General features: G+C 36.6%; 1 protein-coding gene across 1 annotated transcript; it reads right to left on the bottom strand.

Moving 5' to 3' along the window:
- Positions 1–3,588: 3,588 nt before the first annotated feature.
- Positions 3,589–34,548, bottom strand: Tctn3 (tectonic family member 3). Its single transcript, XM_005008039.4, has 14 exons — positions 34,204–34,548; positions 33,908–34,031; positions 33,553–33,671; positions 30,537–30,664; positions 30,201–30,309; positions 30,002–30,117; positions 29,459–29,494; positions 28,869–28,949; positions 27,994–28,119; positions 26,695–26,805; positions 26,174–26,268; positions 25,750–25,903; positions 24,592–24,729; positions 3,589–12,957 (listed from the first exon to the last, which is right to left on the bottom strand). Exons 1-14 carry the CDS (start codon positions 34,457–34,459, stop codon positions 12,721–12,723), a joined length of 1,830 nt encoding a protein of 609 aa, XP_005008096.1. The 5' UTR covers positions 34,460–34,548; the 3' UTR covers positions 3,589–12,720.
- Positions 34,549–56,928: the final 22,380 nt, after the last annotated feature.

The raw sequence follows: 56,928 nt of genomic DNA, 5'->3' as shown, positions 1-56,928 counted from the left end.
TATTTGAATACAGGTTTTCAAAGTAGGCATAGATGATCATCTGGATTTCTGCAGGGTCTGTTATGATTTCAACCTTTATTCCTAATTGCATGCACTTGAGTCTTTTCTCTTTTTTTTTTTTTTTTTGATAAGGATGCATAACGGTTTGTTGATTTTATTTAATCTTTCAAAAAATTGACTCTGATTTATTGATTCTTTGTATTGTTTTCTTAGTCTCCAATGTGTTGATTTCTGCTCTGATCTTTATAATTTCCTGCCTTGTATAAGCTTTTGGCTTAGTCTGCTGTTCTTTTTTAGAAGCTTGAAGTATAAAGTTGTTTATTTGTACCTGCTCTTTTTCCTGATAGGAGTGTCTACTGTTACAAATTTCCTTCATAGGACTGCTTTGATTGTGTTCCATAAGTTCCAGTATGCTACACTGTTATCATTCAAATGTAGAAACTGTTAACTTTCTTCTTTAATTTCCTCCGTGACCCACTGGTTGTTTTGGAGGGGGCTATTTAATTTCCATGTGTTCTTATCCTTTGACTTGGAGTCTTTTTTTTTTTTTTTTCAGATAGAATGTTTCTTTTCCGCAGGATCTTGTTGGATCTTGCTTCTTGATTCATTCTGCCAGTCTGTATCTTTTCATTAGTGAACTGAGGAGACTGATGGTTGTAGCTGATATACATTGACTTATCTTTCTCTTGTTATTTTTCTGTGGCTGGCTCTCCAACTTTTTTACCTTGTGTTTAATTGTTTGCCTTGCTTGGTGAATTTTTTTGTTGGGATTTATGGAGTTGTGGTCTTCATTATCTCTTTCTGATTTGTCCTTCAGAACATTTATTGTGCTCCTTTGGTAGTTATAAATTTCCTTAGCTGTTGTCATGGAAGTATTTTATTTCTCCAAAAAGTTTGATAGTTTGTGGGGTCCATTAATGTGGGTTGGAGACTTTTCTTTTAGGGTTTAAAATACTTCACTTCACGCTCTCCTTGACTTAAAGGGGGTGTGTTGAGAAGTTTGCTATGATTCTGATGTGCTCTCCTTTATAGTCATTTGTTTCTTTTCCCTACCAGCTTTTAAGATTTTATTCTTGTATTGAATTTCTGGAATCTTGACTATATTCCTGACTGTAGTGTTTTTATAATAGCTTACTGGATTTCTGTATGTCTCACTTATTTGTATGTCAACTTCTTTTTCCTTACAAGGGAAGTTTCCTGCTATGACATCTGTGACCAGTATTTTTTTTTTTTTATCATTTGTGCTATCTCCTGCTTTTTCATTGACTCCAGGAAATCTTAAGTAATTCTTCTTTGAATCTTCTAGTGGCTATGTCTCATGGTCCCTTAATATTTTTAAGAATATTTTTTCATGATCACAAACTACAAGTCTGTCTTTTATATCTGAGATCCTGTCCTCATGTTGGCTCAATTTGCAGTGGATACTTCCAATGGAGTTTTTATTATACTACATATGTTTGAATCTGCCTCATGGATTCCATTTTCCCCCTATGTTGGGAATTCAGGGTTCCCATCATTTTCTTAATCTCTATTTTTGTCTGTATCTGCTCTAGATTCACTAACCATGGTTTCATTGTGGTCACCAACTCTGAAGTTATCTGAAAAATTACTTCTGATTTATTTCAGAACCTCATTCAATGGCTTTGTTATTACCACTTCAGAGAGGCTAGATGGTAGGTTTTCAGATTGTTCCATCTCAGTGCCCCTTTGTTTTGTCTTTGGTGAACTAGATGTGTGGGGTTACATATTAAGTTCCCTATTGTTCAAGTATGTGGGTGTAGAGAAGGTACTGTTTTCCTTTACTCTTTACTCTTGAAGTTTCACCTGTTCCTTTTTCACAAATCTCCTTCAACTGTGTTACAAATGATGCCTGACCCCACCCCCCTGTGCTTCTTGCTGGCTAATAAAAATGAGTTGATCGTGGAGGCTGGCAAGCTTATTCCCTAATGGCAAGTCTCTTTCTGGGCCCCTGTACTTTGAAATTTTGTCTGTTTTTCATCCTCATCAGCATCCTTGAAGGGTATCTGAGTTTCTGATCAGCCCCTGGCAAAATCATCTCAAAATTTTAAATTAAGGTGGGGTGTGGGGAAGGCTGAAATAAGGCTCAGTGTGAAGTCCTCCAGGGTACAAACCCTGGTGCCACAAATAAATAAAATGGATAAATAAATAGGTGGACAAAAGGCCTTCACACTGAATAGTAGGAACAGTTCTTTTGGGTGTGGGATGAGAACTTTTAAGCACTCTGGGTTTGAATTGAGTATAAGACACAAAAGAAAACTAGTCCTCCCCAGTTTATATCTTACACCTCAGCTTTTAAGATTTTCACCAAGCATTTAGGAAAAATTGAAGAACTGTAGATGCAGCTAGAGCTAACGGACTGGGCTTTCTCCATGTTGGAAGGCCTGTTCTACTTCTTCTCCTAACCCACACATCATTTTATAGCTGCTTGATTGCTTTCTCTGCTAGAATATACTCTCTCCTTCCCTTCCTCTCTAGGCAGAGAATTATATTCCTGGAACATAGGGGATGCTCAATATTTGATAAGTGAATATATTAATTACTTTTGATTTAGTTTTCAGAAATATAAAACTGGTCTGGGACACAAGGGGCTGGGTTTCATTTTTAGTACTGAAAAGAAAAAAAAAAGAGTGGAAATGAAGGGCAGGAAATTGGATTCATAGCAATATTTTTGTCTGTCTCAAAGTTAGAGAGTACCAAATATGAAAATCCTTAACATTATAAAAAATGTCATTACTGACATTTTAATTATTATTTTACCACTAATCTACTCCAGTAAGGATAAAGGAGTGGGATATGTGACTATGGACTAGTAAAAATCAGATACCAGACATGTGAGCTAGTTTGCCTCTCTGCTGAAGTCAAGGGAGTAATGCAACCATGCTTTTTCCTGCATGTGATTTTTTTAGAAAGTGAATGCTCTTTTAACTGAAGGGATCTAATTTTTATCTTCAGCAAATGGAAACAAGGCTAGACATGACCAGAGTCACAAAGGAAGTGGAATATTTAGTATTGTGCTTTAAGAATACAGAATTGAGGACTCCTCTTTCAGAAGGTATGTTTTGAGTTCCCCTAAGTTTTCTTAGTCTCAAGTTGTTTAATTGGTAGAGAACAGAAACCCATTCCAGCAAGGCGATTTATTGGAAGAATAACTGTTTTCAAGGTCTGAGACTGAAAACAAGAAACTGGGAAGTTAGGAACAATACTATCTTCCACTTTGAAGTCTCTTGTTTATATTCTTTTCACACGTTTTATTTTTCCCCCCTTTAAGTTAACTTTCCACTTAGTGAACATTTAGTATAAAATGAGTTCCTCAACCCTAAAAATTTCTTCCAATTAGTGTCCAATCCTGACTTTTAGTCTCGGTTCAGTGTATCTGAGAGACAACATCTTCCTGGCCTCACATGGTACAGGACTGCATTCTTGTACCGTGGCTGAGGCAGAGAAAGGAAGGTCATACCTGGCATGTAACCTACCCTTTTAGCCGAGTGCTGAGTTATGGGAATGCTTAAAGAATAGATGTATTCATGAATTGGCAGTGATGGGACACTTAGTGAAACCAGTTTCAGCCACAGTATGTAACATACCACTTTATTGCTTTAAAACCAGGCTGCATCTGGTTTTTAAATCAGAAGCACCAAGAAACCCTTTAAAAAAAAATACAGATTTTTAGAATCTTTACTTCCAGCCTCCTCTTCCACCAGTGAATTAGAAGTTCTGGGGGCAGGACCCAGGAATCAGCATTCTTATAAAGACTCATAGCAGACACACTGGGACAGTCATTGTTAGACAGGCCTAGAATGCTAGACACATTGATAGAACAGGAAAGGGATGTGTAAATGCTGAACATTCCTACATACAATAAATAGCTGTTCTTTTTATAGAGTAAATATCTTTTTCTCAAAAGTTTTATTTTCTCTTTTAAAGAGAATAAAATCTAAACAAAACAGAATAAAGAAACAATGAAATCAGAACAATCAGAACAATGAAAGCGAGACACAACTTCAAAATAAGATAATAGGAAATAAACAATGGCTACTGTAATATCTCGTTTTCTTCAAAATACCTATCCACACCATCAGACATAATCAAATCAAGCAAAGCAGAATAAAACCAATTAAAAGAGTGAAAGCATACTTTAGAGAGAATAAAACCAAACAAAACAGAAAAAGCCAATCAAAACAGTGAAAGTGATACAGGATTTTAAACAGGATAACAGGAAATCAATGACTACCATAATGCCTCTTATTATGTTCAAAATTGTTGCCCATACTATCAGACATGATAAACTAAACAAAATAGAACACTGAATACAACAAAAACAAAACAACAAAACTGAGAAAAATGTTGGATTTCAAAACAAGACAGAAGGAAATCCTATACCGCATACCGTTATCTTCTTAACAGATGCCCAGACTACTGGCCTAATTGTTTGACTACTGCAAAGTCAGACAATACAACCATTAAGTTCTTTTGGTACCTTGGATACTATCAACTCAGCCTGTCCTCTGAATCAGCCAGTTGCTTATGGGGTTGGAGAGTGGTTCTTGTATCCATCTGCACACACCAGTTGACTCACAGAAAGGGTGAGCTGGCTTCATGTTACTCCTCCCAGGCCAGCATGGCTTCTTCCAACTAACGAGAAGGGCAAATTGGCTTGTTTCTCTTCCTGGGCCCCACATGGCTTGCATCAGCTCATGGGAATGGCCTATATTCTCTGATTATAAAAATCCTTTTGCATATACTCTTCCAGATTTTGTTTGCCTAAGCAGGTACATATACATACCAATTTATAAAACTGGTATCACATTTCTTATAATTCTAGCACTCAGGAGGCTGAGGTAGGAGGATCACCATGAGTTTGACACTAGCCTGGGATACATAGTGCAAGGCTACTATAAACTACATAGTGAGACCCTATCTCAAATAATAAATAGGATCATAGACAGTATCTGTCACGTTTTATTTTCTACTTTTTTTTTCAGTACCAGGAATCCAACTCACAACCTCGCACTTGCCAGGAAGGCAATGTGCTGCTGAGCCATATCTCCAGCTCCACCTGCTTTGCTTTCTGTTACAATAAAAGCAGTCATGCACTATTTTCAGTGGTTCGTAACCTTCCAATATATAGACGTCTTATTTTTTTTTCCTTTCACAATGTCTAATAACTAGAACTGTTGGATCAAAGTTTATGAACATTTTAAAAAATTTTGATGTATATTACCAGATTGCTACTTCACATTCTCTTTAAGTTGCTGTCAGTTTACATTCCAACTAGAAGTATTTGAGAGTACCTGTTTCTCCACACCTGCAGTGGATTGGTTTCATTTTACCCAAATTTTATATATTTCTTTTCAGTAAAACTTGTTTCTTCAATTGAGTACATGACTTCAACAAAGATTCTTTATACAATAAGTTAAATGGTGGATAATATACATCTGTGGATAAAGGGAGAGAAATAAGACTGCATTATTCTATAGGTGGTCTAAAAAATGTAGAGAAAACTAAGTATATGTCCTAATGTGTACCAGTCTTTCAACTGAATAAGATAATTAGTTTGAAGGTCTGTTGCAGAGAGAGGACTGAGATAAGATAATCATAAAATCTTACTGAAGATATGGTCAACAGCTTGTATTTGAAGAGTGGGCTAATGAGTTAATTAGACAAAGAAGAAAAGTACACTGGGATGTACTTTTTGGAAAAGCAGATTTGCTGACTTGTGTGTAAGATCTCTATGCCACAATTTGTTTGTTTACTTACTTTTTTTTTTTTTTTTTTTGAGACAGGGTTTCACTGTGCAGTTCAAACTGGCCTTGAACTCATTTTGCAGGCCAGGTTGGCCTCAAATTCACAGTGATCCTTCTGCCTTAGCCTCCTAAATGCTGGGATTACAGGCACGTGTCACTATGCCCAGCCTGCAGTTTAAAAAAGCACAATGATCATAATGAGCTATCACTTTATTTTTCTTTTGTTTTTTGAGAAAATGTGTCACTATGTAATTCACGCTGGCCTTGAACTTACTGTGTAGCTCAGGTTGACCTCAAATTCTCTCAGGGATCGTCTTGTCTCAGCCTCCTAAGTGCTGGGATTAGGGGTGTGCATCATCACGATCAGCTGAGACACCACTTACTACCCATTAGAATGGCTAAAATTTAAAAAGACAAATGTAGGACAAGATATAGAGAAGCTGCAACCCTTATACACTGCTGGTGAGATTATAAAGTACTATGGTCACATTCAAAAGTAGTCCTGCAGCTCCTCAGTAAGTTAAACATGAAGTTATTATATGTATGAACAGTTCTCCTGAATACATATCCAAGAAGAATGGAAAAATATCCACACAAAACTTATATAAGGCTGAGGATTTAGCTCAGTGGCGTAAGCGCCTGCCTGGCAAGCGCAAGGTTGTGAGTTTGATACCTGGTACCACAAAAAAAAAAAAAAAAAAAAAAAAAAAAAAAACTTACATAAATGTTCAAATTGTTGATAGTTACCAAAAAGTGAAAACCCAAATCCTCAATTGATAAATGGATAAATAAAATGTGACACATCTATACAATAGAATATTATTCACCATAAAAGGAACAAAGTACTGATACATACAACATGGGTCAAACTTGAAAATATTATGCTAAGTGAAAGAAGCCAGACATAACTACATTTATATGAGATGTCCAGAATAGAAAACTCAGTATAGACAAAGGGTATTAGTGATGGCCAGGGAGTATGGGGGAGAAAGGAATTAGGAAGTGCCCACTAATAAGTATGGGTTTTTTCTTTAATGATGATAGTTATATAATTGAATATACTTGAAAAACTGAACTATATGCTTTAAAAGAATGAGTTTTAAGGTATATACATAAAGGACTGCCAAACTGGAGAATGTACCCAAGTATTTGTTGGGAGAGGTGGCTGTGGTGGTGCCTTAGGGCGGTAGGTTGGATTTTCAGAGGGAGTTTGCTTCTTCCAGCGGACAAGTTCTACCACTACAAGGATCTCTAGGTCTTGCATTTGGCCACTAAGACCTGGGAGCAAGTCAAGGTCTGTGCAGGCAGGCAGTGAGGATGGGTTGGTGCAGCCTCACATTCTCATGGAGGGGGGATGTGAGCATTGCTTTAGGGCTGGTTTACAGCCAGTGAGACTTTGACTTCCAGCTGCTGCTGTCCAATCTGGCCTGGTACTAAAGTGCTGGTATAACAGCCACTGTGGAGAGAGAACTATTGCTAGACATTTTCCTCTGTAATTGTAAAAAAACTAGTCTAAAAGAAAAAGAGCCTGTCCTGAGCCCACATCCTGAGAAACCACAAGTAAAGGAGTAGATGTAAAAGGTCATGGCAGAGCAGAACCCCAAAAGGAGAGGCAGCTCATCCCTGAGAGCACTCATGGGCAGAAATTTCCTCACAGTGATGGCAGATTTGCAAGCAAGTAAACACTACTAACAGCCTCCTTGGTGCTTGGTCCTGAGCTGGGAACTGTGCATACAGAGCCAAAGAAACCATCGTCCTAATATCCTAGAGTTCTCAGATGGGCTACAGCACCTGTCTCAGAGTAGTGACTGGCAACCTCTCAGAATATTACCAGGTTGGCTAATGTTTACGGTACCTAATGTCTGAGAATGCAACAGCCACATCAGTAGCTCTTACTATGTTCCTATTAGCTGGAGAAATGACAAGTTGCTGAATGTACCTCTTCTGGCACTGATGTCATTACAGCAGGATCCCTGAGCTGATCATCTGATCCAATGGCTGAAATGAGTATCATAGAAATGGCACTCTCAGCTAGAAGACAGCAAAAACAGTTCTGAGACCTAAAGCAACTTTTCTTACACCAAAAGCTACTCTTTACTCCCTGGGCAATGAGTGGCAGGAATACAACTATGTAAATGTCAAAGACAACAACAATTCTGTGCTGAAGGAAGAGGCTGGAGCCTTAGAAGTAGGGAGCAGGCCCACAAACTGTCACTGGTGGAACAGCTAAAGAATGAGAACAGGAATACAAGCGAAGGAATGAGAACTGTGCGAGCTAACAGCAGCTCTCACCAGCAGCTACTGGTGAGAGATATGTCATTTCTCCTCAAGAATCATCTCAAGGACTTCCTCACTGGTGGTCACATAACACCATCCAGGACAATGCCTCCAGCAGCATCTAGCTGATGGGTGCAGGCTGGCAGAGCACTTTGTCAGTACCTCAACCCAGAAAACCTGGAAGACCAAAATGGAAAACAACAATCCAGCACAGAGGGACTATACCAGGAAAATAAACAAGGCATCTTGCAGGATGGCTTGCAGGATGGTATGAAGGCTGCAGGACTTGAAACCTGACACCCAGCAGCCTCCCAGCACCACTGCTATTCTACAGAATGATCACAATGTCTCCTCTCCTACAGCTGCAGGTAAAACTCAAGATGATCAGAAACAGGAAGAGGAAAATCCCATGGTGCCCAGGGAGCTGCATGAGAGGCAGTGACTGAAGTGCTGCAGGACTCACTGAATGCAGTGTTTAATATTTTCCAGGTGCTAGGACTTGTCTGACTCCTTTGATGTTTCCCAAAAGTCCAGCCTCGCCATATCTATAGGAGTACATGGTTTGCTCTACTTTGAATGAAGCCCAAAATAACAGGGATTTGTGGGGTTTTCTTTTTTCTTTTTTTTTTTTTTTTTTTTTTTTTTTTTGTCTTTTTCCTTTTTATCGGTACCAGGGATCGAACTCAGGACTGCCTGCTTGCAAGGCAGGTGCTTTATGCCGCTGAGCTAAATACTCAGCCCCCAGGGATTACTTGATGAAATTAGGACAGAAATTCCAGGAATGAAGAGATGTCATCTTTTCCCTCCACCTGAATCTCAAGGACCTCCTGACAGACACTAAAGGCAGAGCTGTGAAAAACTGGCACAAGCTGGTCAAGCACTTTACCCTCAAGTTCAGCCCAGAAAACCATGGTAATGAGATGAAGAGGAACAAGATTCCTCTTCAAGATTCCTCAACTAAATTTCAGTCTGACTATGAGCCACCGAAGAGAAACCTGAAGCACCTCTTTGAGAGTTAAACAGGGGAACAGTTCTGGTCACAATGACACGACCCCCTTACAAGAACTTCTTAGAAGGACTGCCTGAAGTGAGCTCTACTCTGGATGGGGCCAGAACTCAAAATGATCAGAAACAAGAGAAGGACGACCAGGGAGCTCCAAGAGATGCAGAGAATAAAGAAAGTGATGAAGGATTCATGGTAACAAAGGGTTTTGGCTTTTTCTGTTACCAGGATTTATCTGATTCCTCTACACCTCTCAACAGTCTAGCCTCCCTATGGGAGAAGCATGCAGGTCCCTCTAGAAAAGGCCAAATTAATACGCTTGCAAAGATGAAGCCAGAAGCCAGAAGAACACCAGGGATTTCAATTTTGGAATTCAATTTGAGGCTCTAGAGATTATGAACTTAACACATAAATTTCAGAAATGGTGCCCAGGGAGGCACATCATTACACATTATCTTATTTTTCCATCTCAAAAACCTGCTTACCCGAAATGACCCTGAAAGATACCAGGAGCTGAGACACTCAGAATAACTGGCTGAGTGCCACAATCTCACCTTCAAACTCAGTGTCTTACTCATCCTCAAACTCAGCCTGAAAAACTTTAGCCATAAGAATGATGAAGAACAAAAAGCACTGGATTCTAGGTCCAAAGTACTGCTGTTTGAAGTACTGCTGATAGAAGAAGACTGCATCACAAGGAGTAGCTTTTTCACTTGATAAAGAAGATACACACCGGGCTGGGGATTTAGCTCAGCGGCATAAGCGCCTGCCTTGCAAGCAGGCAGTCGTGAGTTTGATCCCTGGTACCGATAAAAAGGAAAAAGACCAAAAAAATAATAAAGATACACACCAGCAAACCAAGTTAAAGCCCATGCAGAACGTAAGAGACATCCTTCTTGAGCCTCAGATTCACAACCACAAACAGCTTGATGATTTTTACTCCTAAAGGCCAGTGTTATAACAATCATAGTCCCTCTGCTTCTAAATGTGATGAATACCTCAAAAGACCAAGGTGTAATCTAGTTTGTCCATCACTGATTCCTTGGTATGGGGACTGGTCACTTGATAAAGGAAGTATCCACATCATTAGTTCAAGGAATAAATACACTGTGTTCTCTATCGATGTTAAGCATTTTGGAGAGTAGTACTTTCAAAACAGATAAATATCTTTTTTTCTAATGATCTTCCTTGAATTATCTTACCATTTATTTATATCCCTATTTCTGCAAATTATTACACATTGAACTCTGGCAATTGTTTAATTTAGCACTTCCTATTTTTTAAAAAAAAGAACAGAATGGTCTTATAGCTGTTGGGCATGGAAATAAGGATCTGAATAAAAGAGTACAGGGGCCGTAGTCCACTGAAAAGGACTCACAGTACATTCTGACTGGATTGTGTCTGCTGCCCCGTAAACTAGGTTGAGTTGTCATACACAGTTATTTTCTATTAAAACAAACCCGGAGAACTTAAAATATTCTAAAAGCCTTGTGGTCAGTTTTGCCACCCACAAATCCCCCTGGAGGCAGAGCTGCTCAGTTAAGTATCTGTGTAACAGATGCTGGTACAGACAGCACCTTTACCTTCGCAGCTACCAGCTTCCCTGTGTGGAATCACCCGCGTGAGAAGCACTTCCTGCAGCTTTGAGGTTACTGCCACAAGTACTTTACTTCTTCCAGAGGAACTCATTAGTGTACAGGGACTTTGAAATCTAGCAAGAAAATAAGCCAGCCAAGGACAGTGTTTATAATTAGCAGTTTTTGTTCATGAAGTATACTGCCTTAACATGCCTTGTTAGATGACAATTTTAGTGTCAGTGTATTGATACACTTGGAGAAAAAAATATGAACTGTTCCCAGTCCTCATTACCTGCCTTTCAAGTCCCCATATAATGAATTCCCATCTTCTCTGTTTTGTCCCGTGTTTCTACTATAGTCACTTCAGTTCCCCAATCTGCTAGCCTGGAACCCCTGGGTCTTCTTTCAAGTTGTTCTAGACTCCTGGGATCACCTACTCCCTCCCACTCCCAGGCCTACCCATGCTGCCTTGTTGGCTCCACTCTCAACTCCTCCTCAAAGCTTGCTCCTAAGTAGTCTAGGCTACAGTGAACATCTGCTTCTTTAACAGATGTGATCCTGTGTTAAGTGTCTGCCTTCACCCACAAAAACTGCCAGGTCATGAAAGAGTTGTAACTTACACTCCCATGTTTCACTAGAGTTCTATTATATCCTAGTTTTTTTTAATATTTAGTTCCATACACAAGGAATTTATGGTTTAAAATAAACTTAATGATAAACCTTCTACCAACATTTTTCTTCAGTTTTAAGGATAGCATGAATCTTTATATGCTCCCTGTTTTCCAAGTTTTCTATTATAATTCTCAACCAATTCCTCTACTCAAAAACAGTAATAGACAATTACCCTTTCAAGCCATTTTCTTTGGATGCTAGAATTTCTCAGTTGGCTATGCCCTTCATAAGTTACCACTGCCTTGCACTTAAAAAAGGCAGATTTCATGCTGAACCCTGATGTCACTAACATAAAACCGGGGACTCTGGAGTGTCCTCCAGAAGAATCTATGTCTTTTTACCTAAATGCTACTATGCTGTTTATAATTTTTTGTTTGTGTGTGGTACTGGGTACTGAACTCAAGAGCTTTCACACTGAATTGCATGCCCAGCCCCTTTTATATTTTGAGACAGGGCCACACTAAGTCACTAAGTTGCCCATGGTGGACCTGAACCTGTTTTCCTACTGCATCAGTGTCCCAGAGTGCTGTGCAACCATGCCTAGTTCATTTTTTTTTTTTTTAATCTCACAAACATAGGAAAAACAAAGACAAAAAACTGAGGCATATCACAGGGCTGTTAAATTTTGCCTTGGTCTGGACAGAGTATTACAAAACTGCCAGTGTTTTCCTTCTCCTCACAATGAAGAAAGAAGAAATGAATGGTAAGGTTGTTTGCTAACAGAAAGAAGAGCAGGCATTCCACATTCATTGTGCAAACCAAATGGAAAGGATTACTTTCCAACTCCTGCCTGGACAATGTGGCCCTACCTTGGCAGAGAAGCTAGACAAAATACACAGCCAGCAGTTTTCTGGCCTCAATAGTCAGCTCCTCTGGACTCCAGAGGACAGTCACTCCTTAGTTCACTCTGGGCGAGTGTGGTAGCATGTTATTCATGCTAGGCCTGACAGTGCCTGCAAGCAGTAGATTTTCTGGCAAACCTTTATGCTCAGGCAAAATAGAACCGGAGGGGCTAGAGAAAGGGTCTTTGCCTCCTTAGCTTGAGAAGATAACCTAATGTGTACTTACTGGCCTGCAGAGCCCTAAGCGGATAGCTATTATAGATGAAATATTGTTATCTTTCCTTCTTTCATTCCTTTTTATTAAGGATAAGGTCTTGCCATATAATCCTGGATGACTTTGAACTCTCAATCCCCTATTTCAACCTCCTGAGTTCTGGAATTATAGGCAATTGCCAACAGCCCCAACTCTTTACTGCTATCCTAAAATACCTTCTTTCATGTACAAATATTCCTTTGATTAGATTATATTTTCCTAAATGCTCTCCTTTGGTCATGAGCAAATACAGACTGATCTATGTAGTCAAGATATAAATTGGCATGCTCAGAGCTTCCCATAAGGAAAACTTAAATCTTACTCTGTTTCTTCACTTAGTCTCTAGGTTTAGAACTCCAAGCAATAAGAGGCACAGGATGAAGATGAGAGAAGGTGAGCCTTTTTGAGAGACTATCCCTTTGTTGAATGCTACTTTGAAAGGAAAGAAGAAGTCAAATGGCAATTTCCAGTCCATTTTGGGTTGCCCTCTTGGAGGATCTGGCTTCTGTGTAATATCCACGAAGTTTATAAGAGTTGTCAAAGGTACTTCTGTTCCTTCTTGGGAAACCTATCGGAAGAAAATCAGTGAGGTTATTGCTTGATACCCATTCATGTAGGCCTCCAAGTTGGCTTTATTACTTTTCCTGAAGAAAGAATGAAACATTGCTTTAAGGAAAACACCCCTCTTCCCCTTTGGTCCTATGAGTTTTCTTTCTATGAGAAATAAGAAAATGAATTTCTTGGCAATAGTGCATGACAGAACTGTGAAAATTTAGGTACCTCAGTTCACATACTTGATTTGTTCCATTTTATGATTCTGGTTGTAAACTGAGTTGGAAAAGAACTGAATCAAATCCAGTGGCTAAGTTCAGAGTTGACCTTATGTGGAAATTCATTTTGGTTCTAGTCCAGTTTGGTTTGTGATCAGAATTGTAGAGAGAATTGAGTTCATGAAGCAAAGTACTACTGTACATACCTAAAGACTGACTTGGTTGCACCCAACTGGGGGGCTTTCTGATACCAGTGAGGCAGGAGGGCAAAACTGCTACTGTTACGTGCTTAGGAGCTGTATTCTATTAGGCCTTAGAAGCCTGCAGGTCCTGAAGCAACACACATGTAAAGTGTGGAAGCAGTAAAGTAAGGTGAAATTTCATGGAAAAAGCAAAAGAACTCAGTAATGTGGACTTAAACAGAAACCAAACCAAACCAGGTTCATAAGACTTCCAGGGTTAGAAAGGATCCTCCCAATAACTCACCATTTCAAGTAAAATAAAACAGATGTTCCCAAGAGAAAGGACCTTGTCAAGCTAATGCAAATACCTAATTTAATAGACATGGTTTTTGGATATGACTCCATTGATGATGTCAAACAGTGGAATCATATTTCTGTTCCTATGCTTATCAGGCGAACGTTGACCGGAGTACAAAATTGTCCCTCGGAACTTGGAATAAAGATTTTCTCCATTCACTTTCTACCATTCTGATGCACATGTTGTCTGTTGTGGTCTTTGAACATAGTAAAGACTAAGCTCTGCTAATGTAATTTTGTCGCGAATAACCTTTGCAGAGGTTGCATTTGCTTATTTTTTATTTTTAAAACAGTGTATAGCCAGTGCAGGATAATCTTACATGCCACATTAATTCTTTTGATTTTTCTTTATGACCAGTGAAGCTCATAAGTGACTTGGCATAGAACAAATATTTTGAGATTCAGAGCCATATACAACCAAGGATAGCCAGCCAAAACTAACGTTGCAGAGAAAACCCTGATTCTAGCCAGGCATCAAAAACTCACAGAGACTAACCAGACAAAGAAAATTAGGAGTTTTATAAGCAATGAATTTTAGTAGGCTTTAATTTACAAAAGGATTTATTGTTAGGACTCTTAATTTTTCCTCAGGAATTTTATAGTGAAAAAATCTAATTTTTAAAGCAAATCTGATATTAGTGAAGTATATTAACAGTGTTATTTAAACAATTCCTGGTACACTATACAAGGTAGGATAGAAATACTTTGGGATCAAGTTAGAACAGGAAATGGATTTTCAGTTTTAGGTGCAGTGTTGCCTAGGTAGTCACTTAATTAATGTGCTATTCTGACTCTGGGGAGCAACTCCAAGAAGCTGTTGGAGTTGGGGTACTGGCCTCATGATGGAAGAGTACAGTAGTATTGCATAAGGAAACCCACTGCCAAATAGCCAAGCCATATCCACCTATCTAGTGCTTGTTAGTAACATAACTAATATATTGATCTCAATTTGCTTAATTCTTTTTAAAATTTTCCAAAAAAATTGAATTGAGGAATCGAGGGCAGGAATATTGCAAAGTCAAGCCTTGCCTGGACAGCTCAGTGATGTAGCAAGACCCTGTCTGAAGATAAATAAAAAGGGTTAAGGATGCAGCTCAGTGTGAGGGGGGTGGTTTCAATCTCTAGTACCAAAAAACATTTTTTTAATTAGCACATAATAGTTGCACAGATTAGTAATAGTCCCCCCAAAAAACACAGAGAGAAAATGCGGAAAATTATTAAGCATGTAATAATAAATATTGCAGAACTGAGTTCTAAGAATAAAGAAAACCCACAAATTATCAGTGTCATGAATGAAGAAAAGACTTCATATTATGGAAATATAAGACTACTAGAAGAAATAAAAAGCAGAGTTTTTTCTTTGTCATATGGGGATTGAATTCAGTGCTTTCACACTAAGCTACAACCCCAACTCCTTTTTTATTTTTTATTTTGAGGCAGGGTCTCACTACTTTGCCCAGGATGGGCTTAAACTTGTGATCCTCCCTTATTTTCCCAGTCTAAAAAAGCATACTTTTTGGAACTGTAACATTTGAATGAGAAGAATGTCTTCAAAATCTTGTGTGAAAATAGTTTTCAATCTAGAATTTTATACCTAGCCAAATGATAGGTTACACATGATGATGAGATGGTTGAATAAAGTTATTTTTAGATGCATGAACTAAAGAAAAAAATACTTTATTTACACCTTTTATAAAGATCATTACAATTTGAGGTCCACCAAAACAAGATAGTAAAACAAACATAGTGTCCAATAACAGTAAGTCTTACACAAGTAAGAAGTAAGAATTCCCAAGATGACTGTTGAGTTCTATGACAAATGTTGGGTAGTAACTAGTTATGGAGGTCTCTATGAAGATACATCGGAAAAAGTGGAATTGATAGATTATATGGTAAGTTCAACTGTTTGAAAATTGCACTGAGAGACATTTACACAGGTGTTGGAGAGTGTGAAATGTCTTAGCCATTCGACTAAAGAAAACTAGGAATGAAAAAGGAGTTAATTATTAATATTAGGAAATATGTGTTAATACAAATATTAGGAAAGATAAAAGGTTGCATAAATATTGAGCTACCTATCTCAGCATGAATGTTTACACAGTCATAAAAATGAAAGACTAGATATTAGTTTAATAAAGTATTTTGATGTAGGAGAATGATGGGGTTGGGTAGAAGAATAACAAAGCTCAGTTCATAAGAGTACAAAGTGAATACATTATCCCTGAAACTGATCATGCAACAGGTATGTCTATATGGTGCTAGAAATCAAGGTAAATACCAGAATAAGCAGCTAAAAGATAAATGGGCAGAGTAATTTATGAAAAGCAGGATGGTGAGGGAGTTTATGAAACTTTAATTTACCAGAGATTTGCTTGTCTGGTTTTTTTGGTTTTGTTTTTTGGACTTGTAAGGAAAATGAGCTTTCATATTCCTACAATCTTAAGTCACTGGTAAAGCTCATCTCAGGATGGATACTCACAGGTACTTTGTAGGCAATGCAAAACTAAAAATGAATAAAACTCAAGTATATCCACCAAAAATGGTAGAAGAGGCGGCAAAAAAATTCATGGCTTAATGCAAAAGCAAAATTACTTTGGGGGATAGTCAATAGGGTATCACATACAAGATACGAAAGAACTGCATGAAATATACAAAATGAAAACATCCATTATCTGTCATCCCTGACTCTTTTTCTACCTCCATATCCAAGCATTTATGTACCATTTGTGGCACCCTAAATCTCCTGAGTGGCATCTACTCAGAGCCCTCAGTCCTGGGTGGAGGCAGGTCTCAGCACCTGCAGTTAATTTCTACAGCTGTGTTCTGACTTCCCACAGTACTGCCTCCCAATATCCAGGGATGATACCTAGCTTGTTCACTGCTCTAACTCCAGGCATGGTTTTTGATAGAGATGAAGCACTCAAGCAAGTTTTGCAAGTTGGGTGTGATGATGCACGCCTGTAATTTTAGCTCTGGTGAAGCTGAGGCAAGAGGATCACCATGAGTATGAAGCCAGCCTGGGCTACTTAGTGACTTCAAGGCCAGCCTGAACTGCTTAGTGAGACCATGTCTCAAAAAAACAAAACAACAAGTAAGAAAATATAAAGCAATACAATATAAAGTAACAAATGATAAATCATCACAAGACAAAAACTCTCAGAGCTACTTAAGATTCAGATCTGATACTTTACACTTTCTACTGTAGTATAAGGAGGATCCCTGAAGACTATGCTTAATTCACGCATTTATTAATAAGTATTTTAAATGAGATGGGTTCATTTTATTCCTAATTAAATACTTATTCTTCACTTAAAATTTCTTTGGCTGGAAAGGGTAAGAAGGTAATAGAGGGAATGGGTAATAGATATCACATACAATATGATAGAATAAATAACATGATATTCACAGTAATTATAGTTAATGATTTACTGTGTATTTTGAGAAAGGAGAGAGGATTTTCAGTGTTTTCAACGCAACAAAAATGTTTGAGTTGACAGAAATGCTATTTTGATTTGACCATTATACACTATGTACTTGTGCTGAAATCTCACTTTGTACCACATAATTATGTACAGTTAAGCTGAGTATGGTAACACATGCCTATAATTTCACAACTCTGGGAGAGAGAGGCAGGAAGATTGCAAGTTTAAGCTCAGTTTGAGAAATTAGTAACTTAGCAAGATCCTGCTCAAAATTTTAAAAATGGGCTGGGAATGTAGCTTAGCATAAAGGTTCTGGATTCAATTCCAAGCACTGATAAAAAAAAAAAAAACCTACAATTATTATGGGTCAATTAAAATTAAAAATAAATTGACACCAGAATTGTGAGAAGGTCTGGGCCAAACACCAGCCCACTGTATATTATCCAATTAAAAGGCAGTGAAACGCACTTAATGGGTCACTGGAAATACTGTTACTAACCTGCTTTAGTTTTAGTACTACACACAGAACAAAGCTTTTGAGTTAAGTTCAGTTTGTTATATTTGAATTTTAAAGTTTTCCATTTGAAATTATGTATAGACAAAATTAAAAGAATTCACTGTTCAGTGTGTAAGCACTACAAAAATAGCTCCCTCTAAGTCTGTCTCATTTCTTTTATCAGGACAGACAGAAGGACACAGTCAAGTCAGCCTTTTTTTTTATACTAGTTCTACTGCATATGGCTGACTTAATTTATGTTTACTTTAAGCTATAACATTTTATGTTATTTCAAAAATTACCACCAACAATTGTTTTATCACTTTCAAATTTGTGGGGTTTGTCTGTTTCAAATCAATTCACAATGCAGCAAAATATTTTGTCCCTAAATAAGATTTGCTTTGTAACAATACAGAGTTTGATTAGGTTTTATTTAGCTTTAACAAGATGAATACACTTTGTATTGTGTTACATCTGTAAAATCACATTTTAAAAACCACTATATGTTAACCTACATCAAATCATTAGAAACACAAATTATTATTAAGCAAAAGCCATACGTATGTCCATGTTTAAATTTTTATAGCTACATTCAGACTATGAGCTAGAACAAATACATCTTTGGTGCAAATGTATAACACTGACTGTAAGGGTTTTTACACTGCATAAAAGAACACTGTCAGGCACAAACACTGAAGATTTTTTCCTTGTCAATGGCTACCTTGTCATTTCTCTTAAATGTCTTTTTGCTTGATTTTAATGTTTCTATTGAGGTATAAATATCACACCTCTTAAGTGTTTACTTGTAAGTTCAGGTAAATGCATGTGATCTTGTCAATATCTACGAGAAGAATTGGAATACGTCCATTTTGTCCGAGTTCCTTTTTGCCCTTTCCCACTCTATTCCCTGTCCCTTTCCCAGAAGCAGCCAGTGACTTTTATCATTAAAGATTAATGTTTGCTTGTACTTCATATAGATGGAATCTTAAGAGTATACTTCTGTGTGTCTTTCATTTAAGGTAAATGTTTTTGAGATTCATGTTATTTTGTGTAACCAGTAACTCATTCTGTGTTTCTACTGAGTAGTATTCCATTGTGTCAGTTACCATAATTTGCCTATTCTCTTCATATTTCAGTGGTTTACATTTATATGCTATTATAAAAAATGCTGCTATGAACTTTTTTGGGGTAGGGCTTATGTTTTAATTTTCTTGGGTAAATACCTAAATTTGTTGGGCCATAGGGGAGATCAAGTGGTTGTACCATTTTTCATACAATGTATGAGAATCCTAGTTCTACATTTCTATTTCTATTTCTCTCTCTCTGTCTCTCTGTCTCTCTGTCTCTCTCTCTCTCTCTCTCTCTCTCTCTCTCTCTCTCTCTCTGTCTCTCTCTCTCTCTTTCTTCTTGGTACTGGGTATCAAACTTACGAGTTTGCACCTGACAAGCAGGTGCTGTACTGCTGAACTATATCCCCAGCTCCCAGTCCTACATTCTTAAAATCTGTTTAATATTGGCTATTCTAGTAGGCATGACAGTAGGTATTTCATGGTCTAAAGATTAACCACAGAGTAATTTTTACTAGCTACTTATCTCCTCTTGTGAAGTATCTGTTCAAATCCGTTTAAATCTTACATGGTATTAGTTTTTGCCCTTATATTATCTATCTTGCTAAATAAGCCTATCTTTTCATAACAGTATCTTTCATTGAGCAAACTTTTTAGGCCCTGTGGTTGATTTTTTAGATGTTTATGAAATCTTTGACCACTTCAAATTTACAAAGACAACTTATCTTTTCAAGTTTTATAATTTGTATTTTACTTACTGCTCTATTATGCAGGCAAGTATTTTCTGTGGATAGAACAAGAGAGGCATCAGAGTTCATTTTCCCTTGTATTTTTCCAGCAGTTCCAGTGCTACTGTTCCTGTACTGACTAATAATTTTTTTCCTCTTCCCACTGAATTAACTGTGGACCTAGTTTTGGACTCTCTTGTCTGTTCTGTTGGTCTTTTTGTCTACAGGACCACATTGTCCGAAATTTAGAGTAAACTATAAGTCTTGAAAGGTCTTTCCAAGACCATTCCATTTCCATGTAAATTTCAGAATTGGTGTGTTAATTTATAGGATTTGATTGGAGCTTTACTGAATTTATAGATCCATTTGAAAGCAGATATCTTAATGCTGGATCTTCTCCATGAAGCATTTGTGCAGATCACCTTTAATTGCTTTTAGAAATGTCTCATAGTGAAGACATCTTTATAGTTTGTCAAGCTATACCAAATGAACTTAAATAAACTCATCTTTAAAATAACATATAGTTATTTTTAGATATTTCCAAGTGACTTTAAGAGTGATTTTACAAAAAAGAGCTAGCTATTATAGGTAAGGAATTACCTATAAATTAAATATAGATAAGAATGAAAAATAAGAACACGTTTCTATCACTAAGAATACTAATCTGTTCATGTACACATGGTTATCTGTACATGCATTTTTAAACCATATGAAATCATACCAAACAGGCTGTTTTGTAACGTTTTTTGAATGCATTAACCTATACTTTTTCATGTCAGTAGCATTTCTTCCTACTTAAAATATTGTGCATATTTAGGTTTCCCCAGCTATCCCAAAATGTCTTTTACAGTTGTTTATCCAAATTAGACTCCAATCCAGAAATCTGAACTGCATTTGACTGTTATATCTGCAAGTCTCTTTTTACCTAACACAATCAGATGTGGTAATTTCTACTGTGATGGTTAGAACTTACTTAATTATAAAGATTGTAAAAGCCCATAAAAAGCAATGTGATAAGAAAGAGGTCTGTTTCTCTTTTCTGTCAGTGTCTTAGAGAATACCAACTGACTCCTCTTCCAAGAAAGAACAATAGTGAACTTGATCATCATCACTCTCAAGAAAGTTCCTGTTACTAAAGTCTTTCTTTTTTTGAAGCATTAGTCACTATTTTCCTTTATCTCTTAATTATTAGACTATAAAAATACTTAAGTCAGTCACTGTTTTTCATAAGTTTTAGAAAAGCTAGTGATTTAAAGTAAAATTAAGACTACTAACCTCTGAAAAATAATTATATAAAATATTTTTCTAGGTAAAGTATACCTTATTTCTCCATTTCTATTCTTTGTTTGTTTGTTGGTGATAGTAGGAGACTGAACCTAGAGCCTCAAAGCCTTTATACTGAGCTAGGTTCCCCACACTTTTAGTTTGGAGACAAAGTCTCACTAAGTTGCCAAGTTATTTAGGCTAGTTATCTAGGCTAGGCTAGGCTCGAGTTTGTCTTTCTGCCTCAGCTTTCCAGAGTGCTGGGATTGCAGGCATGTGCGACCACTCCTGTCTGATCCTTTTTTTTCCCCCCATTATGAACAAATGTGTATTTGATGAAAAAGCTAAAAAAGACTAAATTCCTCACTAGTTTTGAAGAGGCGAAGGAAGGTATTAAGATTCTCAATGAGTCACAGACAATGAGTATGTTACAGAGGAAATGTAGTTAAAGTTCATGGATCAGGTTACAAGCTTTAACATAGAATACTGAGCAAACCTGAAAAAGTTCTTTTAAAAGAAGTTAAGCAATTTTTAAAAAAACCAATAAACTGAGTGAGCTTCTTATTAAGAAAAAGAATCACAGAAGGGGAAAAGTATTTTTATAGTCTAATAATTAAGAGATAAAGGAAAATAGTGACTAATGCTTCAAAAAAGGAAAGACGTTAGTAACAGAAACTTTCCTGAGAGTGATGGTGGTCAAGTTCACTATTGTCCTTTCTTGGAAGAGGAGTCACTTGGTATTCTCTAAGACACTGACAAAAAAGAGAAACAGATCTCTTTCTTGCCACATCTTACTTAGCCTGTTTGTTTGCTTCTGGCAATTATTTCTAAAGTCTAATGTTGAATTATTCTTAAATTATTTTGTGTAGCATTCTTTATCTTTCCTAGAATACTGCCTTTTCTATTATGAGATAATAGTAGAGGTCCTTAGTCTGGCTTCTGGACCTCAATAAATCCCTAGAAGCTATATGAACAGTGTTGTGTATTTTTCTAGTAAATCAGCAACTCATAACATATGATAATCGCTAAAACCATCCAGGCATGGTGGTACACATCTGTAATTATAGCTGCTTGGGAGGCTGGAGGCACAAGCATTGCAAATTCAAAGCCAGCCTGAATAAGTTAGTGAATCTCTGTCTTAAAATATAAAATAAAAAAGGCTGGGGAAATAACACAGTGTGAAGCACTCCCGGGTTCATCCTTGTACTTAAAAAAAAAAAGCAGTTTCTTTAGCTTTGTATCTATCTACTTGACAGACACCCAAAATAGATAATTTTCAATTATAACAAATAAAAGACATGTATGAAATAATATAATTAGTCTTGAAATCCAGATGGAGATGAATCTTCTAAGTGTTTTTCAAACAAATGGTAACCGTTTAGTGATTTGTGCCTATCATTTGAGGGGTAAATTCCATAACACAATAAACTAGACTAAAGCAGAAAATATCACAGTGGGCACTGCATACAATAAAGATATGATTTTATAAAAATAGATTTCAGTTTTACATGTATGTATGTAGGTTGTACGCTGGGTCATGATGTATAAAACTCACTGCTCCATTACCTGCTTATGTTTTTTTCTATTTTACATCAAATCTCTCCTTGATATGCTACTTCTATGGCAGTCCGGAACTACTGAAGTTATGACAGAAGTAGTAATGACGAACAATATATACTTAATATTCAACATGTATATTAATCTATAAAACTGGAAGAGAAAACTTAAAGAAGTAATTTGATTTAGATCTGTCCAGCTCAAAGCCCATACCTGCCAGGAGTGCTGGCAACAGGCTTGTAATCCCTAGCACTTGGAAGGCTGAGAAAGAAGGATCGCACGTTCAAGAGTAGTCAGCGCTACAATGAGTAGCCTGAACTATATAGAGAGATCCTATCTCGACAAACAAATGAACAACAAACCCATGCTTGCCGTATCAATTACAGGCAGTAGATCTAGATAATCTGAAAAGCAGATGTTTCACTTGGTGGCACATATGAATAGGGTCTTTATGGTTACATTTTCAAGAATAGACATCTGAACATCTAGGTAAGATTACTTGATTTTTACATATTGGCACAAATTAAAAACCAAGTTGAAACAAAACAAAAACCACTTTGTAGTCAAAACAGCTCCACGGTAAATACAGTCAGCAGGTGCTCAGTTTACAACTCGGCTCTCCATTTTATAATACTGCTCGTGCACCTAAGCAGACTGACACAGCCTAGGGGAGACCATTATCAACCATAGGCTTTCTAAGAATGACCAGTGGGATGGAAAAAGAACCTCAAAATACAACCATTCTTTAAGTGTGACCTTTTTTCATTTTGGGAGCTATGAAACACATATAATAGTTTTCTTTGGATAAACTATTGCTATTTTGAGAAAAAAAAAAAAATCACAAGAAATCCTGAGAGACAAGCCTGTGTGGAAAGTGATTTGAAATTAAAGGATAAAGAAAGTGTGAGTAAATATGTTTATATGATTTCTAGAGAAAATTTCCATTCAAGATTGAAGAGGTAAAAGCAAATCTCTATAAATGATAAAATTATTTAGAAAGACATACTTACATGTGATTAATTTTTGTAATATAACACTATAATTTCATAACTCCTTGTATTTTTATAGGGACATGACATCTTTCATGGAGATGAACTTGTCACAGTAGGTCATAAAGTAAAAAACTTATAGTCAGACTTATCCTCACAAATTTCTTAAAAAACCCTCTGTAATGGATTGGTTTTACATCTACTACATGTCTTCTCAGTAAGTTCAGGACAGATTTACTTCATCATTGGAATGGGTAATATTTCTTCAGTTATGTATGTTGAAGCACAGCTGAAACTATTAATTGTCACTCAGGCCAAGTGGACTGAATGTAAAATGTTATAGGGAAGGCAAAAGAATCTGAAAAGCAAACTTCTGCTATTAAAAAAAAGATCCTGCTTAAAATATCTGTAAGAAAGAGGCACTGAGTGGCTTTAATTCAGTATCAAAAATTTTGGAAAATAAAAAGAACATTCCTATGGGTGCCTTCCCCCCAAACATAACAACTCCTAAATAATCAGGATACAGTTAGTAAAATTTGAAAATGGATTCAGTGCATCTTTAACTGATTAAGTGAAACTTTTTTAAAAAGTCCTTTTTTAAGGAATTAAGACTGTTCTTGGTAATATAGCTGGTAACCTGAGTGCCAACCTTAATATTAGGCCTAGACAACCAAGCTGCCTAAACTTGCTCTGATGGAGGTAAAGATATTTTACTTCTAACCCAAATGTATGTTTCTTTTCTGAGATGTAACTGCAATAAAACAGGAATTTTAATGTTTTACTTTTCATTAAAGTTAGTAAACTGACATACAAATTCATACATGAATCATTTCACCACAACCTAATCATTTTTTAGGTAAAATAAAAATAACATACTTTTAGATAAAATAAAAATAACATACTTTTGAATTTGTAAAGCTAAAGTTTTGACATATATCTGTTTACTACAGATTAAGACACTGGAATAAAGAGCTTAAGAACTGCTGACTACAAACTAGCCATATCAGTAATTTTAATCACAACTTACAAGCTCCAAAACTCTAAAAACTGGGTGTCATTGTTACAAAGAACACTTACAGAAAATGTGGTTCAATACAGTCATAGTGGTAGGATTATTTAAAAGATATTACCCTATTCTGTAATCTGGGGACAGGAATTAAAAACATACTCGGAAAAATAGATAAAGGTATATGTACCACTGTAACATGTAAGGATTCTTGAAAATTAACTGGGTCAGCTCACTCTAACCAAACACTGGTTGGTTAACATAAATTGGTTCTCAGAAGTTAAAAAATAATCAGGTCATCAAATGTCTGATAAGTCAGTATAGACTTTGTAAGGCTTAAAGGCTCTTTACAAGGCATGACTTACCTGTATGGACTTGCACTGGTATAGGAATCGGGCTCCTGACACATGAGCCTGTGGGTTGGACTGAAGGCCTAAATATGCCCACAACACCTGGATCTCCAGAGAAACTGGTATGAAACAGCAGGAAGTACAGTTCATGGCCTGTAGAAGGTAAAGAAACATCTGCTTGAATGGCCTGATGGCTGCCCACAGTCATTTACCATGCATTACTGAGGCATTGTCTCTCAAGCATTATACAACAGTACAGCAGACAATATGGCTTAAAGGAAATACAGGTTCACAACAGACCATATTATTGTCCTTTATTTTAAAAAATTATATTTGAAAATGCAAATTACAAACATTCAGAAAATGTGCAGTGTTAATAAATGCTCAGTAAGTGATGTATAGTAATTCATTATTGTGAAAAATATCAAAAGAAATAGCTATTTCCGGCTCAGGATGACTTTGTGAGAATGAGTAACATGCAACTAAGAAGTGATTTAAGGCTAATCTGTGTAGAGATATGGCATATGAAAAAGTGTTCAAGCATATACGACATTCTATAGCAAGGGTAAGAACACAAAATAAGTCCCAATGAATTCAAAAAATCAAAGTCATTTATTTTCTTTGACCACGACAGAATAAAAGTAGAAATGAATAAGAGGAACTTTAGAAGTTGCACAAATATATGGACCTAAACAATATAGGTTATCCAAGATATCAAAATATTCTAGAAACAAATGAAAATAAAAAATATATCAAAAGCTATAGAATAACGGAAAACTAGTACTCGGAGGAAAGTTCATAGCAATGACTGCTGATATCAAAAAATAAATAATAAAAATATTTCAAGTGAACAACCTAACAATGTAACTCAAGGAACTAGAAAAGTAAGAACAAACCAAACCTAAAATCAGAGGAGAAATAACTGGAAACCAAAAACTGTAACAAAAGATTAATAAATGAAGTTAGTTTTAAAAAATATGCATACATAAAACCGATAAAACTTTAACTAGACCAACCAAGGAAAAAATAAGATCACAAATGAAAAGGGAAACATTACAACTGATACCCCTGAAATACAAAAGATTATCAGGGATTCTTACAGACAACTGTACACCAATAAATTAGAAAACCTAGAAGAAAGTGAGTCATTATCACAAAGTGCATTTCTCTTACTGAAACACTGCAGCTTCTGTTGAGAATACTGGCCCACCCTCCTTTCTGAGCTGGGTGAGCATTACCAAAGATGGCAACATGCTCTGGTCCCGGGCTTCCATGAAGAATCTGAAAAACCTCATTCCGCAACTGGCTGCAGTTTACCTCCTTGGACCTGTAATTAAACAGCACAGGGTCTGAGGTCCAGTGCTAACAACAGTATAACTATGTTACGATATTAATCCAAACATTAGAAACAACATTCTAAAATAGATTATAGGAAATAATCTTTAGTAGGTAGTAAGGGCTGTCAGAATCTCTTAACAATACAGTTCACTCCTACCATTTTCTAAAGTGTCAAATAAAATATTAGAAAGTTACCATATCCATATGTTCTCTAAGAGCTGAGACAAAACCTTGGGGAATGTAACAAGCAAACAATTACCTGAACTTGCATCCAGCCATTGTGTTCATTCCAAACTGTACTTCATATCTTTTAACAGAGCAAATTCCATTACCCTGGCTCTGTAAGAGGGTCATCTCAGGTAGAAAAGTGATGGTCAAGGAAAGCATAACAGAAAAGAAAGTAGGCACAAAGGGAAATGTATTCTTTTACTGTCTCCTATAATACACTTTATATTTTATTAATATATCATGATATTTAAGTCACAAATTTGCATTTTCTCTTAGTAGTGAAAAAATAGAGACAATTACTGTTTTTCTAAAAATAGTTAGCCATACATTAGTGTTTCATCAAAATAACCAAACATCAATGCAATCCTTACGTTTAGCCAGTCTAATATTAAAGCTTTAAAGCTAGTGGCGTTTTGTGGCACCAATATAATGTGGTAGAGTTACTTTAACTACTTGAAAAAGGAGAACATCTCAAAATTGGAAAACCCAGATCAGCTACTGCAACATTTCTCATTAAGCAGCAACAAACCACCCAGCTCAAAGATAGGATACGGAGTGACTGCTATCACCAGATAGCACCAAAAGTGGCCTCCCAACAACATAGCCAGGATTGCCACTTCTAGGAACAGTAGTACCAGGAGTGGTCGTGCTTTGCTGAACAGCCTACAGGAAGTGAAGGAGAGGCCAGCATGAGCAGCACATTTTCCCGCCTTCCACTGCTGGCTTCATTTGTTACCTTTCTTTAAGGCAATGCAATAAATGAACTACACTGAACAATCTGGCTTCCTTCCAGTGTGACATCCTGCAGTTTATATTCCAGTGTTTCCCTTTTTAGTCTCTTCACTAAATAAATCCTGAGTAAGCTGAATGTTGAAACTCATCATATGCTCATTTCTACCCAGGATCCTTTACACCTTATTTCTCAAAAATTACTATCAATTTAGGGGTATGTTCCTCTGGCTGAGAACAGAAGAATTTAAATGTAATTAAGAATACACACTTTAATGTAGTATAGATGCTCCAGAAATGAACTGTGAGACACTGGACCTAGCTGATCACAGAGTTGAGAGCTCTGCTGTGTTCAAAGAGAGGAAAGATGTAGAAGAAAGCCAAAAGGTAATGATCAAGACTAGAAACAGGCTCAGTGGGGAAGTAAAATGATGTAAGTCCAAAATATAAAAAAATCTAGTTAAAAATTCCCATGGAATGTTGGCTGAGTTTATGATTCAAAATGACTATTTAAGAAAGAGCTCTGATTTTTTTCTTCTTCCTTCCCTCTGCACTGAGGACTGAACAAGGGCCTTCTCCTCCAGTACTTCCCCAGCTCTTTCAAACAGGATCTTGTTGAGGCATTAGGTTGCCCTGGCTTGGCTCAAACTTTTAATCTTTTGCCTTAACTTCCTAGAGTGCTGAGATTATGGGGGTGTCCTTCCATGCCACATTAAGAGTTCTGATTTGAGTGTTGCTTTGCTGGAACCTAGACAGTCAAGAGAAAATATTAATAAATATGTGAATAGCTATTTAATAGTTAACTTAAGAAATGTCAGCATCCCTTATGACAGACTGAATTGGGACTTCATTTTTTTTTTTTTTTTTTTTTTTTTTTTTTTGAGGTCTAACTATGTAATTAGGGTTGGCTTTGAACTCACTATGTAGCCCTGGCTGGCCTTGACCTTGCAGATGATTCTCTAACCTCAGCCGCCCAAATGCTGGCATTCCAGGAGTGTGCCACCCAGCCCAGCTCTGGAGTTCATATTCTTATACTATTTTGCATTCATTACAGAGGCAGAGGATTATTTCTAACCAGATACATTTTGCCTTCTTGATCCCCTACAAGAGAAGGGCTCTAACCCTGAAGCGAATGATGAAGTCTTGTTGTAAGGAAACAGTTGGTTCAACAGGCAGGTTGATTTGTTTAAAACTGACAGAAACTTTCTGGATTCCAAACGTTCCATTGATTTCTATCTCATACGTGACCTGAAAGGCAAAAGAAGAATAAAATGATTGAAATGATTATGTTTAGGACAGAAGGGGTTCTTTCTGTCTTAAATATGGCAAACACAAATACTATAAAGAGATAAATATGACTTTAATTTCATTTGCACATGGAAAAAAAAGACCAAAATGACCCTTTGGAAGAGTTCATGGAAGAGATGAGTTTAGAAAAAGTTAAGTTTTGCTTGTGGGCAAGTATTAGAATCAGAGGCATAGGACAAAAAAAACAAGGTTACTTGGCTTTTGCACTGTCTGGATATAAAGAAAGACAGTGCTTAGTGATACTGAAGTCATAAGCACTGGAAGGTAAACTTAAGTTCCTGAGCACAGACTGTCAAGTGACACGTTAAGATAATATTTACTTCTCTACATTAGGTTGATCAGAAGAGAGGACAAGTTGATTTATCCATTTCAGACTCAGATGATACTGACTTTGTCAACAAGAGAAAAAGTGATCAGTTGGTAAAAGCCAGGAAGAAGAGTTATTACAACTATTTTACTATTATGAACCTAAAATACTGGAGGATGGTGGCAGGGGACATAAGTGAAATATGATAGGGAGGAACATCTTAGTTCAAAGTGAATTCTGTGAGGCTAAACTCTTGACATGTTAAATTTCAGCAAACATAAAACTTCAGGTGGGGTCAGTTTAGCACCTTGTGGAAAGTGAAACACCTATGGCAATACTGATCAACATGTATCAGTCTAGAATCTGAAATCAACAAACCTACCTGGGAAACAACATTCTGACAAGTGTTTCCGGCCAACAGAGAAGAACTGGCCTGAGAAGCAAGTGTCACAGGAACCTGGAACTGGTAAGTAAGGGAAAGAGGCCCATCAACCAAAATTGAGAGGTATGTTTTCTCTTTCAGCTGCATTTCATACCAAAATGAGTATTTTTCTTTCCTTGATCATCATTTTCTCTCTCCTTCCATTGCCAGCATACAATTAAACCAAAAATCTAAATCAGTCTAAATCCATACATCTCAAAACATAGTTCTAGAATGCATCTATCACAGTCAAACATATTTTAGAAATACCACATTCAACATTCCCTTCTTACATATTAGTAAGGGTATCTAGCATTAAGACCCAAGAAGCTCACCTTAAATATAATGTTTAACTTTAACTCACTGTTTTCCAGTTAGATAATACATTAATCTCTACTTCATATGAAGGTATTGATCATATTGACCACTGTTTTAGATCCATAGTTGACTGTGATACATCACACTTTTTTCCCCCACTATTACAATCTACACTGAAATTGCCTCAGATTCCAAAAAACCAATTTTTTTTCTTTTTCCTAATAGCATCATACCTTCATATTCTGCAGATCAGTCATACCTTGTGGAACCTAGAATAAGTGAAGAGTGGAGACATGAGGATGCATATACCTTTCATAAAAGCACCAAGGGCTGGTGATTCTATGTTACCACCAATCTGCTCTGATGGTGGTGGTGATAGAAGATAAACACATTAGAATGCTTTTTCTTTTCTCCCACATTACTCTTCCTTACTTTAGTATGCCAAAGACAGACCTGAGATTGGACAGACTTGACTCCCTACTCTGAATGAGCTCTACTGAACAGTAAGAACAAGAAGTTTGGTGAAACAGTGAGACGTTATCCCTTTCTAACCTGCCTGAAGTCAGTTCACTAGCCAGGAGAGAGATAATGTTTTATCCTAGATATACACCCTTAAATCTTTCATTTTTCTTCAGATGAGAGCACTTTTAGGCCTGCTACTTTTTATGTAGCTCTTAGAGATTCTGACTTCAGGTTCAGTGGTGTCTTGCAAGAGTGGGAAGCATGTTGATTTTAAATACACAATGCTTACAGAGTGGAGAGAGGAGGACACCCACCTTCAAGACTGAGAAGTTATAGTAAGAGGCAGCATCCAAGGCTGGATCCAAGGTACAGCTACTTGCCAAGTTCTTGAAGATACGAGTGCAGGTTGTACTTTTACTCTCTAAGAAACCTACAAACACAAAGAAGGCAGAGATAAATAGGAAAGCATACTTTAATCAACCAAAAAGGCTGGTACTTCTGTCCTTGACTCACCTGCAGGATTTCTCTCAGCACACACTCCCCTAGCTCCCACGCTTGCAGGCTGCCTCAGCAAACTTATTATAGACCATTTGGGAAAGTAAGTCAGAATGGGGTCCCCAGCCTACATAAAATATAGAAGACATTTTTCCCACAATAAGATTGGATTGAACTATACCAGAAAAGAGAAAATGAAAAACAAACTCAACAGTTTGTTTACATGGATAGCACTGTCTTCCACAAGAGCTGACAATTGTTTACCCGTTGTAGGAAAGTACCACAAAGATACCTTGCCAATTGTCTGCTATGAGGGAAAAAACTAAACAGTTCCATCCCCTTCCTCAGGCTCACCTTGTAAAAAGCTGGTGGTGACTGGGATTTCAATGTTGAAATGAATGAATCGCCTCCAAACTCTGCAGCCAGGGCTTGGAAATTAGTTTCATTGACCTTTTGGAGCTTCTGGAAATAGTTTAATTTTGCTAAAATGTTTTTAAAAAGAAAAGTTTAGATAAAAAGAAAAACGCTTATTTTTAAATATCTGGCATGCCAGGTAACTAATTACAAGTTTCTTTTAGCTTATATAATGATTAAACTCATTGTAGAGAGTTGGCACACAACACATCTAAATTCTTTTTTCATCACATTCTGTTCTCTTCATCTCTTGGTCTCCTTTCCTTTTATAAGAAACCTATCTCTCTGTTAGGTAACTAATTTTTAAAAACTTATTTATTTATTGGTACCAGGAATCGAACTCAGTATCTTGCACATGCCAGGCAGCTGCTGTGCTACTAAATTCCTGGCCCTTAAAAACATATTTATTGAAGCATGAAATACAAGAAGTGATGTGTATGAATGCACTAAAGTATCAACTTAAAGGCATTTTATAAACTTACATACTGTATTACCACCATCCAGACAAGTCATACAATCTTATTCTAGAAGATTCCAAATCAATCCACTGATAGAGACTAATTCAGATTTCAATCACCTCTTTATTACCTGTTAATCGGATTACTTTTACAGTATTAACACCAAAGTAAAGAGAAGGATCAATGAATGCCACTCCATTCTTACTGCCATGAATAGATATTATTAGCAAGTTGCAATGAAAATGGAATAGTCCTAATTGATCGACACAAGATAAGTCTCTGATACAAGATGATACCGTTTCCATAGAAATATAATAAAGTTAAGAGCTTTTTGATTGGTTCTCTCCAGTCTTCCCCTTGTTTCTTCAGAACTTCAACTGACCAGTTCTATAATGTAGTAATATATTCATCTCTTAACAGTACCATGGTCATGAACTTAATTTGTTCTACAATTTTGGGACAGCCACTTTTGTGTTTGTGTGAGAAAGGTGGTCACAGTTGTATTTGTTACTCAAAGAAGAGTTTGCAACAAAAACTCTGTTAAACACTTCTGTCTGCAAAACAAATTGTGAGCAAAAGTGTTCACGTACCAAGGTACCACTGTATATAGATTAACTGGTTTTATTTCTTTTCCCTTATAATTTCTAGTCAAGATTTCAGACAACCAAATAGGGTATTTTTTTCTAATGACTTTATACTTCTCTTAGAGCAAACATAAATCTATCTATCCAAGTGCCTGCAGCAAGCATTCATAACCAATTCAGACAGCAGATGACAGATAGCACTAGGCTTTACTACTCCAAGTTTCTGCTAACTTTAAAAAAGAACATAGCGAAACATGTTCCCTGATCCTTCCCTTCCTCATATAATTATGCCACTTGGACAGAGTAAAATAACAACCTGAGTCTCTAAAAGTTAATGAGGATTCCACATTAAATATGCTTGACCTTTATCCTACATAATCAGAACATCTCAATTATTTGACAATTTTTTGTCAAATTAATCCATATTATTGGTCAGCTGAAGTTTAGAGAAAAAAGAAAGACTAGGGAGAACAGATCATCTATGATCTCTAACTTTAACAGCATCGTTTTGCAGTAGAGGCTCAGCTGGTATAGACCAAACAGGAGCATTATCATATTCCTTTTTATCACCACAAATTGCTAATCATACCCTTTCTTGGCCATCAGAGACTTCTGAAGCATTGTTTTCATACTAAACATGAATCCATTGCTTTCCCTCATTCAAGGAGAATTCACTGACATCATAATATACTATTACTAGTGGAAATAGCCATAATTCTCAAGTGCTGTCAGGGAATTACAGGTCCAGAAACTGTGTCAGATAGGATGGGAAACAGAAGGGGAGAGCATGAAAAGTGAGTATCAGTTGGGTGTTATAATAATGACCCTAAAACATGCTCATAGATCTGGAATTTAGATAGCAATAAAAATTGGGAAAGGGTAAGCCTATCTTAAAATGAAGAATTCGTGGGAATGGAAGTAAAGATAGCAGAGTGGTAGAGTACTTGCCTAGCTCGTACCAGGCTCTGGGATCATTCCCCAGCACTACCAAACACAAAACAAAACCTTACCTCACTCCCTTTACCTTTTTACCTCTTACAATCTAAATGATCATGGGACTCCTAATCGCTTTTCAAACTCAAGTCTTCCCAAGCTGAAAACTATTTTCTGAGACCAATATACTTTTGCAATTTCTTTTCTAAAATCAGATAAATCAGACCATTGATTTTCAGAATTTAACAGACATTACATTTATTTTGTGTGGAAATACTGCTTAAGAGACATTTTAAAAGACATGTCTTCATATCTTTAGAAATGGTATAGTTATCACTAGCAAACTTCTAAATCCATTAAAAGCTCCCCATTAATAACCACTGTGTATCATTACTGTACTCTACAGTTACAGAATACTTTCACATCCAGGGCCAATGATACAGATTTCTCATTTTACAGTTGGAGAAAGGAGCCTAAGTAAGTTCTGCTCAAGTCTGTAGACTTTGTAAAAAAAAGTAAATAAACAAAACAGCCGGTCACAAATCCTAGGCAAATGTTCCTTTCCATGCCCTATTGCTTCATGAAAAAACAAAGCAAAACCAAGGCTGGCATAGATCATTTGCCAAAAATATTTATTATTTGGTGCCTACAATGTGGCAGGCACTGGGAATCAGTGAGTGCTGTCATGGAGACTGTAGCAAGTAGAGGAGATACTCTGTGATTAATTAAGCTTATAGGGATGATTGGAAGTATTGAAATTAAAGTTCTATAAGAGTCTAATCCACAGCCTGTGGAGCTTAACAAATGGCAAAAGTTATCTTGGGAGTGAGAGTGAACAGGGAAAGGGACAGAAGGAAAAAAGGGTGACACAGATTCAAAGAAAACTAAAAACTTTAAAAAAGAAACAGCCAGAGACAAAGCCACGTTTCAATAAATACATTTCTTTTTTTTTTTTTTTTAAATAAATACATTTCTACTCACAGTTGTTCACATGGACACAAAACTGTCTGATGCCATCTGAATCCATGAAAACTCTGGAAGAAAATGGGGAATTACTGCTGCAGACAAGAGAGTTGTCTACACACACCCAACTTGAAGATCTGTAAGGAAAGAGGATGAGGATGTATTTAGGAGGCAGGTCTATAGAACTGTGTTCCCCGAGTGTCAGGCAGGTACAGCTCAACTTCCCACGTTCTAAATCAGAAAAGGTCACACTTGCGGTAAACCAAGGGGCCAATCTAAAGGCAGAGGTAAGGGTACGGAGTATCCTACTTTCAGTATTACTCACTGTACGCCCCGAATCCCTTTAGGATTCAAGCTGAGCACACCAATTCACCTGACGCTGCCCGGAAGGCAGAAGGAGAAAACGGTCCTCGGATGGAGAAGGTAGCAGTCCCTGTCGCAGCAGCAATTTACATCGCAGGCACCCAGAGTCAAATCACAGACACAGGTCGGTAGGACTATGAAAGCACGACAAAAAGCAGACTGAGGTGAGGATCCCCGAACTCTTCCAAGTACCATTTCCCTCTTTTTTCCCACAGCCCCAGTTCTCGCTTTATTGCAAGTCAACCTTTCCCACAGAATTTCAGATCTGAAAAGTCAGCGGCACTTACCTCACAACCCTGCCCTCACCTGTAAAGAGGTCTGTAGTCTTATTCTCCGGCGCCATGGGGGTCACAAGAGTGGGGCCCATCGTGGGGAGCCCAGGGACGCTCTGGGAGGTCGGAGACAGCGCCGCCGAGGGCTGCAGGGTCCCTCCCTGAGTCTGTGGCTTTACGACTGAAGAGGTGGGCGCTGTCCCTGACAGGAAGGAAGAGGGCTGAGAACGAGCGTCTTCGGGAAGCATCAGAAAGAACACAGGCAGCAGCACGAGCCGCGAGATGCACATGGAGCCCTTGAGACGCTGGAAAGAGCCAACGTCTAGCTCCCGCGCGTCCAGACCTTGCTAGCGGGGGTAGGTGTGGGGGGAGGTGGGAGGAGTTGCGAAACGTTTGGTGTTATCCTTCTATTCATTGGCTCTTGGCGATTCCGGCAGAGATCTTCAACCAATAAGAAGCAGGCTTGTTAGAACTCCCTCAACGTCCTGAGGCCTGGCCCACCTCCTTGGGCTAGTCCGGCACAGCCTCCGTCGCCTGGCAACCGCCGAGTGCCAAGGAGCCCTTGCTGCATCTCCCCGCTAGATGGTAGTAAGAGTTCGGCTGACCGACTGTGACCCTGAGTCTCGCGCAGACTTCACGGCTCAAAGTGAGTCTTTCCTTGGCGCAGGGAAAACCCCGAGGCCGGAAGCAGAATTACATATCTTTTTCATCCGGGATTTCTGTGGTGAGAAATTTGTTCTATTGGATGGATTGATGTTCATAGGGAGGAAAGTACAAACGTGAAAAGGTTTTTAAAGTCACATACCTTTTAAAAAGTCTCCCCTAACTATAATTATTTTGGAAAATACGTTGAGAGTAATACTTCTTAAAATGTTTTGCTTTCCTTAGAAGTAGCAAGCCTCTTCCAAGTATCTAAAACAGAAACGTTCAGTCAAATTTTCTGCATTCTTGGAACCGCATGAGCTGTATCTGTTCACTGGCACATTAGGCGATTCCACACTATAGAAATACGCCCTGTGCGACTGAGGGACTGAGTTTAGTTTACTTTCTAATTCAAAGTTAAACAACTGTAGTTGACTAGTAGGTATTGTATTGGGCAGTATCATTGTACTGTATTGGGCTCTACGTCAAAATCTCACTTCTCAAAACCAGTATTTTCCTGTCTCCACAGTTCTGGATTATTTCAGTTATTTGTTTAGGGGATATAATTTAAGAGATGTGAAGAGTTATCTAAAATTTAGCACACTATTTAAATCTAGTCAGTAACTACCTTTCCAAGTGAATCACTTAGGCAGATAAGTTTTAGATCACCTGAACTTTCTCACACCGTCAGACAAGATCTTTATTTTCTAATATTTTGAAGTTAGCACCTAAAGGCATCTATATTATAAATATTCTCAAACATATGTGATGGGGTGATGAACTGCTGTGAGCGATACCCCTATTTGTACATTGTCTCTACCCTGTTATTAATTTTCATCAAAAAGACCAAGTTCAGGTTATTCAGTTACTGTATTTATCAGAATGTGTGATGTGTAGCATATTATGCCTGTTTTGTTCATTGGTGTATCCTCTTGCATATGGCAGTGAATAGGACATGTTAGATATATTTAAGTATTTAAGAAATATATTAGAGCCTGTTTTGTTGAATTCTTTTTTTTTTTTTTTTTTTTTTTTTTTTTTTTTTTTTGGTCTTTTTTTCTTTTCGTTTTTTCGGTACCAGGGATCGAACTCACGACTGCCTGCTTGCAAGGCAGGTGCTTATGCCATTGAGCTAAATCCCCAGCCCCTGTTGAATTCTTTAGATCTGTTAGGAATGTAATGTTTTATTTTAGGATTACATGTCTTTCTGTAACATTTCCCTTGTACATTTGGTCAGAGACCATTTTAGATTTTAGAGTTTAGAATTACAATTCTCAATCAGCGTTGTTATTCCTGGATTTGTCAGTGTTGGTGAGTCTGTTGGTTGAAATAATTTCAGGGTTGAGTGATAAGAAAATGTTTCAGAACAATCTGAATTGCTTTTTCTTATTTTTGAATTTTAGCACTTGAAAAAATTTTAGAAAAGCTAACTTTTTTTCCCTGTCTTTTTTATAGTTGATAAAAATTATTCACACTGTTGCTGGTATGCTTAGGAATCTTTGTAAGACAGAATCTTGATTTTTAAATGTTAAAGTATGGGAGATAATTTTGAGGAAAGAATAAAATTTAGTCACATGTCATGCAGATACCAATTTTAGCATGGGAACCAAATTAAATCATTTAATATGACATCACCTCAGAAGCAGAGATTTCCAAATTAGATCATATGATACCAACATCTGTCTGCTTTTAGATTTTGAAATGTTCAATATGTGACTGGAAATTTAGCTTTGAGATTGAATCAAGATGGCAGAGAACAAGTTCTAGTTTCTCCGTCTTTCACAAATCTTTTTCTCAAAATTACACAAAAGTTAGATGGGTACATAGACTTATATACATTCATTTATATACTTTGGTGTTGAAAAACTATTGTTTCCAAAGGCTCACATGTTAATAGTTTCTTCTCCAGCCTATGGCACTACTGTGAGATGACACAACCTTTAAGAGATGGGACCAAAAGTAGGAAGGTCATTGGGCGTGTGCCCTCTCAGGGGATATTGGGATGCTGCCCTTGCCTGTCTTTTGCTTTGCTTTCTGGCTACCAAGAGAGGAGTTCTTTCCTCCACTATATGCTGCAGTATATGCTACAGTAGAATGTATTGTGTTGGCTCACTACAATCCTAAACCCAAGGGGTTTAATCAACTAGAGACTTAAACCTCCAAAAATCTAAGCCAAAATGCGTCTTTCTTCCTTAAAAGTTTATTATTTCAGATATATTTGTCACCGTGACAGAAAGCTGATAGAGTGTTAATCAAATGACTTGATAAGCAGCTCAATATCATCATTAATTAGGGAAATTCAAGTGAAGATAACAATAAAATATAATTACAGAACTTTTACAGCTATTAAAATTTTAGAAGACTGACAATTCCTAGTTTTAGTGAGGTTGTGGAGTAACTGGGACTCTCACTTGCTACTGATGATAGTAATGTAGGATATTAGGGCTAGAAAAAAACACTCAAACACTTGGGCTAGAAAAAAACACTCAAACACTTGGGTGGAATCTTTCAAAGTCATGGAGACTCACGGAACATATGCAGAACACAGGATCCAAAATGGCTCTGCAGTTCCTGAGCACTGCACATGAAACCAGTCAGAAATACATTCTTTTCAGTTCTTTATGTATGTATGTCTAGTGTGAAGCCAACCAAGTCTTTCAGTAGAAAAGTTTAAGCCAAATTAATTTTTGATAGAACTGTCCCAATTCCTTATTTGCACAAGAGAGAAACCAATCCAGGAATTCCAGATACAAAAGACCCCTTTCCCTCATTCTTTGCACCATTGTGAATCTGTTCATCAGCCTGCCCTCACTCTGCACAGTATACTTTTTTCTACTTTCAATAAGTGTACATCTCACTAGCTTTCATGTTTGTCCTTTCTACTTCTTCATTAAGGAAACCAAGGACCTGGGAAGAATTCTGATGTGATGTACCCATCAGGTAACCGTCTAGGTACAGTTAGGCTTTATATAATGAAACCAACATACTCATATCCGATGATTTAGTATATTCTTTTTGGTATACAGGTAGTAGAAATATGTGTATATTTACCAAAACACTTATGTGAGAATATTTTTAGCACAGTATTATTTATGATAGCTCCAAACTAGAATCAACCCAATTGCCCATTAAGAGCAAAGTATATATAAATTATGGTATGCTTACATAATGGAATGATATTGCAATGAAAATGAAGTACTTCCAAGCAAAAACTTTGTCCAGTCTAGCAAATATGTAAAGAAGCAAAATGCAAAAAAACCCATATTGTACTAGTTTATTTTTTCATCTGTATTTTATGAAAAATAAAACAAAGATTCATAATCAAATAAAAGTAACAACAATTTTTTATTTTATTTAAAGAGAAAAAACAGAAAAAGAGTACAAGTAATACAGAATTTCAAAAAATAAACAGTAAGAAATCACTAGTTAATAGATTACATATTGTCATCTTAGTTGTTCAAGTTACAAAATTAAAGCATACAAAGTGGACATTCAAACAGTGAGACTGCAAACAATTGTGTTCAATGATCCAACAAAAACTTAGTAATATAGTTATCTATCTTACACACTTAACCATACATGCAGTTGTATCCTTTAGAGCACTTTCTTTTCCTCTCTTTTTTACAATAACAATTACACATTTTGGGTTTTATTACTCCCACAGTTATTATTACTTTTTTTTTGCAAGAGAATAAATGTGACAAAACAAAACAGTCAGTTAAAACAAAGGATGAACATAGTACATGATATAAAAACAGAATACAAGGTGATTAACAATGCTTACCATAATGCCTCTTGCTACCTTAAAAAGAATTGCCTATATCATCAGATATAATAAAATTGAACAAAACAGTACAGAACAAAACCAATAAAACTGAAACATTGGAGACATTACAGGACTTCAAAAGAAGAGAATGGTCAAACCATACTGGGCATCATAGTAAATCTTCTTGCCTTCAAAGTGGTTGCCTATACCCTCAAACTTGATACTATCAAACAAAACAGAATAGAGTAAAATCAGTCAAAACAAGATGGTGAGAGCAATACAGGGGTTCAAAACAGGTTAATAGGAAATCAAAAAAGTTACTATAATACATCCTGCTATTTTTTATTTTTCCCTTAATTAAAAAATAATAAAAAATAAATTTTTTAAAAAGGAGATTGAGATAAAAGAGGACACAACAACACAGGTCAGAACAGAACAATTTAAGCAACATAGTGTTTCACCACAAGATAACCCAACATAATAGTAGTTACCACAGTGACTCTTTTCTTGAAATATTTGAGAATAACTTCGTATACTATAGCATCAAACATATCAAGATAGTGTGAAACCATTCAAGAGAATGAAAGTATTACAGGGTATTTAGAACCAAACGAACACTGGTTTCTGTATTATCTCCTTGCCTATAAAAAATTTTGTTTATACTATCACATATAATAAAATCCAATAAGATACAACATGATAAAACCAATGGAGACAGAAGAACAACAGCTTGATGGGACTTCAAAACAAGATAATACTAAATCAGCACTAGCTATTTTGATGTCTTGTTTTCTTCAGAATAACTGTTCATACCATCACAGACAATAAAATCAAACAACCCAGAATAAAACCATTGCAATTAATGAGTGAAAACATTATAAGGCTTCAAAGCAGTATAATGGGGAATCATGATTACCACATACTTTTATGTATTCTCACCGTTTCTTACACTAGGGAAACTATTCGGTATTCGTACATGTCAGTTTGATTTATTTCACTTATGAGTATGGTCTCAAGCTGTGCCCATTTATTTATAAATATCTCAATGTGATCTTTCTTTATAGCTGAGTAGTACTCCATTGTATAAAAATACCACAACTTTTTATCCATTCCTCAGTTGATGGACACTTAGGTTGTTTCCAAGATCTGGCTATTACAAATTGTGCTGCTATAAACATGGGTGCACATATATCACTGTGGTATGATGCTTTCAGTTTTTCTGGGAATATGCCTAGAAGTGAAATAGCTGGGTCAAATGGGACTTCCAATTCCAGCTTTTTGAGAAATCTCCAGACTGACCTCCTCAATGGTTGCACCAGTCTACACTCCCACCAACAGTGTAGGAGAGTTCATTTTTCCCCACAGCCTCTCCAGCATTTGTTGTAGTAGTTTTCTTTTTTTTTTTTTAATATTTTATTTAAAAGGAAAAAGAGGGGAAAAAAGCAGAACAAAACAAAACAGTGTAAGGGTACAAGTAATTCAGAACTACAGAAAAGCAAAAAACAAAAAACAGTATGCTATCACCAGTTAATAGATTACTCGCTATCATCTTAGAAACAGTGTTTCGGGTCACAGGATCAAAGCACACAAACCGAGCATTCAAACAGTGAGACTGCAAGCAGTTGTGTTCAGTAATCCAATCCAAACTATTAATATGGTCTTCTATGCAACACACCTAAACACCCTTGCTGTTGTATCCTTCAGGGCACTTTTCTTTCCCTCTTTTATTACAACAAAATTTACACATTTTGGGCTTTATTGCTCCCTTAGATCTTATTACTTTTTTTTGGTAAGAGAATAAAATCAAGCATGATGAAACAAAGCTGTCAGTCAAAACCAAGGATAGACATAGCACATGATGTAAAAACAGAGTTCAAGGTTATCAACAATGGTTACCATAATGCCTCTTGTATCCTTAAGACGAATTGTCTATCTCTTTAGGTATTATAGAGTTAAACATAACAGTAGAGAACAAGACCAATAAAACCTAAAGTAAGTCTTACAGCACCTCAAAAGAGGATAATAGTCAAACCAGATTGGGCATCATGGTGAATCTTATTGCCTTTATAGTAGTTGCCTATACTCTGATACTTGATACTTTCATACAGAGCAGAATAGAGTCTAATCAGTCAAAACGAGATAATGGGGGTATTACAGGTCTTCAAGTTGATAGGAAATCAAAAAAGTTACTACAATATTTCCTGCTAGATTTTTGATTTTTTCCCCTTAGTTTAAAAAAGGAATTTAAAAAATTAAATAATTTTTTAATGAATAAGGGAGAGGATGAGATAAAAGGGGGCATAACAACATAACAATACAGGTTAAAGCATGACACTTTCAGCAACCTAGTGCTTCGCCACCAAATAACCCGACTTAATAGTACTTACCATAGTGTCTTTTTCTTTGAAATATTTGATATAACTTCATATGCTATAGCATCAAACATATCAAGACTGGGTAACACCATTCAAATGGATGAAAGCATTGTAGAGTATTTAGAACCAGGTAACAGAAAAAATGATCAATGGTTTCTATATTATCTCTTTGCCTATAACATTTTTTGTTTATACTACCACATACGATAAAATCCAGCAAGTTACAACATGATAAAATCAATGGAGACAGAAGAGCCATAGTTTGGTGCGGCTTTAAGACAAGATGGTATTAAATCAGCACTAGCTATTATGATGTCTTATTTTCTTGAAAGTAGCTGTTCATTGTCTCACAGGCCATAATATCAAACAGCCCAGAATAAAGCCATTCCAATTAATGAGTGAAAATTTTATACGGCTTCAAGGTCACATAATGGGGAATCATGGTTATCACATACTTTTATATACTTGAATCATTCCCTACACTAGGGAAACTATTTGGTGTTCACAGATGCGAGTTTGATTTAGTTCACTTATCAGTATGGTTTCAAGCTGTGCCCATTTATTGATAAATACCTCAATGTTATCCTTCTTTATAGCTGAGTAGTACTCCACTGTATAGAAATACCACAACTTTTTTATCCATTCCTCAGTTGATGGACATTTGGGTTGTTTCCAAGATCTGGCAATTACAAATTGTGCTGCTATAAACATAGGTGCACATATATCACTGTGGTATGGTGCTTTCAGTTTTTCTGGGAAGATGCCTAGAAGTGGAATTGCTGGAACAAATGGGACTTCCAATCCCAGCTTTTTGAGAAATCTCCAGATTGACCTCCACAAAGGTTGTACCAGTCTACACTCCCACCAACAGTGTAGGAGAGTTCCTTTTTCCCCACAACCTCTCCAGCACATGTTGTTGTTGGTTTTCTTGATCCTGGCCATCCTTTCAGGAGTGAGATGGAATTTCAGTGTGGTTTTAATTTGCATTTCCCTAATAACCAATGATGATGAACATTTTTTCATGTATTTATTTGCCATTTGTATTTCTTCCTCTGAGAAGTATGTATTCATCTCAGATGCCCATTTTTGGATTTGAGTCTTTGAGTTTTGGGGGTCTGATTTTTTTTTTAATTCTTTATATGTTTTTGACAAAAGTCCTTTGTCTGAGGGGGAGTTCACTAAGATCTTTTCCCAATTTGTGGGTTTTCTTTTCACTATGCTGAAGATTTTTTTTGACTTACAGAAATTTTTTAATAAGAGGTGGTCCCAGTTATTGATTCTGGGAAGTATTTCCCGTGCAGTTTGAGTCCTGTTCATGAATTCTTTACCTACCCTATGTCTTCAAGGTTTCTACCTAATTTGTCTTCCAATAGATTTAGTGTTTCTGTTTTAATATTCAGATCTTTGACCCATTTAGATTTTAATTTAGTACATGGTGATAGGCTTGGATCGAGTTTTAGTTTTCGGCAAATGGAGAGCCAGTTTTTCCAACACCATTTATTAAAAAGACTGTCGTTTTTCCAGTGAACCTGCTTGGCTCCTTTATCAAAGATAAGGTGGTTGAGTGTGTTTGTAGTTGTGGTTGTATCTTCTAATCTATTCCATTGATCCTCTGCTCTGTTTTGATTCCAGTACCATGTTGATTTTACTACTGTTGCTTTATAGTATAACTTCAAGTCGGGGATTGTGATGCCTCCTGCCTTGCCTTTGTTGCTTAGAATTGCCTTTGATATTCTAGGTCTCTTCTGGTTCCAGATGAACCTTAGGAGTGATTTCTCTAGATCTATAAGGTATGTTGATGGTATTTTTATTGGGATTGCAGTGAATCTGTATAACAGTTTTGGGAGAATGGCCATTTTCACAATGTTTATTCTTCCTATCCATGAACATGGGATGTCTTTCCATTTTCTGAGATCATCTTTAATTTCTTCCTTCAGTGTATTATAATTTTCCCTGTATAGGTCTTTCACTTCTTTCGTAAGAGTAATTCCTAAATATTTCATTTTTTTGCTTGCTAGTGTGAAGAGTGTGGCTTCTCTTATTTCTCTCTCTGTGATTTTCTTGTTAGTGTATAAGAATGCAATTGATTTCTGAGTATTGATTTTGTACCCAGCTACATTACTGAATTTATTTATTATATCTAAGAGTCTTTCAATGGAGTTTAGTGGGTCTTCTATGTAGAGTATCATGTCATCTGCAAATAATGACAATTTAATTTCTTCTTTTCCTATCTTTACCCCTTTTATTTTTCTCTCTTGTCTAATTGCTCTAGCTAGTACTTCCAGTACTATATTAAATAGGAGAGGTGATAAAGGACATCCTTGTCTTGTGCCTGATTTTAAAATAAAGGCTTTCAATTTTTGGCCATGTAGTATATACTGGCTGTTGGTTTGTTGTAGACAGCCTTTATTATATTGAGGTAAAGACCATTTATTCCAATTTTCTATAAATTTTTTATCATGAATGATTATTGGACCTTATCGAAGGCTTTTTCTGCATCTATGGAAATGATCATGTGATTCTTACTTTTGACCTTATTGATCTGGTGGATTACATTTATCACTTTACATATGTTGAACCATCCCTGCTTGCCTGGGATGAATCCCACTTGGTCATGGTGTATAATCTTCTTTATGATTTGCTGCATCCTATTTGCCAATATTTTATTAAGGATTTTTGCATCTGTGTTCATTGGGGAGATTGGTCTGTAGTTCTCTTTTTTGGTTGCGTCTTTCCCAGGTTTTGGTACTAGAGTAATATTTGCTTCCAGGAATTACTTGGGAAGGATTGCTTCCCTTTCAATTTCATTGAAGAATGTGAGGAGTGTCGGCATTAGGTCTTGTTTGTATTTCTTGTAGAATTCTACAGTGAATCCATCTGGGCCTGGGCTCTTCTTTGTAGGTAAGGAATTAATTACATGTTCAATTTCATTGATAGAGATTGGGTTATTCAGCAGTTTTACATCCTCTTGATCTAGCTTTGGTACTTCATATGTTCCTAAGAATCTGCCCGTTTCTTCTGTGTTATCAAACCTTTGAGAGTAGAGGTTTTCGAAATAGGTGTTGATGATCTTCTGTATTTCTTTTGAGTTTGTAGTGACTTCACCTTTTTCATTTCTTATTGCATGGATTTGAGCTCTTTCTTCCCTTTTTTTAAATAAGGTTGGCTAGGGGCTTATCGATTTTATTTATTCTTTCAAAGAACCAGCTTTTTGATTCGTTGATTCTTTGGATTGTTTTCTTAGTCTCTATTGCATTGATTTCTGCTCTGATTTTTATAATTTCCTCTCTTCTTTTGGCTTTGGGCTTGACTTGCTCTTCTTTTTCTAGCTGTTTGATGTGTAGCATCATGTTGTTTATTTGTATTCGTTCTGTTTTCCTGATGTGGGAGCTCAGTGCAATAAATTTTCCTCTGAGGACGGCTTTCATTGCATCCCATAGATTCTGGTAAGTTGTATCTGTATTTTCATTTGTTTGTAGGTATCGCTTAATTTCTTTTTTAATTTCCTCTGTGACCCACTGATTACTCAGGAGTGTGTTATTCAGTTTCCATGTGTTTGTGGGATTTTTGCAGTATCTTTTATCATTAATTACTAATTTCATGGTGGTATGGTCCGATAGCATGCAAGGGATAATTTCAACTCTTTTGCATTTATTTAAATATGTTCTGTGAGTTAATATATGGTCTGTTTTAGAGAATGACCCATGTACTGCTGAGAAGAATGTGTATTCTGTTGTTGTTGGGTGGAATACTCTGTCTATTAAGTCCATTTGTTCACAGGTGCAATTCAGTTCTTTTATTTCTTTGTTGATTTTCTGTTTGGTTGATCTGTCCATTGGTGTCAATGGTATGTTAAGGTCTCCTGTCAGAATTGTGTTACTGCTGATTTGGTTTTTCATTTCTGTTAGTAGTTGTTTTATATAACTGGGTGCTCTGGAGTTTGGTGCATATATATTTAAGATAGTTATCTCTTCCTCTTGGAGTTTTCCCCTAACCAGTATGTAGTGACCTTCTTTATCCTTTCTAATCATTATTGGCTTGAAGTTGACTTTGTTTGCAAACAGAATAGCTACCCCTGCTTTTTTTTGGGGGGGGGGGTTCCTGTTGCATGGAGTGTTGTTTTCCATCCTTTGACTTGAGTCTGTGAATATCCTTTTGAGTTAGGTGGGTTTCTTGTCAACAGCATATGGTTGGATTTTGTTTCTTGATCCATTCTGCCAGTCTGTTTCTTTTAATTGGTGTATTAAGACCATTTACATTAATGGTTATAACTGTTATATATTGGTTTATTGTTGACATGTTATCTTTCTGCTGTTGCATCTTTATCTTTCTGTTCTGTTTAATTGTCTGCTTTGTTTAGTGGTTTTTTTCCTAAATGTATCTAGGCTGTGTTTCAGTATTCTTTGCAGGGTTGGCTTGGTGATCATGAAGTTCTTCAGCTGTTCTTTGTCATGGAAGTATCTTATTTCTCCATCGATTTTGAAGGACAGTTTTGCAGGGTACATCAGCCTAGGTTGGAAATAATTTTCCTTTAGGATCTGAAATACTTCACTCCATGCTCTTCTTGACTTTATTGTTTGTGCTGAGAAGTCTGCTGTAATTCTGATAGGTTTGCCTTTATAGGTGATCTGTCTTTTCTCTCTGACAGCCTTTAATAGTCTATTCTTTTGTTCAATTTCTGAGATGGTCATTATTATATGTCTGGGTGTAGATTTATTTTGGTTGTGACTATTTGGAGTTCTGTATGCTTCATTGATCTTGATATCAATTTCTAATCTCATGCTTGGGAAATTTTCAGCTATTATTTCTCTAAATATCCTCTTGACATCCTTTATGTTGTCCCCTTCTTTTTCATTTATCCCTATCAACTTTATGTTGTTTCTCTTTGCATCATCCTGTAGGTGTTGAATTGTTATTTCCTGATTTCTTGTTATTTTTAGAAGATCTTTTCTTTCCTGTTCACTTGTTGCAATCTTGTCTTCGAGGTCTGAGATTCTATCTTCACATTCATTGAGGCGGTTTTTAAAACTTTCAATGGAGTTTTTGATTTCCTGTATATCTCTTTGCATCTGTTTTATGTATTCTATTTGTTTCTTATATTGTTCATCCAGGGATTCTATCTTTTTGTTTAGTTCCTCTAATTTTTAAACTGCCTCTTCTTTAGCTATGTTTAGCATCTGCTTCATTTCTTTTATCAATTCTTCTTTCATCTGAGAGAATATTTCTAGTTTGAATTCCTTTAAGGCTTCCCATACTTGCTTCTTTATTTTAGTTACCATTATTTCAGGTATTTGAGTCAGGTGGCATGTGTTTTCTTCTATGCACATGGCTCCTGGGCTTTCTTGGAATGGGCTGGATGTTTGAGATTGTATTTTGGACTTTTGTTATTTTCCTGTATTTGGGAGGTTCAAGTGTTGTTCCAGGTGTGGGGGAGAGATCCACCAGCCTGGGATGGGGTACCCTGCGATGGCCCCACTCACTGGACCCAGCAGGGAACTATGGCCTGCTCCTCAGGCCAGGAAGAGTGTCTCCTCAGGCTGGGCGGAACTCCCAGCTGCTGCTGCCACAGTCTGATCTGGCCTGGTCCCTGGGTCTGGTGGGGAACTGGCCTGGGTCCCCAGGTCCGGGCGAAAGTTCCTGCAGGCTGGGCGGAGCTCCCAGCCGCAACTGTTACTCTCACTCTTCCGGCCTGGTCTCTGGTCTGGTGGGGAGCCGGTCTGGTCCCTCAAGTCAGGGAGAAAGTTCCCACAGGCTGGGCGGAGCTCCCAGCAGCCACTGGCACAGTCTCTGATCTGGCCTGGTCCCCGGGTCTGGTGGGGAACCGGCCTGGGTCCCTAGGTCAGGGAGAAAGTTCCCACAGGCTGGGCGAAGCTCCCAGCCGCCGCTGGCACAGTCTCTGATCTGGCCTGGTCCCCTGGTCAGGGAGAAAGTTCCCGCAGGCCTGTAGTAGTTTTCTTGATCCTGGCCATTCTTTCAGGAGATGAAATCTCAGTGTGGTTTTAATTTGCATTTCTCTAACGACTAATGATGATAAACATTTTTTCATGTAATTATTTGCCATTTGTATTTCTTCATCTGAGAAGAGGAAGATAATTGTGTATTTATCTCAGATGCCCATTTTTGGATTGGATCTTTGAATTTTGGTTTCTGATTTTTTTAATTCTTCATATGTAACAACAATTATTGCTGCATCATTATGTTCAAAGTAGATACCGAGTACAAGACATAGCTAAAAAGAGTTTCACACATGCCCCAAATAACAGATAAATAATACAAGTATGGTTGTGCATGCATCAAATCTTAGCACTGGAGAAGCTGAGAATTGCCTTGAGTTCCAGGCCAGGTTGGACTACATGGTGAGTTCACAGTCTGCCTGAATTTTGTGATAAGACCCCTTTGTAACAACAAAAAGCAAAACTCCTACAAGCTTCCTTTTTCTTCTTCTTTCTTTGTTTCTTTCTTTCTTTGGGTAATATTGCCATTTTACTTATTTATTTTTATTTTAAAGGGTGGAAAATAATAAAAATAGAATTTCAAAACAAGGTAATGGTTAATTAACAATTATTAATATATTACATTATATTGAAATATATATTAATATATTGAATATTGTTATCTTCAAATTAGTTGCTCAGATTACAAGATATAGATGTGCAAAATTGATCAAGCAGTATAAGAACAAACTGGTCTTTTCAATGAGCTAATAGAAATTAGTACCATGATTATCTTAGCTATCTTGTGTATGTATGTATATTTTTCTTTTTCCTTCCTTCTTTTCTCCTTTCTCCCATCTCAGTCATTCTTACTCTTTGAATAGTTTCTTTCCCTTTCACAATATCCATTGTACTTTTTGGACCATATTTACTCTTTCACTTTCTTACACTAGCGAGATAATATGATGTTTACACAAAAGAGTCTGATTTATTTCACTTATGAGTATGTTCTCTAGTTGTATCCATTTACCTATACAAGACTCAACTTTATCCTTCTTTATAGCTGAGTAGTACTCCACTGTATAAAAATACCACATCTTTTTTATCCATTTCTCAGTTGATGGGCATTTAGGTTGTTTCCAAGATCTAGCTCTTCCAAATTGTGCTGCTATAAACATGGGTGCACATATATCACAGTAGTATGATGTTTTCAATAATTCTAGGAAAATACTCAGAAGGGAAATAGCTGAGTCAAAGGGACCTCTAGTCACAGTTTTTTAAGGAATCTCCATAGTGGTGGATTTCATAGTGATTCTCATAGTGGTTGTATCAGTCTCTATTCCCACCAAGAATGGACAGGGTTTCCTTTTTCCACACAGCCCCGCCAGCATTTGTTATTGGTTGATTTCCTGACAATAGCCATTCTTTCTTTGGTGAGAAGAAATTCAGTGTTGTTTTAATTTGCATTTCTTGAATGACCAATTACATTGAACTTTTTTCATGTATTTAGTTGCCATCTGCATTTCATCATCTGAGAAGTATGTATCTCAAATGCACATTTTTAGATTGCATATTTGAATGTAGGGGAGTCTGATTTTTAAAAATTCTTTATGTATTCTAGATAAAAGTTCTTTGTCTGAGGAACAGTTGACTAACATTTTTCCCACTCTTTGGATTTTCTTTTCTCTTGTTTGATGATTTATTTTGATATGCAAAACTTTTCAATAATGTGAAATCCCAGTTACTGAATCTTTGAAGTGATTCTCATGCAAGTTTTTTGTTTTGTTTTGTTTTGTTTTTAGTAATGGGAATTGAACTCACAACCTTGCACTTTCCAGGCAGGCATTTACAACTGAACTATATCTCCAGCCCTGCAGTTTGTTTTTCATACATGAAGTCTCTCCCTGTGTCTCCAATATTTCTACCTATTTTCTCTTCCAGTAGACTTAGTGTTTCTGTTTTAATATCGCTCTATGTCATCAAGATTTCTACCTACCTTGTCTTCTAGTAGATTTAGTGTTTCTGTTTTAATATTTAGATCTTTGATCCATTTTTACTTTAGTTTAGAAGACAAACATGGGTCTAGTTTTAGTCTTCAGCATGTGGAAAGCCAGTTTTTCTAGCACTGTTTATTAAAGTGGCTATCTTTCTTCCAATGAGTTTGTTTGCCCCCTTTGTCAAAGATAATGTGGCTGAATGTATTTATAGTTGTGTCTGCATCATCTAATATGTTTCACTGATCCTAAGGCCTATTTTTTTGCCAGTATCATACTGATTTTATCACAGTAGCTTTGTAATATACTTCAAGTCAGGGATTGTGATGTCTCCTGCCTTGCTGTGTTGGATACTTTTCTTTCACTGCTGACACAAAATATCTGATCTCCAACAATAAAGGAATGAAAGGTTTATTTAGCTCACATTTTGTGGAGGTTTCAGTCCATGCTCAGCCAGCTTCAAGGTAGGGTGGCACATGGCAGAGAGCAATAGTTCTAGTGGCCAGAAAACAGCAAAAGCATCAATAGCAAAAAGGGCAAAAGGGCACCAGGGAGAAGCAATCCTCTTTCCTTCTTTTATATTGTATGCAGAATACTTGCCCCAGGGTGAGTGCAGTGCCAGACAATGAGCTAATCACAGACTTTAGATTCAGCCACCTTCAAAAGGCCCAACCCCTGTGACTACATGAGGCTCTAAGGGGACATCTGGTTACAAAACATAACACTTGCCTTCGTTGTCCAGGATTGCCTTTGCTATTCTAGGTCTCGTCTCTTTGCAAATGAATTTTGGAAATGTTTTCTCTAGATTTCTGAGATATGCTCATGGTATTATGATTGTGATTGCATTAAATCTGTATAACAGTTTTGGGAGTAGGGCTATTTTCACAATGTTATTCTTCCTATCCAGGAGCAAGCAATGTCTTTCCATTTTCTGATATTCTCTTCAATCTCAGGTTTCAGAATACTGATATATATATATAGATAGATATAGATATTTTACTTCCTTTGTTAGATTGATTCCTAAATATTTCATTTTTTGGATGCTATTGTAAAGGGTGTGGTTTCTAATTTCTTTCTCAGTGACTTTGTTCTTTGTGTAGAGGAATAATAGTAATTTTTGAGTGTTGACTTTGTATCTAGCTAGCTACTGAATTTTGTTATGAATTCTAGAATTCTTTAGGTGGAGTTTTGGTGTTCTTCTATGTAGAGTATCATGTCATCTGTAAAAAGTGATGGTTTAACTTCTTTCTATCCTCTCATTATTACTTGTATTTCTCTGTCTTGTCTAATTGCATTGGCTAATGTTTTAAGAAGTATATTGAATAGGAGTGGTGATAATGGACATCCTTGGCTTGTTTCTAATTTTAGAGGGAAAGCATTCAGTTTTTGTTCCATTTAATATGATGTTGGTTGTTGGTTCATAGATAGTTTTTATCAGATTGAGATAAAGACCATATATTCTGATTTTCTGTAGGGTTTATATCATGAATGAATGTTGGAATTTATCAGAAGCCTTTTCTGCTTCTATTGAGATGATCATGTGAATTTTATCTTTGGCTCTGTATAGATGGTGTATTGCATTCCTTGATTTATGTGCGATGAACCATCCCTGCATTCCTGGGATGAATCCCACTTGGTTTTGGTGTATAATCTTCTGGATGATTTGCTGCATTCTGTTTGCTAGTATTTTATTGAGGCTATTTGCTTCTATGTTCATTAGAGAGATTGGCCTGTAGTTCTCTTTTTTGGCTGGGTCTTTCTCTGGTTTTGGTATGCAGAGTAATACTTGCCTCCAGGAATCAGTTAGGGAGAATTGCTCCCTTTTCAATTTCAATAAACACTTTGAGGAGTATTGCAGTTAAATCTTCTCTTAATATCCTGTAGAATTCAAACACGAGTCCATCTGGACCTAGTCTTTTTTATTGTTGGTAAGATTTTAAATATGTTTTCAATTTCATTAACTGATCCTGGATTAAGAATTTTTATATCTTCCTGATTCAGCTTTGGTAATTCAGGGAATCTGTCCATTTCTTCTGTTTCTCATGCTATGTGATTAAAGATTTTTGAAATAGGAATTGATGATCTTCTGTATTTTTAGAGAATCTATAGTGATTTCACCCCTTTCATTCCTCATTGCATGAATTTGAATTTTTGATAAGATTAGCTATGGATTTATGAATTTTATTTATTCTATCAAAGAACCAACTCTTTGATCCATTAATTCCTTGTATTGTTTTCTAAGTCTCAATTGCATTAATTTCTGCTCTGGTCTTAACAGTTTCCTCCCTTGTGTGGGCTTTGGGCTTCACTTGCTCTTCTTTTTCTAGAAGCTGGAAGTGCAGCAATATATTATTTGTTCTTGTTCTGTTTTCCTGATGTGAGAATTTACCACTATAAATTTCCCTCATTAGGACTACTTTCATTTCATCTGCAAGTTGTATATGTTGTATTTGCATTTTTGTTTGATTACTTTAATTTCTTCTGTAACACATTGCTTGTTCAGGAAGGTGTTATTTAATTTCCATGTGTTTATAGAGTTTTTGTGGTTTCTTCTATCATTAATTTCCAACTGCATTGCACTGTGGTCAGATAATATGCATGGAGTAATTTCATTTGCTTTGCATTTATTTAAGCATGTTATATGGACTAGTATATGGTCTATTTTAGAGAATGTCTTATGTGAAGCTGGAAAGAATGTGTATTCTGATGTCACTAGGTGGGACACTTTAAATGTCTATTAGGCCCATTTGTTCACAGGTTTGGTTCAGTTCTGTTATTTCTTTGCTGATATATTGTCTAGTTAATCTATCTCTTTGTAAAAATGGTGTATTGAGGGCCCTTGTGATAATTGTGTTACTGCTTATTTGATTTTTCATGTCTGTTAATATTTGTCTTATATAGTTGGGTGTTCCCATATTTGGTGCATACATATATATGATTGTCATCACTTCCTGTTAAATTTTTCTCTAAGAAGTATGTACTGGCCTTCTTTGTTTCTTTAGATCATTCTTTGTTTAAAGTTCATGTTGTCTGCAAACAGAGTATTTACCCCTGCTTTTCTTTGGGTTCCTGTTGCAAGAGTATTGTTTTCCATCCTTTGACTTCCAGTCTATGAGTTTCTTTTTCAGTTAAATGTGTTTCTTGCATAGAGCAGCATATTGTTGAATTTTGTTTCTTGATCCATTGAGACAATCTTTTTCTTTTGATTGGTGAATTGAGGCCATTTACATTGCTAGTTGTAACTGATACCTATTGACTTCTCATTTTCATGTCATTTTCCTGCTGTTAGTTTCCTTCTTTTTCCCTTTTAATTGCCTGCCCTGCCTGGTGGTTTCTTCTTTCTGATGTTATTCTTGGAATTGTGTTCATTTTTTCGCTGTCTAGGATACCTTTCAGTACTCTTTGTAGGGTTGATTTGATGATTATGAATTTCTTCAGTTCTTTGTTGTGGAAGTATTTTATTTCTCCATTAATTTTGAAAGATAATTTTGCAGAATACCTCAATCTTGGCTGGAAGTTTTTTTTTTTTTTTTTTTTTTTTTTTTTTGGACTTGAAACACTTCACTGAAAGCTCTTCTTGACTTGATGGTTTTGTGCTGAGAAGTCTGCCATGATTCTGATGGACTTCCTATTATAGGTGATTTGTTTCTTTTCTCTAACAGCTTTTAATATTCTGCTTTTGTGTTGATTTTCTAGATTCTTGATATTATATGTTTGGGTGTATATTTATTTGGATAACAGCTAGTTTGAGTTTCACATGCTTCATTTATCTGTATGTCAAATTTTGTTCTCATATTTGGGAAATTTTCTGTTATTATTTTAGCAAATAGTCTTTTTATGTCATTTGTGTTGATTCCTACTATTTGATTGACTCTTGCTTTTCTTTGTATCACCTTGCAGCTATTAAATTACTATTTCTTGATCCTTTATTATTTTTAAGATATCTTACCTTTTATGATCACTAATCACAATCCTGACTTTTAGTTCTGAAAGTCTTTCTTCAGTTTTGGTCAAGCAGTTTTGCCAGCTTTCCATAGAATTTTTTATTTTCTGAATATCTATTTGAATCCATTTCATGTATCCTGTCTCTTTCCAATATTGATCATTTATAGTTTCCATCCTCTTCCAATTATCATCTATTTTTTATCTATCTCTAATCTAGGTTTGCTGAGCACGTCCTTTATAAATGTTGACATTTCTTTTTTTACCTGAAAGATTATTTCTGATCTGATTTCCTATGTAGCCTCATAGGTTTGTTTCTTTACTTCACTTGTTAATGTTTCAGAAATTTCAGGTGTGAGTCCTCCATTTTCCTCTATCTCATTGTCCCCTGGTCTTGTTCTAGGTGACTGGAGGTCTGAGATTGCAGCTTTCTTCATATCTTGGCATTTTCTATTTCAAAATTTTTCTTCTGTTTTCTATATTGATCCTTGTGATTTTTTTGTAGTAGGTGTCTGTATCCCTAGTATCAAGTACTCTCTTGGAAAAGTCTGTTTCTCAGGGATGCCTTCTCTGTGTAGGAGATTCTTGGCTTGTGTCTGTTCCAAGATTCTACCTTCCCAGTTAATTAAGAGTGAGATGTTGAATATCTGGTTCAGTCCCCAGTTCTTTGGTGATGGGTTATGGTGGGTGAGGTTTCTGTTCCAGAATTTCCCAAGATTGTTACAAGAGGTAGAAAAACTGATTACTGCAAATATGATATCCTAGCTAAAATAGCAATAAGGTTAGCATCAAGCACAGTTTAGAAACTGACAAGAGTGTGTTAGGTATTAATTTTGTACCTTAAACTATAGGAGAAAAATTTATAATTGTATAACAAAACAGATTGTGAATTAGGAGCTTGTATTCAAAGTATTTCCACTTGGTAGAGTGGTTTTTACCCTGTGATGGGGAAATTTAAGAGGGATAGTGGATAAAACAAAGATAACTGAAAAGAAAGTAGTGTGATCAATCTTTGGTGCCCAGCCTTTTCCCGCACATCCTCACCAGCATTTATTATTAGGTTTTTTGATGATAGCCATTCTTTCTGAGATAAGCTAGAGTCAGTATAGTTCTATGCCACTTAATTTAATACAGTTAGAAAATGCAACTTAATTTAATACAGTTAGAAATGGACAGTGTTGGGCTGGGGATTTAGCTCAGTGGCATAAGCGCCTGCCTGGCAAATGTGAGGTCATGAGTTTGATCCCTGGTACCACCAAAAAAAAAAAAAAAAAAAAAAAAAAAGAAAGAAAAGAAATGGACAGAGTTATGTTTCAGGGTAGTGGTGGCTAGGAAGGAGTGCTATAGAGGTTTCTGAGCTGATAGTAACAGTAACAGACCATGTCTTCAAATGGGCTAGTGTTACATGGCAGGCTTGTTTGTAAAAACTAATTCAGTTAAATTCTCTCTCTCTCTCTCCCTGTCTTCCTCTCTCTCTATACCTCTTTCTTTCTCCCTCTCCCCATCCCCCAGTTCAGTCCTTTCTTTCTTTCTGGTGGGGTACTTGGGATTGAACTCAGGACTTTTTGTTTACTGAGCTACATCTCTAGCTTTCTCTAGTTTTTTTTTTTTTTTAAAGGGAGGATGTCCCTAGTCACTAAGTTACTCAGGCTGGATTCAAACTTCCAGTCCTTCTGTCTCAGCCTCCTAGAGTGCTAGGATTATATGTCTTCCCAACCTGAATACAAATTTGATTTGTATAGTGTCCTTTATTCTTATTTATACTCCAATAGAAAGGTTTACTTTAAAAAGATACTGTATTTTCCCCAATTTAATAAAAGTGAAGGTGTTTGAGGATATCAGAGTTGTTGTTATCGAAAAATGAGCTGGGCATGGTGGTGGACACCTATAATACTAGCCCTCTAGGAGGATAAGGCAGGAGAATCATGAGTTTGAGGCTTACCTAGGATACACAGGGAGTTCAAGGGCAGCCTGGAACACAGCAAAATACTTTCTCAACAACAACAACAAAAAGATAAAGAAAAGGAATATGCCACTGTGGAAATGTAAACTGTTATAGACTGACAGCTTTCCCTCTTCCCCAAGGTAGAATGTCAACATCTGCTAAAATCCAACATGCATGTATCCCTTTACCCAGGGATTTAACTTCTTGATATCCACTCCAGATAAATGCACACTAGTGTAAGACAGACAAGAATACCCTATGGAACACTGTACAGCAATGAGAATAGGTAGATTTTTATTTAATGAAATATGTCCAGGAAAATTACATGAAAAAACAAAATGACAGAATAATACTTAAAGGGTACTATCATATACAAAAGGCATATTTAATGCTTTTAATAAAACTCATCAAATAAAATGTTAAATAAGTATTTTTTGATATTTGAATTTTTATTAATACATGTTTGCAGTATATAATGATTACATTTGTCATGGAGAGTCAGTACATGTACATACACATTTCAGTTTTGTCAGAGTACTGTAGTTTTCAATGAATAGGTCTTTTGCTTTCTTGATGAAATTGATTTTTAGTATTTCATTTTTCTTGATGCTATTGTGAAAGGTGTTTCCCTTATTTCTCTCTCACTGGGTTTCTTATTTGTGTAGATAAAATACTGTTGATTTTTCAGTGTTGGTTTTGTATCCTACTATGCTGCCAAATATGGTTATAAATTCTAGGAATCTTTTGGTGGAATTTTGGGGTCTTTTGTGTGGAGTATCATGTCATCAGCAAATAATAATAGTTTAACTTCTTCCTTTCCTATCTATATTCTTTTTACTTCTTTCTCTTATTTAATTGCTCTTGGTAATGTTTCCAGAGCTATATTGAACTGGAGTGATGACAGTGGATATCATTGTCTTATTTCTGATTTTAAAATTTTTGATCGTTTACTAAGATGTTGGCTGCAGCTGGGACTTCTGAGAGAAGGGTGTGTGTTTGTGTATATATATGTTTCCAATCACTACAAAAAGAAACATAAGTGGAAGAATAAGGATTGTTCAGTAGGAAAAGAAAACTGACTGAAGCAGAGTTCTATGCTGGTTCTGATGACTGGATTCTCTATACCCATCAGGACATGGAGAAGGTTATGGTCTAAATCCATGCACTGGTAGCTGATAAGATTATATGCAAAAGATGAGAAGTATAAAACAAAAGAGGCCTTTATTCTAAGAACACGGAGAGAGAAAACCAAAACACCCCGACTGTTGGAGTCTGGCTTTCTCTCTGGTGACACGTGGCATCGGGGCTATATAAGTAGCCTCGGTTTGGGGTGGAACCTAAAGGGGCATCAGGGATGCACGGGTAGCCCATTGGTCTAGGTTTGGCGCCATAGGTACATTCCTAGGGGGCGGGGAAGATGGAGTCACAGGTAAATTCCTAGGGGTGGGGGAGATAGGAACTCCTTGGTTCCGCCTCTAAGACTTCACTGGCTACAGTGTCCTGTCTGGGCCAAAACCCTTTCATATCCCATCTTATGATTATTATTATGAAAAGAGGCAAAGATTTCTCTCTTTAACTACTTCCTGCTGGCAGGAGGCACTGGATTGGAGTCTAGGGGAATCGACAGGATGACAGTTGATGCCCAGGTAGATACTGGTGCCAGGTGTTTTAGCCAGGACAACTTCACTGGTGAATGCACGTATGTTAGACTGGAAAAACAAAGAGACAAGATGTTATGAGGAGACATGACACTGTCATATTTAAGGACCCAGGTGAAGTAGAAGGAAAGGTGCCTTCTATTTAGACATGCCATTGGATCAGGACCATGTTAAGGTAGAATCATTTCCACGGTAAGGCAGAATTCTGAAAATTAAACGTGGGGTTAGGAGAAGTAAAGTTAGAGAGGTGATTACTCCCCCATATGAAAGCATAAAAGTTAAGAGGGTAGGTGCGTAAAACTTGTCTCCGGTCCAGGAGTTGAACTGGAAAAAATAGGGGGAGCAGGGAAGGCAATGGCTGTACCAGTATAGGGAAGGTAAGGGATTAGGCTTTCAGGGATGTCACGTTTAACCAGACAGCTAAGGGTAGAAAGAACTGCAACAGTCATCACATAGAACATTATGAAGATTATCTTACACATGATGTGGGAGTCTTTAGGAAAG

This window comes from Cavia porcellus, unplaced genomic scaffold (assembly GCF_034190915.1).
Source record: "Cavia porcellus strain 051 isolate PalLab524CR breed Dunkin Hartley unplaced genomic scaffold, mCavPor4.1 scaffold_2, whole genome shotgun sequence".
In the NCBI taxonomy this organism is placed as follows: Eukaryota; Metazoa; Chordata; class Mammalia; order Rodentia; family Caviidae; genus Cavia; species Cavia porcellus.
The sequence above is the reverse complement of the archived record's forward strand: the minus strand, read 5'-3'. Positions and strand labels throughout refer to the sequence as shown.

Bases quoted from the DNA above. Each gene is read 5' to 3' on its own strand.
- Tctn3 (XM_005008039.4), bottom strand. From the start codon at position 34,459: ATGTGCATCTCGCGGCTCGTGCTGCTGCCTGTGTTCTTTCTGATGCTT. The intron at 26,806-27,993 runs GTTAGAGCCCTT...CACTTCCTGTAG, and splicing joins ACTTCATCATTCGCTTCAGG to GCTGTTCAGCAAAGCACGAC. The intron at 25,904-26,173 runs GTAATTGTTTGC...GTTTAATTACAG, and splicing joins ATGGCTGGATGCAAGTTCAG to GTCCAAGGAGGTAAACTGCA.